Raw genomic sequence first — 72,089 nt, forward strand, 5'->3', positions numbered from 1 at the left:
AAAACCCGGATAAAAGCCCGATTCTGCCCGGATAAAAGTCCGGGTTTTTGAAAAACCCGATTAAAAAACCGAATTTTTTTATATAAAATTTGAAAATATATAATATTTTTCATGATTTTTAAAATATTATATTAAAATATTAGAGCAAATAATTATTTATTTCGGTGTTTAAATTACTCTGTTTAATATATCAAGATATTACTTTCTCCGATATTTAAACTACTCATAATTTGAGTTATAAAATATTAAAATAATTTTTAATATAAATAAAAAAGGTCCGGATAAAACCCAGTTCAGCCCGTGGGCTTAAAACGGGCCATATATTTTTTAGGAAGCCCGAACAGGCCCAACCCGATTTTTAAAAAAATACAGCCCGATCTGTTTTAAAAAAAATGGGCTTTTTAAAATCCGGATTAAGCCTGACTCTATGGGCTTTTTGTGCATCTCTACTCTAGCATGCCATCGCCATATTTGTTTCTATCTTTCACTGAACAAAATGTGAAGTTATTTTTTGCTTCTTATGTGAAATTTTGCAATCACTTTGTGAAGATAGCTAAACTATTTTAAGAAATCGCACTTCATTAAAATGGGCAAAAATAATGGTGTCGAGAATTATGATGAGGGGAACAACGAAGACGAGGACGTCGATGACCTCAATGAAGGAGAAAATGAAGAGGACAATGAACGAGAATACAATGAAAGACTCAGCGATGATGACGACGTACACGAGAATTAGTATAAAAGCATCTCCACTGGTAGGAAATCCTTAGCAATAATATTCATGAAATAGATATATATAATATAAATAATTTGTTGAAAAAATAATACTCCAATCATGAATCATTAGTTATATTGTTGAACCAAAATTTCACTTAGCGAAAATTATACTTATTCTTTATTACAACCAAGGCATTGGATCACACCATTTCTTTTATCTAAAATTTTAGTTATTTTATGTTTTAAATTTTTTTAGCCAACTATTTATTAGTATTGGAGATACTCTAACATATCTTTTGACATTTTGAATTATTAAACATTAGTACTTTAGCTTCGTGGCTGGCAATTTTGAACGGTTTTTTTTTGTGACGATGAACTAAAAACTACTTTTGAGGTAATTTGATTCATACATTACTAGTAGTTGATAATTACATGTTAAAACATAGATTCGAGATTAAAAAAATATTAAATTAATATTAGTTGAGAATTGAACATCACGAAATCTTGTGCTAAACAAGGATTGAATTAAAAATTAAATTAGTACTTGTATACCATTGAAACTGATGGGAGTCTATAATAAATAAATAGTATTAAATTATATATTATTAAAGGCCTTAAAAAAATTATGTAATTAAAGGGAATTTAATACAAATAAAATTAAAAATAGTTAAATTAAGTAAATAAATTTTATATAAGGGAATTGAAAAATAAGTAATTACTCTTTTTACTATTTAAATTTCAGTTTTAAATTTTAAACATTATTATTACACATTTGCCCACATGAATTGTAATAGTGAAATTTATTAAATTTGTCTTCATTATGAATAATTGTATCATTTATAAGATAATTGGAGCTGAAATAATAATTTTTAAAATTATTTATCAATTTTCTTTATATAATTATATATTTTTAGAGAATTAAACCATATTAAGAGTAGATGTAACAAGATGTGTTCCACATAAGTGTTTTCGTATTACAAGGAGAGGAGTGTAAATATAATAAGACTGTCATTTTTTGCGGTGTTTTGAATATGAAGCTTGCGGTGTGATAAGCCAGGATTACGTATTTCATGTTTTGGTTATGATCATTGATTATGTTTGAATCATACTATGTTTAATGAATTACATTTGATTTTGCATATTTATTTTTTAAGATCATTTCTGATGGAAAAATGTAAATTAATTAGTTATAACGGTTGACTATTATCATTTTATAAAAGTTTGAGGTTCGATATATACTCCAGTGAAATTATCTATATTTTGATTATGATAAATATAAGGGCTTTCTTGGTTGGAAAAATATAACCAACTAAAAATGATTGTTTATATTTTGTACTAAGAACATACATGATTGGAATGCAATTTTTTTACCTATTATCCAAAAATGTCACTTGACACCTAAATGCCACCTACATTATTAAGTTAAGCATTTTCTAGAGTGAAGATGCTGTAAGTCATACAGGAGAATTAGGGGGTAAATGTGTCAATTAATCCCTGAGTTACTCGAACTCTGCTCGTTAAATATTTGAATTTGGCTTAATAATAATCGGATCGAGTTTGAACTTGAGCTATTCTAATTTTTTACCGAGTCGGGTTTGAGATTCAAATTACTCGGCTCGTTAGATTCGTTATCCTTATCAAGCCTCTCTTTTTTAAATTTTGTGTTAAAATATCTTTTTATATGAATATTAAATATTTAATTTATATTTTATATATTTAATTGAATCGAACTAGAGCCTAATTGTTTATCTTTCAATTTTTTATCAAAATTTCGTATAATTAATTTAAACTTTCGAGTCAAACGAGTCAATTAAACTTTTATAAGCCTGTTTCAATTTTAAAATTAAATATTCGTCAAACTCAAGCTCAAATCCAAACTTTTAAAAGCGTTCGACTCACCTCTAATCGATCACACCCAAGAAGGGAATCATGAACAACATAAGATAAAATATATGCCAAGTTCCTTCAAACAATCCTAGTAAATCCTACCGCTTTTGTTATATCGTTTCGAGGAAAAATATGCCAAGTAATTTTCTGTAATTTTTAAAGAAATCTAGGACCAGATCCCCACGGGAATTCAGAATCTATTTAGAATAATGTTATATCCACAAAATTATGTAAAAAAAATTTCACAAAATGAACATGTAATAGATATTAATTGAAATGGGTCCACACATTTATATCAACCATCCAATTAAAATATTGTCATGTACCACTTCGTTTTATTAATTTGTGTGAACCAAATTTTGTACATATAGCACTACTCATCTCTATATTATAACTTATACTTTTTTTAGATTATTCTACCACATCCCGCGTAGAGAGACAGTAAAAGCCTGTAGTTTGTCTACTATGAAATGAATTATGTAAGAAGTCCAGTCCGTGAAACTGGAACTCTCTCCCATGCAAATTTTATATACAACTGCTTGTCCAGTCCAGATGATTTATAACCAAAACATCGTGAAATTCTGAATATATATAGTAATACGTTGGAATTACAAAAATACTCTTAACAGAGAAACACAGCTAGGAACCAAAGAATGACTTATCATTCTTTAATTTCCCATGTGCAATTCTTCTGTCTCATCTCTGAATTCTAATTCATCTCATCACAGATCTCTGCATAACACAATATACCTATACAACTCAACAACCCTAATCAGGACAAATCTTAGACAGTCTTCTTAAATTTCCCCTTGCACTATTTTACTATTATTCCCAAAACCAAAGCACACAACAATATTCTCGTTTCTTCTTTTAATTTTCACGAAGAAAATTTAATAATTTAATTAATCACCGCAAATTATTAGAGCGTTTTGAATGTATTAGAGTGTGAAGTATATATCAGTCATGTTACTCAGACTCGACTAGAAAGTACCCGAAATAGATACTTGTTTATGTGTCGGACTCGGCAAAATTTAAAAAATATAGATTTTTAAGGCCTAAAATAAATGTCCAAGTGTTAATGTCTAAGTGTCTGTGTGTCCATTAGGCTTACTAGAGATAAAATAAAGAGTACAATCACGGGCCGGGAAAACAGTCTCCAGTTTCTTATACAAGTGGAAGGACTTCGAGGTAAGAGTACAAGAGTTAAGCAAAAAATGCATATAATTTGGAATAATTTGGAAGTAGCTGGAGATGTAATATAACTACTGCCTAGGGTCTTGAAGGGTCCTATTGTTTATTCTCTAGTCATTATTCTATATTCCTCATAATACATTCTGACCACTATTTGGTAAGCAAATGAAGAACTAAAATAAGATATCAAGGAAGAAACAAAATCCCCGTTGTTACCGCCTTATGACTGATGATGCGATTATATTCTCTATGATCTTCATACAAATATATAATAAGAAAAGAGTATTATGAAGAATACTAGTATAATAGAATGATTCCTCAGAGTTGGTGCAAAATTTGGAGGGATTATCAAAAGACAGGGAAAAGTCGAAAAACAACAGAAGTGTGTGGATGTATATGCATTTATAGGAGATCGATGTTCTTGACTGATACAGATCAGATGATTATGATAATGAATGAATAATTCAAGATCAATAAAAATTTGAACAAACGGAATCCATGTAGTGATGTATCTGACATATTATGTATTATTCAGAATTCAACTGTAAGATGTCAGTGAGGTAGTGTACAGAACGTAGGGCTAGCTAAGAACACCGTATTTAAATTTTCATGCATTTTAGCCAGTTTAAGAACTTACATAAGAGTATCTTTCGTAGCCAAATTGTGCTTAAAATTGCTATCTTCATTGTTGATTTAACCTAAGATGTGCATGTTAGTGTGTGTAAATATAGCATTGGAACAAAACCAAATCAAATGATGCTTTCTATTGTTGTAACATATAATAAAGGAGTTGAGTGCATCTGTATATCTTAAAAAATCAAGTACCTGTAAGATCAAGAAAAGCAGAAAAATGAAAGGCTTGATATATGTCAAGAATGTTAAGATTTTTCTTGTAACTCTATATGGATATATGTCTTCATTGTTATACCATATACGTGCCTACGTTTCATATTATGTAAACATTTTTAGTTCAACCTAAAATTTGTGTGTTGATCTTTCCTTAAAACCCTAACTAATAATAAAGCTAATTGTATGAGCTTAGATATCCAGGAAGATGAGTTGATGATCCCTGTTTGTACTTTTCAATTTTAATAATATAAACTTCATTGAACTCAAATGAGCACACCCCAATTGTCCAATTTATAACCGATATCATATTCTAAAAAGAAAATAATTTGTTTCAAGAATTGAAGACATTCTTAACTCAATGGTTGCCTTATTATGTACACATAAAAAGAACTCCATATATATATATATATATAACATAACTGAAGAATTAGGATTTTCCCTGAAAAAAATGACTAGAGATTAAATCATTCCTATAGCTTGAAACGTGTCGATCATTCCAATTTCATCATGTAACACCTAGCAAACAATTCACGGAAAAGCAAATGATAATACTCAAAGGAAAGCCTTAGCTAGTATTTAATCATATAGTAAACATGATTTTCACAGAAAAGGGAGAAATACATATCAGAAATTTGATGCAAGGATGAAGAAGTACTATCTTATAATATAACCACATAATTAAACAGTCGATTTCACTTCACCTTTGGTGGAAAGATCAAGCCCCCAGCCTTAGCTCAAGATCTAATTCATCTTTGGAGACATGACTAATTTCGAAAACCTTTGATTCAGTAGAACCAGTAACATTTCTATCAACAGAATCTCTCTTCGGAAAAAACAAAACAGTTGCATCATCAGTTAACCTTCGTCTCTTGAAGCTCGTATTTTCATCCTTTTCACCATTAGCAGAAGTTTCGTTCTCATTTTCGCATATGACAACCTTAAGGTTGCAGCCAGAAAAATCAGCTTCAACATAATCCCTCTTTGCCCTAATCTTGGACTCAAGAATATTACAATTTTTCTCCCGTTTATCTAAATCACCGATATGACAACATCTGTCAGCAAGAAAACTTGACCATAATAGAGGCGACAACGTTGAGGTCTTGTTTTGTTGCTCTTTAACTATAGGCGAAGAAAAAGATGGGGCTAAAACTGCCCTCTCCTCGAATTTCATGACTTGCGTAACTGGAGGGGGAACCATAGAAGATGATATTAGATTAATTTCTTGATCTTCAGAATCGTTGTTATGAACCAAGGCACTTACATGAGACGGATGTCGTTGAAATCCTAAGGATGTATCTGGACTTAAAAGATGATTGTTAATCGGATTCGGAGATTGCTTAAGTCTAGCTCTATCTCTTCTGTGGACATTCATGTGACCCCCAAGAGCTTGAGCTGACCTAAATTCTCTCCTACAGAAACTACAAGTGTAAGATCTTGGAGGCCATATGCATCCTCCAAGTGGACCAGCTGCATCCTCCGCGAAAGCTTGTTCCTCCCATGAGTCCCCAATCGATGAAGATTTTGTGGATACCAAGATTTCGGAACTCAAGCCAGTATTTTGTTTTGTCCACATCCAATACCTAGCTTCCTCCATAGATGATCACTTTCAGTGATTCAACACAGCTAAACTTGAATGCACTGATCAGTTAATTGATACTCTGTGAAAGTAGGTCTTAAGGGAAGTGTTTAACATTGATGAGAGAATTAATGTGGCAAATTGCTAATTAAGAAGCTAGAGATAAAATGGTGGGCACTTAACTTTGGCTAGCTGTTAATCCGGTATATCTACTTTTTTTGGTTTCTAGCTAGACCTAAGGGGCGTAATCACTCTTTTCTTTGCTTAAATTGTGGGGGCTGCAAAGAGTATATTTTGTTAAAGGTCTACAAATCAGTATTGTGGGTCCTTCTAAGTCTTTTGTTCATAGTCAAATCGGTTTTCAAAATTTTTCTAGAGTGGGGTGATGCGTGATATTTGTTACATTTTAATTTAATTTTTAGAAATCTAACTATAATATAATAAATTTATCTATAATATAATAACCTGAATAGCGTAGACTTTGGTTCAACGGTTATCCTTATTAAAAATAAAAATAAATAATGTTATACACATATTATATTATAATATATAAATAACTGGAATATGGTATACTTTGGTTCAACGGTTATTCTTATTAAAAATAAAAATGAATAATGTTATACATATGTTGAACTACTAAGTTGTTATGTTAAATTATTAGACAGTCTCCTTATTCCGCTAAACTACGACCAAAATTTATCCTACTAAATTAGGATAACAACTCTTGCTAATTCTTTTACTATTTATATTATAAATCTATAACTATTATATATTTATATAAATTTATTAAAATTAATATATGATTGGATAAATTAAATTTAAAATTTATTTAAATTTTAACGAAACCTGTGCGATGCACGGGATTTAAGCTAGTATATATGTAATGTGTATGGTGGGTTTCATAACCCATCTTATTTTCACAAAAGTTACCACTAGGGGTGTAAACGAGTCAAACTGTTGGTGAGCTACACGAGCTCGGCTCGTAAAATATTCGAATTCGGCTAAAAAATAATCGAGTCGAGCTCGAGCTTCAAATTATTCGGCTCGAAAGGTTTGCGAGCTTTATCGAGCCTTTATTATTTTTAATTTTTTATTATAAATATTTTTATGTAAATATTTAATATTTATTATATATTATTTATTTTTATCGAGTCGAACTCGAACCGAACTCGAGTCAAACCGATCATATTTTGAATTTTTTGTTAATATTTAGTAAATTAATTCGAGCTTTCGAGCCGAACTCGAGCCTACCGAACCTTTTACGAGCCGAACTTCGAACTTGAAATTAAAGGTTCGATCGAGCTCGAATTCGAGCTCGAGCCCGAACTATTTAATCGAGCTTGAGCCGAGCCTGGCCGTATTCGGCTAGCCTCGGCTCGATTACACCCCTAGTTACCACTTACCTACTTAGAGTTTAAGCATTTTACAATACTTGATCAGTTGTTTTGTATATTAATCAATGTAGCTTAAAAACTAATATTGCAATATTGATCCATATCAAACTAGCTTAATAATATAATAGCCTACAACCCGTGCGATGCACCGATTGTTTTTAACACTCGATAATTTTTAATAATATATTTTATGATATAATTTTTAATAGTTGAAAAATAAATTAAAGGACATAATAAGTTATAATAATATATGTTTTGTAATAATTTTAGACTTGACTGAAATAAATAATATTATATATAAAATGTTATTCATCGGATTCTAACTGATAAGGAATAAAATAAACCCTGATTGCGTGATTAATATTGTATTAATTATATCAGAATTGGGCTGATAGCTAGGCCCATTAAAAAGGGCCCAAAACCCTGAATATTAATTAATTTCGTAATTAATTAATAAGGGATAAATCAGGTAATGAATTAAGTCCAGTTAGGAATATAATTCCTTGAAGATTGGCCTCCAAGGAACCTCATGGGATAAGAAATTAGTTTACTACCTCTTAGGACTCCAAAGTCCATTCTAATTTAGAGACTTGCCCCCCAAGTCTCCTAACTCTAGTCCAATTCAAGGGCTTTCAATATCTATATAAGGGGTCTCACCCCACAAAGTAGAACTACGTTTTTTGACTTGATCCTTGGCAATCAACAAGGTACGTAGGCATCTTGTTAAGGCAGATCGAGTCACGAGACACAAGAGCAGTCAAATTGAGCCTCGAAACTCACGAACCATAGTATTAAATACAACAATTAATATACCTTAGTTTTTACCCCATAACATTTGGCGCCGCCTGTGGAAAATGCTTACAACAACCATGGCGAGAATACGGAGAGGAAACAGCGCCCCTGAAGGAACACCAGCGGGGATGACACAAATGATTTTGTCAAGGGTGGAGATACCTCTGCATTCAACCTATGCTGCCACTCAAGGAGGAGCCCAGGTAGGGGCAACTGAACCTCAGCCACAAGGAACGGTTCCCCCGGCTCCTCAAGGGACGAATTCTCAACTTCTAACAGCTACATACACCTGTGAATTCTCGACCCGTTGGGTATGAGTATTCAACTGTGGTGACCACTAACCCCCCCTCCCCTTATGGGATGCCCCTTTACCCCGAGGTTGGAGGAAGTGGACATGCTAATAGGAGTGAAGCACAAGGGCAGACTCCCCAATTTATACGAGGTTTGGCTCCTATCCCTGAGGATCAAGAATTTTTTGGTCCTTATACTAAGAGAGACTCCGAATCTTCGGATGATGATGTGGCCCCAAGAAGGAGGCGTGCTGGTAAAGAGCCAATGCCTGATAGTAACCAGTGTCCAAGGAGCACACGAGGGGTGAATCCCCAAGAAGTACAGGAGAGAATCAGGGCTCACGAGGCTGAGATTCAAAGGCTGAAGCGTGACTTGGAGGCGTATCAAACCTCCAGACCCCCGTTACCTCCAAGGGGGAGAAATCCTCCTCAAATCATAGACCTGGGTGGTCCACTATAGAGAAGGACTGTTATCCCAAGGGCTGATCCAAGCAATCTTCTTCCCCTTGGAGATCCTGATGACCTTACTCCATCATTCATTGAAGAAATAATGAGCGCCCATATCTCAAGGAAGTTCAAGATGCCCACTATCAAAGCTTATGATGGCAACGGAGATCCCGTTAATCATGTCAGGATATTCTCTAATGCACTGGTGTTGCAACCCGTGAACGACACTTTTAAGTGTCGGGCCTTTCCTCAGACCCTGTCGGGAATGGCTTAAAGATGGTATAGCCGTTTGCCCCCGAATTCTATTGGGTCCTTCAGAGAACTAAGTCAGGCTTTTATTACACAATTCATCAGTGGGAGAGTGCATGAGAAGAGTTCAGCATCCCTCATGAGCATTGTGCAGGGAGCGAAGGAACCCTTAAGCGACTATCTGAATCGTTTCACAAAGGAAGCTTTAAAAGTCCCAGACCTTGATGACAAGGTAGCTATGATAGCACTGCAACATGGAACTAGGGATGAGACTAGGGATGATAACATGAAGAAGACAGTAGTGAATAACGAGCCCGCTGGTGGCAAGAAGCGAAAGACTGATCTGAAGTATATTGCTAAGGACAAGTATCCTAGAACTGAGCAAAACACTGATTCGACCCCAAAGAAGGGAGGACCTGGGCAAAAGTTCACTGAATATGCTAAGTTGAATGCTCCTAGAAGCCAGATCTTGATGGAAATTGAGAAAGATAGAGACATTCGTTGGCCTAAACCCCTGAAGGCTGATCCTACCAAGCTAGATAAGAGTAAATATTACAGATTTCACAAGAATGCTGGTCATGACACTGATGAGTGTAGACAATTGAAAGATGAAATAGAGTTCCTCATTCGAAAAGGAAGGTTGAGCAAGTACACTGGAGATGGAGGAGATATGGATAACAATGGGAGAAAGAACTTTGATGATCGTAGGAGGGACCATAATGATCAGGGGCGAAATCCCCAGCCTAGGGGACCGGTGATAAATGTAATCTTTGGAGGACCGCGACCTCGAGGGCCTGTGATAAATATAATCTTTGGAGGACCAACTGCTGCTGGATTATCCAAGAACTCAAGGAAAACATATACTAGAGAAGTTACGTATATTGTCGGGGAAGCCCCGAAGAGGGTTAGGACAAGAGTGACAATGACATTTGATGACTCTGACTTGGAGGGTGTGAAGTTTCCTCATGACGACCCGTTGGTCATAACACCAATAATAGGGAACCGCCCGGTGAAGAGAGTCCTTGAAGATAACGGTGCCTCGGTGGACATCTTACTCCATGAAACCTTTTTAAGGATGGGTTACAATGATTCTCAATTAACCCCGACCAATATGCCAATATATGGATTCGTAGGAGTGGAGTGCCCCGTGGAAGGGATTATTAAGTTGCCAACGACCATAGGTAAGGAACCAAGGAAAACAACATAAATGTTGGACTTTGTGGTGTGAAAGCTAGTTCAACTTACAATGCAATCATGGGAAGAACGGGAATACATGCCTTTAAGGCAGTCCCTTCTTCCTACCATTCAGTGATGAAGTTTTCCACCAGGAATGGGATTGGAGAAGAGAAAGGAGATCAAAAGATGGCAAGAAGTTGTTATGTGGCCTCTCTTAGGGCAGATGGAGTTGGGGGGCAGTTTCTGCCTATTGAAGATCTGGATATCCGTGAGAATGATGAGAAAAGAGGGAAGCCAGCAGAAGACTTGGTTTCGATTCCTTTGGCTCCCGAGGATCCTGAAAAAGTGACTTTCATTGGAGTAACACTAGAGGAACCCCTTAGAGGGATGTTGGTAAAATTTTTGCAAGAAAACAGTGATGTGTTTGCATGGTCGGCAGCTAATATGCCAGGCATAGACCTGGCACTGATCACTCACAAGCTGAATGTGGATCCAAATCGAAAGACTGTTAAGCAGAAGAAAAGAAGTTTTGCTCCCGAGAGGCAAAAAGCTATTAAACAAGTAGAGAAGCTCTTAGAGGCTGGTTTCATTGAGGAGATATAATTTCCGGAATGGTTAGCAAACCCTGTGATGGTAAAGAAGGCTAATGGAAAATGGAGGATGTGTGTGGATTTCACCGATTTGAATGACGCATGCCCCAAGGACGGTTTCCCATTGCCAATGATAGATACATTAATAGATGTTATTGCTGGACATGAGATGCTGAGCTTCATGGATGGATTCAGTGGATACAATCAGATCAAGATGCACAAGGATGACATCCCAAATGTATCATTCATCACTGACTTTGGTGTTTATTGTTATCTTGTTATGGCGTTTGGTCTCAAGAATGCAGGAGGCACCTATCAAAGGTTGGTAAATAAAATTTTCAAGGATCTTATTGGCAAGACCATGGAAATTTATGTCGATGACATGTTAGTCAAGAGTCTAGTGAAGACTAACCATATAACCCATTTGAGGGAAGCTTTTAAGGTCCTGAGATATCACAAAATGATGCTAAATCCTGTGAAATGTGCTTTCGGAGTGGGATCTGGAAAGTTTTTGGGACTGATGGTCTCCAAGAGAGGAATAGAGGCCGATCCCGATAAAATAAAGGCAATTTTGGACATGGAGCCACCAAAGACTATCAAAGATGTTCAAAAGCTCACTGGAAGGGTTGCTGTATTGGGGCGGTTCATTTCCAAATTTAGGGACAAGTGCTTGTCGTTCTTTAAGTCCTTGAAGAAGGTTAGGGATTTTGTATGGACTGAGGAAATCCAGAAGGCATTCAAAGAACTAAAGAAATATATGGCCCAGGCCCCGTTGTTGGCCAAGCCAGCTTTGAATGAAACTTTATGCTTGTACTTGGCCGTTTCAGAAAATGCCTTGAGCGTTGTGTTAGTTAAGAAGGAATTTAAAGTCCAGAAACCCGTGTACTATGTTAGAAAAATTCTGCATGGGGCTGAATTAAATTATTCAACTATCGAGAAGTTTGCTTTAGCCTTGGTAATGGCCTCAAGGAAGTTGCGTCCTTACTTCCAAGCTCATAAGATTGAAGTGCTAACAAATCAACCCTTGAGAAATATTATCCATAGTTCAAAAGCTAGTGGAAGGCTAATTAAGTGGGCAATAGAGTTGGGAGAATTTAACATCAAGTACAAGCCACGAACAACAATAAAAGCCCAGACATTGGCTGACTTTGTGGTGGAATGTACCATACCCAACCAAGAAGTCGGGGGGCAGGAAGATACTATACCTCAAGACATAGAAGGTGATAAAGGAGACGAGAACAAGGCCGTTAAGGAGAAGGAATATTGGGTTATCTATCTTGATGGAGCATCAAAAACAAATTCAAACGGAGCAGGGTTAGTTTTACAAAGCCCCGATGGGTTCTTGATTGAATATGCTATGAAGTTAGACTTCCCAACTATAAATAATGAAGCAGAATATGAAGCTCTGATAGCTGGCCTCGGCCTAGCAGGGACACTGAGAGTCAAGAACTTAGAAGTCTGTGGAGACTCGAAGTTAGTCATATCCCAGGTCAAGGGAGAGTTTGAGGCAATGGATGATACAATGGCTAAGTATGTCCGCCTAGTAAGGGCTGTGATGACTCAATTCGATGAATGCCATGTTGAGCACATCTCAAGAGAGGAAAATGCTAAGGCAGATGCATTGTCTAAGTTTGCTTCATCAGAGATAGAGGAAAGTTCTCGAACTGTATACTTCCGCGTTTTGAAAACACGGAGCATTGACGTTAAGCTTGTAGCTCCAATAGGGCTTGGGACGTCATGGATAGATCCCATTAAGGCCCATATTCAAACTGGTTCGCTGCCAAATGATGTGACTGAAGCACGAAAGTTGGTTGTTCGAGCGTTGAGATACTCCTTGATTGATGGGATTTTATACAAAATATCTTATGTGGTTCCTTACTTAAGATGTCTCAGGCCCGATGAGGCACGTTTGGCTCTAGAGGAAGTACATAAGGGAATATGTGGCCAACACTTGGGGGGCAGAGCGTTGGCTCATAAGATAACCCGTTTAGGCTTTTATTGGTCGGAGATGATGGATGATGCCAAAGAATATGTGAAGAAGTTTGATCGTTGTCAAGAACATGTGCCGGTTGTTTGGCAACCCCCCGAGATGTTAACTTCCATCAACTCTCCCATTTCCTTTGCCATGTGGGGAATGGATATACTTGGGCCCTTCCCCATGGCCACGACACAAAGGAAGTTCTTGATTGTAGCCATTGATTATTTTACTAAGTGGATTGAAGCCAAGCCTTTGGCCAAGATCACAACTAAGCAGGTTGCACAATTCTTGTGGGAAAACACCATGTGCCGACATGGAATTCCCGTATCCTAGTTACCGATAATGGAACACAGTTCAACAATGAGGAATTCAAGAAGTATTGTGAGGAGAATGAGATTGAGTTGCGGTTTACCTCCGTAGCTCACCCGCAAGCCAATGGGCAAGCGGAAGTGGCAAATCGTATAATCTTGGATGGACTGAAGAAGAAGATCGAGAAATTAAGGAATAACTGGGTGGATGAAATACTCCCAATACTATGGGTTTATAGAACTACTTGTAGAGTCACAACTGGAGCAACTCCATTTACGTTAGCATATGGGGCTGAAGCGGTTGTTCCCGTGGAAATATCACATTCGTCCCCCAGGATCCAAGCTTTTAATGCTGAGGAAAATGAGGAGGGGCAGAGACTAGCCCTGGATCTAATCGATGAAGTACGAGATGAGGCCCATATGAAGATAGTGGAATATCAGAAAAAGGCTTCATTCTACTACAACCTAAGGGTTAAAGAAAGGTTCTTCAAGCAAGGTGACTTAGTTCTTAGGAAGGTGGAAGCTTCCGATGTTGGGAAGAAGGGAAAACTTGCCCCAAACTGGGAAGGGCCATACAAGGTCAAAAGTGTCCAAGGAAGAGGAACCTATCAGCTAGAGACTATGGATAGTTTTGAAGTCCCGAGAACTTGGCATGCACAAAACCTGAAGATTTACTATGTGTAAATTGATTGAGCACGATTCTCACTTGTCAAGATGACAAGTAGGTTGAAAAGCACCTCGAAGCTCTACTTGCTTAGGATTTCATGTTTTAGTTTTATAAGACTACTCTTTAAAGTTTGAGGTTTAATTATTAAGACTTGTGTAAGGGATGAATCCCAAAAGTTTATGAAATTTAGAAAGTTTTCGAAATATGTTTAAAATCCCTATGGCATGACAAGTAAACTAAGTGCATGAGATAAAAGCATAAAGTTTGGTAAATAAGAGAGGTTCAAATAAGCAATACAAAGTCTGATAAATAAAGATAGTCTTAAAGACAAAGTAAAATAAATAAGCCACGCAGGGCTAGAAAAGCTCTAAGGGGCAGAGGTGCTCTCGGCATCCATGTCATCGTCTGCGCCACTCTCGATGGATGTCTCAGTGGTCCCGGAGGAAGAAGATCTATGATCATCTGCAGAAGGCCGAGAAGATGACTCGGGAGGAGGAATGAGTGGGTCCTGAGGGGTACGATCCGAGACGACCACTCGGGTAAGAAACCTCTATAGAAGCCTCATCGTCAGGGTAGACATAGTCGGCTGGGTTAATATTGGGACAAGCCTCATTCACGTTCCAAGGGCCGTGTCCCAGCCAATCCTAAAAAACCCAGGGAACACTGAGTCCTCCCTCACCCTCATAGACTAAGTGAACTCCTCCGAGTCCAAATAATTATCGATCGCCCTGTCCTTCTCAGCCATCAGCATAATCAGCTTAGCATTAGATTCTCCACGCTCCTCCTCCTTATGGTTCAACTTCCTCTCCAAAGAAACGTACTTCCTCTGCTGCTTCCTAAGGGCATTATCAACCTTGTCCGAGGCCCTCTTCCACGATTCAGCTTGCCTCACAGCAGCTTGGAAATAAGCATTAGACTGAAACAAAACAATAAATAAAGATATAAGTTAAGTGAATGCTACAAGTAAAAAGAGAGTAAAATTTTAAGGAATAGTCATACCGAGGCCAAGGACTGAGCACCCATGAGCTTCACCCTCTTCAAGTCTGGGGCAGCCACAATATCAGTGAAGTCCTTGGGGGTCACACGATGGTAGGACCAATCCCACGCATGCTTTGTGGATCCAACCACAGTATCCCCACGATGGAATCCCCAAAAAAGCTGGAAGGCACCGGTGGCAACAGAAGTGGGAGCTGTAAGAGAAACAGGAACATTTGGGATTTTAGTTCCCCCAGAAGAAGCCTCCACCATAGGCTCCTTGGGCTTCCTTAAGAAGCTAGGCTCCGTAGCCTTCCCCCTGGTGTCAAGTCCCGCAAGCCGAGCCTTCTTCATCCTCGCGGTTTCTTTAACGATAGGCACGTTATCCTCGTTGATTTCCTTAGCAGCTGCAAAAATAAGGGAAAAAGAAAAATAAGTGGTGTCAATAATGCATGAAAGAAAGTGAAAACAGGAAGGGAAGAAAAATACCCTGAGGAGAAACTGAGGAGAGCCCCACTTGGATAAGGAAAACTCCTCTAATAGAGTCTAGTTGGGAGTGGGACCGTTATCCCGAATAAGCTCATTATAGATAATAGTCTCCTCAGGGGTTAGGTGAATGGATTTGAGGCTACCATCGCTAACCTTCCCGAAGGAATATCTGAAGAGGGTGCGCCAGTCCCCATTCTCCCACCTTAACCCGAAAAAACTACTACTCCAGTGTTAGTTATTGTCGGGAATGGAAGCACTATTAAATATGTATTTACACTTGCGTCTTTGTTTAATGTAGACCCAACCATAGATACTTTGAGAACTATTATAACACTGAAAGATTTTTCTAAAGACTGCTACTGACAAAGGAAAAGCTCCCCTAAGACACGAGACCATGAAGCATAAAATGTTTCTCCAAGCATTTGGAGGAAGCTGACATGGGTTAATTTGCAAGTCTGCTAGTAAGTGGGGAATGAAATCGTGGAAAGGAAATCTAAGCCCAGCATTAAGGGCATCTGTGTAAATAAAAAGAGTGTCGGGCTTCCAGTGGCAAGTACGATCACCACCACTAACAAGAACTAGCCTAAGAGGGGGACGAACATTATAAAGTGCGTTCATTTTATCAAAATCTATATTGTGCCACGTGTTACAATAGTCGAATGAATCAAGATGTGCATTTTAGGGGTATTCATCCCCTCTAGCATTAATCATATCTAGTAATGACATGTAAGAGGAGCGGATTTCGATATCGTTACCTCGTTTCGAAGCAGAGGCAATCTTAGTCGCTCTTTCAGAACTCTTGTCTGCCATTGATGGATATAGAAGAAAGCTTGGAAGCTTTGGGAGGAGCAGAAGGCTGGAAATGGGCTAAAAAGATGCTTGAAAGTTTCTAGGGGGAGAGGAGTATTTGAGAGTGCTTGAGAGGAGAGGAGATTTTGAGAAATGAAGAAGAGTGAAATGTGAAGTGTGAGTGAAATCACACTCCACCCACTCTTATATAGCCGACAGGATAGGAATTGGGCCTCGTAAAAAGCCCATTTGAGCCCAAAAACTGAACATTCTGGAAGATTCCAGAAAAATCTGAAAATAGGATTTGATAAATTCTGGAAGAATCCAGAAAAATCTTCAGAAATTTCAGAATATTCTGGAATTTGGGTTTTTAAATAAAGGCCCAGCCCAAATCTTATTGGGCCTGGGAGTATAAAAAGCCCAGTGTAAGGGCCCAGGACAGAAAATACATAAGTGGAAACCCAAATCTTTTGGGCCTAAAAAAGAATATCAAGCCCAGATAAGGGCCGAAATATTTGAATGACCCAAAAATTGAAGGCCATGCAAAATGAAGGCCCATTTAGCTAAGAGATAACCCAAATAAAAAAGCCCAGAAAAATCATGGGCCCAAGTAGATAAAATCGTTTATATATAAATGTTATTATAAAAATTCCTGACCTAATTTGATCAGGATTTGTACTATGTTTTTGGTCGAACCTCTCTGGTCGAAAATCTCCACGACCAAGAAATAGTGACCTATTATTCGGTCAAAAATTGGTGCAGTAAGAAGGATCCTGACCTAATAGGTCAGGATCCTGATCGAAAAATCCTGACCCAAAAAGAAGTTGTCGACCAGAAAATAACCCAGGCTCCTGATCGAAAACTCCTACTCGAATATAATTTCGACCAGGATGAAATAGGGGGTTTTATTCGGTCAAAATCAGGGTAAAAAATATAGGAAAAATCTTGACCGAAATTCGGCCAGGAATCCTAGTCGAAACCTCCTTCCCGAAATGTGCTTCGACCAGCGCATATTGTAGCTTAATTCGACCAGGATCCTGATCGAATGGGATTCCTGGTCGAATTATATATATATAAAACAAGAGAGAAGAAAAAGCAAGAAAAGAAAAAAGAAAAAAAGAGAGAAGAAAAAGGGAGAATAGAAAAAAGAAGAAAGGGGGAAAATTCCTGAAAAAATTCAAAATTTTTTTTGCAGAAATTAAGGAAATTCCTTAAAAATTTCCTGAAAATTATAAATATTTTTTGGGAAAATTTGGAATAAATCCTGAAAATTAAGGAATAATATCCTGAAATTATGAGAAATTACTGGAAATTAAGGAAAAATCCCAGAATTAAGGGAAAATTCCAGAAAATTAAGGAAAAATCCTAGAATTAAGGGAAAATTCCTGAAAATTAAGAAAAATCCCAGAATTAAGGGAAAATTCCTGAAAATTAAGAAAAAATCCCAGAATTAAGGGAAAATTCCTGGAAATTAAGAAAAATTCCTAGAAATTAAGGAAAATTCCTAGAAATTAAGGGAAAATTCCTGAAAATTAAGATAACTCCCGAATAATAGGAATAAAGGTAAAATAAAGTGATAGGGAGATTCCAAAAAATCCCTGAAGTCATGTACACAGGCAAATCCTTGTAAATGTGTAGGTCGCTCCACACTTTACGTAAAAACGATACCCTGTAAGGGAACGAATGAACTTAACTTCTGCGAAATCTTTTTACGGTTTCCCAGAAGTTGGGGGCAAATGATAGGGAATAAAATAAACCCTGATTGCATGATTAATATTGCATTAATTATATCAGAATTGGGATGACAGCTAGGCCCATTAAAAATGGCCCAACACCCTGAATATTAATTAATTTCGTAATTAATTAATAAGGGATAAATCAACTGATGAATTAAGTCCAGTTAGGAATATAATTCCTTGAAGATTGGCCTCCAAAGAACCTCATGGGATCAGTAATCAGTTTTCTACCTCTTAGGACTACAAATTCCATTCTAATTCAGAGCCTTACCCACCAAGTCTCCTAACTCTAATCCAATTCAAGGACTTTCAATATCTATATAAGGGGTCTCACCCCACAAAATAAAATTACGTCTTTTGACTAGATCCTTGGCAATCAGCAAGGTACGCAGGCATCTTGTTAAGGCAGATCGAGTCACGAGACACAAGAGCAGTCAAATCGAGTCTCGAAGCTCACAAACACTAGTATTAAATACAACAATTAATATACCTTTGTTTTTACCCCATAACACTAACCTTAAATCTATAGAAATTGTTAAAAATAAAGACTATAAAAGTTTAAATATAATATGTTGTTGATGAGATTCGAACCATGAATTTATGAGAGCAGTATAAATATTAATATAATATTATTTTATTATTATATTTGACGGTTCCCATCTATCTGTTTTTAAATCTGACGATTATTATTTATTGTACCAAACAATTGTACCAAGTAACCGACCAACTAGGGTGTTCTCATTATAATAGTTAAAGTAAAGATACATTCGAGTAATAATTACCGATGTCTGTTTTGAACCGATCATAATTAATTAGCTAGAGCAGAAAACTGTACACAAAAATAAATAAATGAAATGTATTATTTTCGTTTCTATTTTATATAATCATAAATCTAATAATGTTCCTGCCAAGCAGAGCTTAATCAACTTCTGAAAAAATTAATAAGAATAAATCAATACTTATGGATTTCATGTAGCGTTATTTATTAATTTTGACGGTATAATCAACGATCATGCACTTAAGATTGAAAAGATCAAATGAAATAAGTGTTATCGAATTTTGGATGCAAATGAGACGAGAACAATGCAAAATTTGGGGCTGGATCGGATATATGAGTCAAGATCAAACCATGCAAAACTAACTTAAATACAAAGAATATATAAACTGTTTTTGGGTGTAAAAAATATTTTTACTTATTATATGAACTCAATTTTTACTAAGATATTAAAACGAAACCTAGCCAATCATGTTCCAAAATGTGCATGTAAATTATTTATGTACCAGTACAACTACTGAAGTACGTGACAATGTGAAGGCAGTTCCATAATCATTTAAATTAAATCTGTAAATGAAAAATGTGTGCGCATTTATATTTTAAATAATATAAAAAGAAATAGCTCAAATGATAATTAAGTATCACATTTGCTAGTAAATAATTGAATTTTGGCCACACCTATATAATGCACAATAATGAATATGAATGAACATTATTACCATTGCTGGAATCAATTAGCTCCAAGAGCTTAGAGACAAGAAACAAGACAAACACTAAACTGATTAACAATTTTCTAATATTAAGGGTTAAAATTTGCGGTTGATTTTAATACTAGAAAAAATTGACACATTCAAGAGATTCTACTTACTACCGTGGATTTATTCTCATCATGTTGAGTTTGAGTGTAATAAAGGCAATACCCTGCTTCTTCTTCTTGTCTCCTTGTTCATCAGTAAACACACAACTAGAGAAAAAATAATTAATTTATAAAAGACTGAAAAAGAAGCTTGGCTGGGTCAGGGCCAGCCAATAAAAGAATTATTATTATTATTATTAATTACCTGAATATATAAAATGGTGACAAGTAGTAGTTGCGACAAAGACAGTGGTTGAATGAGAAATGATATGAGAATTAAATAACCAGGCATACTAGTAACGATAATGTGATATTTTATAATTGTCACAAAGATTGACGGGGCTGTTATCAATTATTAAAAATTTAGAGTAATTGGCAGTTTGTAACCCACTTTTATTTTCATTTTTGCGATTTGGGTCTACATTATTTTCTCTGTCAACATGCACCCAATAAAAATTAATTTCGCTTCTATTTGCACCCCAATGATGACACTTTCCATCCAAGATAACCGTTAACGTTAATGGAAGCGAGGGCATTTCAGTAAATTACTAATTAAAACAGAATAAAATAAGAGTAATTGGCATTTTGTAACCCATTTCTTTGAGAGTTTTTTCAATTCGGGTCTATATTATGTTTCCTTACAAGTAGCACCCTTAAATTTGAATTTCGCTTTGTTTTACATCCCTCGATCATTTTTAACTTTTACATTAGGGGTCTGTAATATCAAATTTTATGAAAAATGCCCAGAAATCAAACCCCCAATTCAAAATAAGAATCATATTATCGAGTTTAATTTTTATTTTAGCGGATATGAATCGACATATTAAAGATTCGATCCAGGATTTGATCAGATAAAAAAATCTAATTATAAATGGAGCAAATATTTAATAGGTCGATCTATATTCTCTAAAATAAAAATTTAAACTCGATTCTAGGATTCTTATTTCGAATTGGGGGTTTGATTTTCGAGTATTTTTCATGAAATTTGATATTACAAATAGTTTTTGCTTGTTATTTGCAAATGGGGATGAGCATTCGATCGGTTCGGTCGAAAACCGGACCGAATAGACCGAAAAACTGAATTATCATTTTTTCTTGGACCGAACCGGACCGAAATTTTATTATGAACCGGACCGGACCAAACCGAACCCAAATAATTCAATTCGGTTCGGTTTTGGACCAAATAGACTGATTTTTTTTTTAAAAAAAAGAAAATTGTATTAAAAATTTCAAACCAAAAAATATGAAATCTAAAATATAATTAAAGTAAGGTAATATGTAGAGTTCTAAGAGTGTACGAGTATAATTATAAATTAAAAACTACGATTATAATTTTTAAGATATATGTAAATATATAATATAAAATTATAGTATTTATGATTTGGTCTATTCGGTCTGTTCGGTCTGTTCGGTCTGTTCGGTCTGTTCGGTCTATTCGGTCTGTTCGGTCTATTCGGTCTGGACCAAAATATTTTTTAAAAGAATTGAACCAAACCAAATTTTATTTCGGTCTATGTGGTCCGGACTGAATAGAATGAAGTTCTGAAAAACAGGACCGAACTGCATTAGTACGGTTCGGTTTTTCGGTTTCGGTTCGATTTGCTCAACCCTATTTATAATCGATTCATGTATTTATTTGTTGGTTTGGACTGGGAAATCTAAGGATCCAAAAATTTGTTCTTGGAAACCGGAAATTTTCGATTTTATCCCTGATATAAAAGTTAAAAACGGTCCAGGGGGTGCAAAACAAAGCGAAATTCAAAGTTAAAGGTGTAACTTGTAAGGAAACATAATATAGACCCGAATTGAAAAAACACCCAAAGAAATGGGTTACAAAGTGCCAAATACTCTTATTTTCTTCTGGTTTAATTAGTAATTTACTGAAATGCCCCCGATTCCATTAAAGTTAACGGTCAACTTGGATGGAATGTCGTCAATAGGGTGCAAATGGAAGCGAAATTAATTTTAATGGGGTGTAAGTTGACAGAGAAAATAATGTAGACCCAAATCACAAAAATAAAAATAAAAGTGGGTTACAAACTGCCAATTACTCTAGAAATTTACTAGTTAGTAGTTTAAATTCCTGTGCAAAGCCCGGGTTCCAGTTTATCCTGTTTATTTATTTAAATACGTCTTTGAAAAGGCCATATCAATTGACATGAATATTTTTGGCTGATCATTTGAAAGGAAGCTGTTAGATATATGGAGAAATGTCATTAATGTCAAATACATACAAACAGTTAATTTTTGTGCACTTGAAACAACACTATTATATTTTGTTTATGACATTTGAATTATTAATTTTATATTCAATCGATTATTTTTTTAATAATTTATTAGGTCTTAATTTACTGCGATATAAATATTAGATTAATAAATATTCTTGAAATATGATATGAATTCTATATCTCCAAGTATGTGAATTAGAAATGAGATTATATGAATAGTATTGATATTTCCAAATATTACTAGTCGAGTACTATTATTAAGGGACAATAATAATGCATTAAGATTAGTGTACTACAAGAAATATTGAATCAGACAATGATTTTACACCGTTGTCTAAAAGATGAATATTTCGTTGTCTATCCGGGGGCGGTGTGTTTGGTACTCATACAATGGTTACGCACCATTGTAACAAATACATCACACAACTGAATATAAAACCTTTGTCTCATTTTATTCACACAACGCATATGACCCTTTCTAATATTCTACAAACAACAGTTTTCTAGCCGTTGTAACAATTTAGAGGCACAATAGTTAAAAATAATGTTATGTGAATTGACTCCTATAACAGTTTATGTCTTTATTTCATCTAGTTACACAATGGTTTTTATTAAGAAAACAAATGTATGAGATACTTTAGACAACAGTTTTTTATTTTTGGGTATTGTGTTTTAGCTATGCTCACAACAGTTTTTGTAATAACTAAGATATTGTTAGAAGCTAATCTAACAATGGTATGTAGTGATCCCAGAGTGTTGTTAGGATTTGTACATACAATGGTGTTAATAATTTGATCTATTGTGCAAATCATTAAGGCACAATGTTTAAGTTCTATTATTCAGTTGTACAAGTTTGGTTCATACAAGTGTATGCCTTTTAAAACATCATTGTCGAATATCTTTAGCACAATGGTTTACTTTTGTGCCAAATATTGTCTGATATAGCTTAGAACAATGGTTTACTTATGTACCAACTGTTTTCTAGTATAACTTAGCACAATAGGTATTTTTATTTTACTAAACAATTGTCTATCAAACATAACAATGGTTCTATAACTATTCTATTTATAAATAAAGCCTTTACAAATACAAATTGCAAAATCAAATACCAAACCATTCAAAAACCAAATGTACCATGCGATAAATACCATAACATCCGATAAATTTCATAATTCACCAACTACACCAAAGATCCACTTCAACCATAAGTACATACATCCACCAAACTTCAACAACCATAAAAAGTTCAGAAAAACTCCACTTAAACACCATACCAACAACGTCAATAACTTAAACTAGTTCATCTTACCATCACAAATTACATATAAACTATTCGCGAGACTAACTTAACATGAATAAAACTTCATGAAGAATTTGGCGAAGTACATCTTGATCACGTTTAAGTCATCCTCATTGTAAGCCAGATTGCCTCTACGAATCCACTGAAAAACAAATAAAGTTTTGACAGTTTTGTAAGCCACTGTGTTGATAGTGAAAATAAAGTACCAGTCGACATAAAGTTGTAATTTAAAATTAAAAACAAGAAAAAATCATACCTTAGTTGAAAATTGAAGCTCTTTGTCATAACAAATTTCTTTCATATATCCCATGACAAAAAGGCCATAGTCCCGGACCCCTGTCTGCAAAGGAATTCCCTGAAAAAAAAATAGAAAAAAAAATTAATCACATATTTTACTTGCATATATGAGAAATTATAAAAAAATATTATTACCGCCATATTCTCCCAACAAATTTTCTTCCTGGCAACCTTATTCAGCCTCTCTTTGTACATCTTTATCGAACTGTTAGGAAGTAGTACAAGTCAACAAAAAACATTTTGCGTAAATTACCTAAAGCAATTAAAAATATTGACTTACTTGTCAACAACTTCTACCCATTCATCGCTTGCAATACGACGCTTAAGAGGATCCATGTGGTATACTACCTCCGTCCTTGGAACAACAACGGTCAATGACCAGTGATTCCTATCAAAGCATGAGAAGATGTGTCATTGAGAAATTTAATTATGCAGTTAGATGTTACCTCAAAAATAACCAAAGGTAACTTGAAGAAATAATTAAATAAATTACTTATATCTCATTTAATTATATATTTAACAATTTACAAGTTAGCAAATTAATTTACAAGTTACCAAATTTAAAGTTCCAGCCATACAAATATATTCTACAAATTTCTAAAATTCACTAAAAATATAAAAAAAAATGAAAATTAAATTACAAGTACTTAAACATCTTAATGAGATCATAAAATATGAAGTGTACTTATAAAGTGAGAAATGCTTACACGTCATTGAAAGGAATAAGAAAGCATTGTCCTTCCTTAGCATTCATAAAACGGTTGGCAAGAGCACGTGACCTCTCCCCTGCATTGCCACAACCAATGGCTCCAACCATACCCGGATCCACAAAAGCAATCATATTCGTCATTTTATTCTTTCTCAAAAACTCATACAAGAAGCTGTAAACAAATTAAACAATAGTTGGAATCTAATTTCATTTTATTTAGAGAACAATTAAAATAAGAATGCACTCATTTTTAATTCAAGATAATTAACAACAAATTGAAAAAGCTAATGTACGTGGAAACTTACTGAATGAATATGGTAATGATCGATCCGGATATTTCACCTCTACCACATAGGGAATGTATATCTTGCAGAAAGATCACCTGCTTCTTTGTGACAATAAATGCTTGTTCATTTAACTGAAAACTTACAGTTCATCCATCACTTAAAGCATCCTTTACCCACATCCACAACCGTTTTAAAGATGATGGATAATTTACACCCATCTCTACATGAAGCTCATCCTCCACATCATCAGTTTCTATCACTACATGCTTCTTTATTTTCTTGGAACCAACTTTCTTTGCACCACGCTTTTTGACATTCTGAAAATAAAAACATGCACGTCAACACAGTAAAAACATAACAAAATATATCAATTACACACACACTATCATCAATCTTTACCTTTGGAGTAGACAAAACTTGGGTACTGCTTGTGTTCCCCACCACGAGATCCCTTGGCCATGCAATAAAAGAACCTATTGCTTGTTTCAGAGCAATAAAAGAACCTATTGCTTGTTTCAGAGTTACAATTTTATCTCCTACGGGAAATGGGATCTTAGCATTCTCTTGAATTGCATAAGAAATTGACACTCTTGTATTTTCCTTCGAAAGGCACATTCTGTGAAGAGTCGGCTCACATCCTTCAGCAAGAGGGATTTCATCAACCCGGCCATATGCTACGATGTTGCTTACTGATCCTATTGCTAGTTGACAAACACCGGATAAACCATCCAACTTCAACCCTTTAGGATGATTCTCAATTTCAACAAACTCATTATCAGCGTCAACCATAAAGGCCTCCTCACCTTTGAAAAAAACATTATGCTCATTCTCCTCTTCAATATTTTCATATCCAACATTGTCCTTAGAAAAAAATTCTACATTGTCCTCATTACCATGATCTGAACCTTCATCCCCAGATTCCACATTCAGCTTTTTCCTCACAATATCATTCCTATCATTCTCGTTTATGAACTGAGGCACGCCCTTTAAATCTGACCAGCTTCCTTATTGGGAATCAATGATTGGGCTACCCTTTTGACCAATACCTTTTGCCATTTTCAATTCTGCTCTGATCTTTTCAATTTCAGCAGTCCAGAATGCATCTCTCTATTTTATAATTTTCGGAGTCTCCTCAGCCATAAAGTTTTTAACCCCCTCATGTATCCTCTCCTCAATAGTCCTTGATTTTTTCTATCTCGGCAGATCAAAATAGATAGACTGTTTCACGTGGCTCCCCTGCCCACGTACTCTGCCTCCATGCTCAGGATTACCTAGCGCCATGGTTAACACATCATTTCTACCTTCTTCTACCAATTCCCCTTCTTTAACCTTCTTCTTGAGCAACTCCTAAAAACACCACAGTATAGAAGAAGTTATAAATTAAATTGGAACTATGATGAATATTCTCAGTTGAAATATAAATGAATAACTTACTATTTTCTCAGCTTTTTCTTTAACATTCTCATTTTTAAAATTGCCATCTTTGTCTTTCCTTGCAAGGACCCAGGCATCCGATCGATCTATCGGTTCTCCTGGATGTTTTTTCAACTGCATGTACGACATGTTTTATTAATGATTCAAAGATACAAATTCATATTGACCACACAAAGTATATAAAAAGACTAAGTAGATTTAGGTTGTCATCACTAACCCATTCCATTTCTAGGTTGGCATAACCTTTTCGAGACATTAGATGATGATACTCAGTCATCCGGCTTCTTTTCACCTGTTCTTCATGAATTTTCTGTAGAAAAAAGCACCAACAAGGTTAAAACATCACGCTAAATACCTATCCAATTATTGAAATTGATAAATAAATAAAAATAATAAAAATTTTACCTTAAAATCATCTCCGAGACGATCAGCAACAAACATCTCCCAGTGCGACTTTTCTATGAACGTGTAGTCAGCCGGAGGAAAAGTGAGCTTTTCTGGTTGATTTCGGTGTGGAAGGATGTACTCTGTCGTGAGCCGGGATTTGAACTCTCTCCACTTTTGACAAGCGGATTCCCATACCGGTTTCCTTGCTATCGGAGGTACAATAAAGGCCATCTACGTACATAAGAAACAAAAAAAATTCAAATATACAAGTTAACGAATGAACAAAATCTATAGAAAGAAAAGAAAAAAACCAATATCAAAGAGAAAGATAGGCATGTGTGTGTAGACAATTTACTATACCTGCACACAGTCCCAAATTTTATTCTTTGTCTGCTCAGGAACTTGCTTCCAACTATCATGCAAAATGGGGACTTTGGTCCTTGCCAAAACTCCAATGTACGACTGCATCTCTCCAGCTTCATCACCATACGGCTCCCCTTTTGCATTGAAGGTCATAGTAAGCTTTTGATTCATTATCTCCCGTCTCAGAATTCTGTGCATCGTGACACAACCATGTTTCAATAGTTTTAGTCTTTCCGGTATTTCTGGATTTTTCTTAGAATCCACTTGCTTTTTCTTAGAATCCACTTGCTTTTTCTTCTTTGACAACTTCTTCTTTAAATTTTCAGATATCGGATTCTTCTTGACAGATATAGGAGAAGAACAAGAGGGGTTAACTTTGTTCAATGATTGTGTTTTCTTATAGCCTTCACAACTCTCATCGCTGTTCTTTTTGGAGAAGACTTTGCTTTTGATGAGAAGCTTGAGTCTTCTTCTTAGGAGGAGCCATAATCTGTGTACCACAAACCATTATAAGGAAGGATTTACCGAGCTAAGAAATTATATGGGTTTTATGTGAAACAAAATCCAACCACCAAAAAATCCCAAATAATATGGGTTTCATGAGAAACAAAATCTAACCACCAAAAAATCGCTAATAATGTGGGTTTTATGAGAAACAAAATCCAATAACTAACCAAGATATCATCAAAGTGAACCATTTAAATCAGTAACAAGTAACAACAGTTAAAAAAATACCAAAGAAACAAGTCATACGAGAGTTTTATAAAAATCCAACAAGAACTACATAACATACGAGGGTTTCACAAGAATCGGACCAAAATATAAAAGAATCACAACAGAAGAGCATAAGAATCAAAACAAACAAGTAAAAACATTACAAATCAAGAACAAGCAAGAACTGAACATAACCAATGAAGAACAAGCAAGAGCAAACAAGAACTGAACAGAACAAGCTTAATCAAGTAACATGCAACAACAAGCAAGAACTGAACAGATTAAAACATACAAGTACCTTTCTTAGATTTGCTTCGATTAGAAATTATGAAAAGAAAATGGAAGAGAAATAAAAGAGGGGAATGAAGTGTTATCGGGTAAGAAAAGAGAAATCACAAAGGGGGGAACAAAAGGGGGGAATGAAAATGAAAAGAGGGGGAAGTGAAATATTTTTGGGGAATAAACCAACGGCTTGGATTGTTAGTGTTTTACCAATCCAACGGTGTATTTTAATTGATTGATGAGTGAATTATTCATAATTTTTAGAAATTAATTGAAAAGAAGGGAATATTAAATATTTTTTAAACAACGGTTACTATTAAATCTATCCTTAATCTACGATTCGGAAAATTTTGAAATAACATTTTGATTTTTTTCTAAATAATTTCGATATTAATTAATTCATAATTTTGAATTTTCTCAGTTGTGTATCTCGTGTCGTGTACCTTATTGTATCGTCCTTATCATGTCGTGTACTCAAAATCCAAACGCAAATACTAAATTTTCATGTTGTGTTAAAAATTATCGGGTGTAGCTTATATAAACAGCTTTTTAGATACACTTAATTTATACATGACCTCGTTTACTTACTAATTCATTGCCTTTTTCTAATTTTTGGAAAATTACCTTCGGGCATGATACTCAAGAATCCTGGTATGTTGGCAAAATTTAGGGAATATTTCATAACATACCAGGAATCTTGAGTATCATGCCCGAAGGTAATTTTCCAAAAATTAGAAAAAGGCAATGAATTAGTAAGTAAACGAGGTCATGTATAAATTAAGTGTATCTAAAAAGCTGTTTATATAAGCTACACCCGACAATTTTTAACACACCACGATAATTTAGTATTTGTGTTTGGATTTTGAGTACACAACATGATAAGGACGACACAATAATCTATCAATTATGGATGTAATGAGACAATGGTTTATGTATAAAAGGCTTGTTTTTACATGTTCTTACAATGGGAAATTGCAAAAACCGTTGTCTTATGTAAGAAAAAATTATGCCACCAAACCCTAAACCCTAAACCCTATAACCCTAGATCAAACAAAAATTAAGGTTGAAGGCGAAATATTCGAATTTGTCGACATTAAAATGACTCGTTTCGCTTTTGTAACGGATATAGTGACTATTTAAAAACTTAACAAATCCCGAATTTTTTATATAGAGTTATCGACTATATAGTTCGAAAGTAACCACTGAATACACATAGTAATTTATAGTAACAAATTAAAAGAAGACACTTGTAATTTATTTCATAAATAATTAGTGATATTTAAATATATATTTAATAATGTAAGTTTTAACATGTCAATTGTTCTTGTTGTTACATGTCGTCGAAGCCTACAAAATCATTTATAGTCCTTGTGTTTGTCGAAAAAGTTGATATAATACGACAATGGTTTATTGAAAAAACACTTGTTTGTAGGTGTTACTACAATGATAAATTGTTGAAACCGTTGTCCAAGATTTTAAATAAACTATGCTACAAACCATTGTGTTTACATTTTCTTACAATGCAATATTGTTGAAACTATTGTCCTGAGTTTTAAATAAACCAAGAAACCAAATTCTTTTACTTTAAGAAAATATCAATTTTTTTCAAAAAAAATATAAGTGGGAACACTGGTGAAAGAGGGGGAAAGTGTAAATAATTTTGATAAAAAAATAATTTAAGCGAATACAAAGTTTAAGACAACGGTTTTTAAGAATTTTGTTGTGTGCTGAAATGCATACACCGTTTATTAATCAAAACCGTTGTACGAGGATGTTCATTTTTAGTTTTTTGACTAGCAATAAAGTACTTTGACTAGCATTATTATACGTGATCATTGTCTGTCTGAAGTATCTATATTTTATTACGCCTCTTTTTTGTCTCCTTCATACACCATTTCTTAACCATATATTTGTCTCAGTTCTTTGATGTCTGAAATAATCCAGGGGAACTTCACTTTGCTGAACTCAGGTAAGTTTCTGCTGAACTCATATCAATTTAGAGATTTGGTGTTTATATCGATTTGGAGAACTTGAAATTAGGGTTCATATCTATTTGGAGAATTTTAATTAGGGTCCATATCGAGTTTTATGGAATATATATGTTTGTGGAATTTGAGCAAAAGAATGGGTTTAAACTTGGTTGAGTAAAAATGGATAGATCTTGGTTGAAAGCAGATAGGAGAACACAAGAATTTAAACTTGGAGTGGATGAATTGTTAAATTTTGCATTTCTCAATGGGTTTAAAGAAAATAAAATTAGTTGTTCATGCTTAAGATGCGCTCATATTAAATCTTGGAATGCTCAAACTGTTAAGGATCATCTTTATCAATATGGTATTGATCAAACCTATACGTGTTGGATATGGCATGGAGAGTCAAATTCTGTACAGAGTCATGTAGTTTCTGAACAGGACACTTCAGAATCATCCGTTGATCCTACAAACATGAGAATGGGGCAGTATATTGTCGATGATGAGGATATTTCGTTAGATTCTTCTGATTTTATGAATCATGTTCAAGGTGAAAATGAACCACTTTATCCTGGATGCGAGAGTTTTACAAAAATGAGAGCTTTAGTCAAGTTGTATAATTTAAAAGCAAAACATGGTATTTCTGATAAATGCTTTTCCGATGTCCTTCTTTTGCTTGCATCAATGCTTCCGGAAGGCAATAGTATGCCTTCATCTTTTGGTGAAGCCAAGAAAACTTTATGTACTTTAGGCATGGATTATGAAAAAATACATGCGTGTCCGAATGATTGTCTCTTATACCGCGGTGAGAGGGACGAAGATGAGACGATTTGCCGAATATGTGGGGCATCTAGATGGAAGTTAAACAAGAAAGGAGAAGAAGTAGAAGGGATCCCTGCTAAGGTTCTATGGTACTTTCCATTGATACCAAGATTGAGAAATTTGTTCAATACAGCTCAGATTGCAAAGGACATGACTTGGCATAAAACCGAGCGACAAAATGATGGTAAAATTAGACATCAGCTTGACTCAAAGACATGGAAGGATGTCGATCAAAGGTGGCCTGAGTTTGCTGCAGAGGCTAGGAACCTTCGGTTAGCTTTATCCTCCGATGGATTTAATCCTTTCCATGGACCATGAAGTGATCACTCAACATGGCATGTGTTGCTTTCAATTTACAACCTCCCACCTTGGCTCTGTATGAAGAGAAAGTACATTATACTAAGCCTATTGATATCCAGACCAAATCAGCCTGGAAATGATATTGATGTATACCTTCAACCACTTATAGAAGATTTGCAGAAATTGTGGCATGGGATACAAGTTTATGATACATTTAAGAAAGAGTCTTTCATACTAAGAGGAATTTTGTTGTGGACAATTAGTGATTATCCAGCCTTAGGAAACTTATCGGGTAACATCATTAAAGGATATAATGCTTGTGTCGTTTGTGTTGATAAAACAAAAGCTACCAGGTTGGCTACTTACAAAAAGACGGTGGTTATGAGACATCGTAGATGGCTGCCCAGAAATCATCCATATCGAAGGCAAAAATCAGCCTTTGATAACACCATGGAGAAGTTGTCAGAACCTATTCCTTTAACTGGAGAGGAGGTGTTAGAAAGGGTACTACCACTAGCGGACCATGTTTATGGTAAGACACAAAACCAACCTCGGTGGAAAAAAGGGGAACCTCGACCAATTTGGAAAAAGATGTCTATATTTTTTCAGCTTGAGTACTGGAAGTTTTTGCCAGTTCGTCATACCCTCGATGTGATGCATATAGAAAAAAATATATGCGAGGCTTTAACCGGTACATTGCTAAATATTCCCGGGAAGACAAAAGATAGAGAATCTGTTCGTATTGATATGGCTGAAATGGGAATAAGAATGGAGCTGAGACCAAAAAATCCTGGAAAAAAAGAGAAGTTACCGATGGCATCTTGGAACTTATTGCATAAAGAAAAAAAGATTGTCTGCTCGTCCTTGATTGGCATGAAGTTACCTGATGGTTTTTGTTCGAACCTTAAGGGTATAGTATCAATGGACACTCTGCGACTTGTTGGAATGAAATCTCACGACTGTCATACAATGTTGCATCACTTGCTTCCCATCGCACTTCGGTCAGTACTTGAAAAATAGGGCAGGTGCACTATTATCAGGTTTTGCCTTTTTTTTAAGGAAAATTGTAGTAAAGTCATTGAGGTCGATAAATTAGACAAAATGCAGTCTCAATTGGTGGAGACCTTATGCCATCTAGAAAAGCACTTCCCCCTTCCTTGTTTGATGTAATGATCCATCTCTCAGTTCATCTTGTAAGAGAAGTTGAGCTTTGTGGTCCTATCTTCCTACGTTGGATGTATCCTTTCGAGAGATATATGAAGACGTTCAAGGGATATGTTCGAAACAGGGCTCATCCGGAAGGTTGCATCGCTGAGGCCTATATTGCAGAAGAGGCGGTTGAGTGTTTAGTTAATTTTAAAGAACCAACAGTTGGGTTACCGGGAAGGGATAAGAACAAGGAGAAATACAGACCCTTATCTGGTGCAACAATGATAAAGCCGAGCATCAAGGATTTGTACCAAGCACATCTGTGTCTTCTTCAAAACATTAATGAATTGACCCCATATTTCAAGTAAGTTTCTTTATTTAGATTTCTGATTTTTCAGTAATGAATACATCTTTTTTTTGTTCCATGATTTTATGATTTTTTTCAACAAAAGTTGACATTGATTTACTCACAGTGAACATATGGCCTTCTTGGTGGCAAGATATCCATTACATGAAAATGATGAAGAATGGCTAAAGAACAAGCAAAATGAAACATTCCCTAATTGATTTCAAAGAAGGTAATAGCTAGACAATAATTTTCTTCTAATTTAAAGAAATCAAGTAAATGTCTAATTGCTTTACTATTTTTATTTTTTGGACAGATTTCGTCAGAATTGCTTGATGTGAAAAGTATGGTATCTAAGGAGGTAATGTGGCTTGCAGAAGGGCCTAACAAGTATGTCCCTACATTCAGTGGGTACAAAATCAATGGTGTTACCTACAGCACAAAAGATCGTGATGATACGCGACAAGTTCAATGCAGCGGTGTTTGTGTTCATTCTGATATAATGCTTGTGCAGGGTAAGGATAAGAACATTGAGCATATTTCACATACATTTTATGGAGTAATCACAAGTATTTGGGAGTTGGACTATAACCATTTTCGAGTCCCTACCTTTCGGTGCAATTGGGTAGATATGAACAAAGGGGTTAAGATAGATGATTTAGGATATACAGATGTTGATTTACACAAGTTAGGTTTTCTGAACGACCCTTTTGTGTTAGGTAAACATGTCAAGCAAGTTTGTTACATTAACGACCCTCTTGAAAAATTCTGGTCAGTTGTATTAAAATTACCAGAAAAGTTCGATGATCAAAGTGACGATGAAAATGAGGGATCCGTAGAAATTGAACTTGAGAATGAGGTAGATGTCACCATGTTCCCAACTGTTGATGAAGTCGAGGAAGAAAATAGCAGTTACATACGGGAGGAAGAGGAGATGATTCAACTTCCATAATTATATCAATTGATCAGATGTTGCCTATAAGTGCCTATGTTATCCCCTTTGCTTATAATTTGTACTTAATCAAATTTGGTTGGACAATTTATTGTAAGATTTGCTTTGGAATTGTTCTTGAAGGATTTGGTTTGATTTTTATCCAAGAATAGTTATATGTAATTTGTACCTTTCAGTTAGGTTGAGAAGTTTTTTGTACATCTGGTTTGACAACTGTTGGAAGCATTTCTTTGACAATGTTCTTAAAGCATTTGGTTTGCTTTTTGTCTAAGGATTGTTTTATGTTTTTGGCAATTTTTTTAAAACCCTCTAAAAATTAGACAACGGTTTTTCATGAAAGTTGTTGTAACATATTTTCTAATGCAGGTGATTCAGACAAAGAGTAAGACACCATTGTCTGAAACTCTTTTACTCAACAGAGGTGATAAACTATTGTCTGTTATGCTTTGTTTCTAACATTGGTTTTTCTGCACCATTTTCTCAAATAAATAACACATTGGTATCGGAAAACCGTTGTCTAAGTTGCACAACAGTCCTTAAAAACCCATTGTGTAAAATCATAGAAAGCACACCGGTTTATTATGACCTAAACAACACTTGTACCAATAGATGTCACACAATGAGGATGAATACAACCATTGTCTCATTGGAGCACAGGGGCACCATTTAGACAACAATTTCGAATAAGTTGAATCACCATTGTGTGAAACAGAATGATACAAGGCTTTTTGGTCAACTACCAATTAATCGTTGTCTGATTTTTTGAGACAACAGTTTTATTGGCCACCATTGTGTAATAGGTGTTGTCTGATTCAGTTTCTGGTGTAGTGGTGTGTTTGTTGACTGATGATCACATCCCATTGATCATGGGTATAGTGATACTAAAGTCGAAAACACAAACAAATATACATGGTGTTGGATAGACCCAATGTGAGATTCTACATGTCTGTTTTTATATACTTTGATCACATCAAAAGTTGCCTTTGAATGGGTTATGATAAAAGTGGACTTCGGGTATATTAAGAATCGTGTGAGAAATATGAATGATCTACAAATGATTTATCCCTTCTAATTTTGGAGAGATATTATTGGTCTTTTGTGTAAGCTAGACTATAAAATGCATGGAACCGCGCTCAAATGTTGATGAAATGATAGTCTACTCATTGATTAAGGAAACCTGGATTAAAACATGAAGAGGATGACACATAACATGCCTCGAGTTTAATCTATAATATTTGGTTAAATGATTTATATTACATTGTATATTATTCACGAAAAGTTTAATCAATCATCAATTTAATTATTATTACTTGGGTAGCAATTATGTATTACTAGATGTCGCTCATTGTTTATAATTTAAATATGAGATATTTAAATTATTTCCCACGTAATAATAACATATAGGATCGCACAATGAAAGTTTAGAGGAATATTTAATTCAAATTCAAATATAAATTAAATAGGAAATTCGAATGATTTATTATTAATTAAGTTGGACTTAATTAATAGAATAAATGAATTTCGAATTTGTATATTATTAAATTCGAAATTCAGTTGTTATTTGATAATTGAGTTAGATTTAATTATTAAATATATAGAATTTTAGATTTAATAAACTCTAACTTGGATTAGGGTTGAGACTGTTTTTTGTCTCTTTATATAAACATCCTTAAGGGTAAAATTAGGGTGAGGTTTTTTATTTAGATAAAAACTTAAAACCCTAACAGCTAAAGGTGTGAGAGGGGGGGAATATGTCTATTCTTGGTGCTAGTACACGCCTCCTCCGTACCGGCTTTCGTGTGGATACATCTACGGCGTAGATCGTTAAGGTGGGATACGTGGTGTTCAATTAAAGTTAGGATCTCATTTTGACAACCATAATCATAAAGCTCTTTAAGGAACATCTCATCTACGAATTAAATATTATTTTTCGCATGGATCATGCGGTGGGATTCAGTTTTATTCTGTTTTTACGGTTTTATTTATTGTTTCCGCTGTGTTTTTATACCCCAAAACCTAACAATGGTATCTGAGCTACTTGCGAAAGGTTTTAATTGGTTTGTATGTTTACTGATTTTGATGATAATATCATGTATACAATCTTTCATGACTATATGTATTCGATTTGTATATTATGCATGTGTTGATAATCTGCCATGATAAATATTATGATATTATGCATGTGTTGATGATCTGCCATGATAAATATGATGATGTTATATATGTTAACGATGCATGTGTTGATGATCTGAGATGACGGTTGTTATGATTAATTATGTATTGATACAATAGGGGACTGTAACACACTGTATGTATATGATACGATGATAAAGAGATGAAGAATCAAGCAAAAAAGTTTCCTTTTAATTCTGAATTTTTTTTGGGCCCCCGCTTGGAACGTCGGGCGAGGGCACGCGGCCCCTGGACCCCCCCGAACTCATAGCGGAGTTCAATCCACAAAATAGTGTTTCAGATATGTTCCACTTGATATGATTAATTAGATTAATCATGATAATTAAATAATATATTATATTATTATATGTTATTTGAGTATGACGGATGGTTATGGCCTCTGGACCCTTAGATTAATGATTTTTTAAATTGTGGTTTTGGTTTATAAATACGACTTGCATTTTGTTTTGATTCCTGTAATATTAAATTTCGAATATAACTCGAGTTCCTCTTATAAGTTCATTAGATTAGGTTTTTATATTTCATTTATGTAGTGTACTTAAAGAATTGAAGAATAGAAGAAAGAGTCCATTGGAGGTGATCTAAGGAAGCTATACAAGGAAGCAAATAAAGCAAGAAGACATATGATGTAATAAATAGTTGTATTTATATACTTAACCACCTTATATTGACCATGATCTTGATGGGGCCATAACCTACCACGTTTCTTTTATTGCACTTTACATATATCATGTGATGAATGAATGTGTAGAGTAATTAGAATGATGCATGCTTAATTAGATGATCAATGTAGTATGTCTTAGATACATCACCCATGCCATGCCTGCTAAATAAGATAAAATCTATAATAATTCAAGATTTTAAAATTTAACAAACGATCATGAGATTCTTGTGTTTCAGAAATACGGAATAAAGTATGAATTTTCTTTATTCCTGATATGGGGCGATTTTGTCAAAAGCGGGTTCATTGAACTTGTAAGGTTGTGGGTTTTAAGCGAGACCGTTGTGACTCCCTCACTACCTGGAAATCAAACCATTGACAAATATTGATTTAAAGTATTTCATTCAAGGAAAATTTGGGAATCTCTTTATGATGGGATCGTGATCGTTTTAATATTAACAAAACCCTAAAGTTTATATTAAGTTGTTTAGATACCTTCAAATATGTCCAATGCGTTAACCCCTAGATCAATAAGGAGTGGGTTCCCCGGAGCGAAGTACTCCCATCTATCGTGGAAGATGCGTTGAAGTATATTGATACTTTCGAACTATTGGGTTTTTAATTAACTAAGTTAGCACAATAATATTGTGAACTTAGAGCAAGGTGTTTGGCGAGATTTATTAGATAAATATGAACAATGTTATTCAACCAAACTATCTAAGAGGTTGATATAATTGACAAATGTTGTCTCCCTTATTGAATCATGTTTATGAGTAAAGCCAAAGCTGAACTAAGATGTTATAAAATTTAGATCTTGGCTCACTAGAAAGGATATTGAAGATATTTTTTCCAGAATTAATAGTTAAGGCTATTAATTTGATAAAAAATAGTGGTAGATATATATTATGAATATATATGAATAATCACTTGAACATAATTTAATGATAATCTGTATACTAATTCATTTTATGTATTTTAATATTATAGATATCAAATGGCAAACAACTCAAACAACTTCTCTGTACGATCAGTCCTTGAGAAAGACAAGCTGACAGGAACAAACTTCCTTGATTGGCAAAGAAACTTGAGAATAGTCCTCAGGCATGAGCGAAAGCTCCAGATCATTGGTGTTCCTCGCCCTGAACCTCTTTCTGCAGGTGCAATGTGTGTTCAACAGGCTGCTTACCAGAAGCACATAGATGATGATGAACTCCTTGAGTTTTGATGATCACATAATGGCAAGATTATATGCTTGTACTTACTTTATAACAACATGCTATTACACATTGTACTATTAAATTTATGCAGGTTTAATAGCTTACTGATATATTTTATCAATAGCTTATAACAGCATGCCAAGATGTTATGACAATAAGCCAAGTTGTACGAGTTCATACAATAATAGCAAGACAAGATGAACTGTCACGTTCTGTTGCAGCTTCCGATTTTCAAGGAGAGTTTTCAGGAAGCACATTTAATCATCTGCAAGGGCTCTAATACTTATATATCTTATATATAATATATCTGAGCTCAGTTTAAATCATATTTAACCGTGCAAAAGTTTTCCTATTTTATAGGAATTTGTTCTTATCCAAACTCGTATATTTTATATAATGAATCATATATTTTTGTATTATTTAAATATGTAATTATTGAATAATTAAGTAAATAAAATATGTTATCGATCTGTCAGTAGTGTGTGATATTTAATATTAACTGTGCGTAACTTTGTGGTGTTCGATGATTATTTGTATGATTAATTGTTACGTGGTATTGGGTTACTTTTACCTTTAAAAGTGATTTTACGGAGAATTTATTTATATAAATATTGAGATTATTTATAAAATTATTTTTATTGCTTCATAATTTTATTAATTATTTTTAGGTTTTATAAAATTTAGAAAACAATATTTGATCAATTATTTAACCCAGAATGATTTTCCGATTGTATTTAAGAGTAAATTCAGTGTTAAATTCCAAAATATTCCAAAAATTATGAAACACATATTTTCTTGAGTTTTTAATATTTCGAGAATTTTAAATTTATTTCAGAAATTCTTCGGATTAAATTCACCCGCACGTTTATTAGTTAAATTGTTAAATGCGGGTATGAGTTGCGTTTCAAAAATGATTTAAAAATTATAAAAATTTTATTTAATTAGTTTTGAATTATTCCGGGAATTGTAAAAATATTTAGATAATTTTCCGGATTATATTTATCTGCATGATTACCCGTTAAATTGCAAAACACGGGTATCAATTTCAGTTTATAGATGTTTTAAAAATTCCGAGAAATATGTTTTATTAGTTTCGGGATATTTAGAAAATTTTAAGAGTATTTTGGGATTATTTCGATTAATAGTTATTCGCAAGTTGTATCGTTAAAAGATGAAAGGCGAGGCAAAAATTAAGCTTGCAGTGCAAAATTGGGGTACATGGCAGTTTTAGGGACACAAGCCTTCACTACGCCATAAGTGCACATAGGCAACGGTTTTTATCTAGCGTTGTACGTAAAGCGTTGCATTATCTACAAAATTTTCAGTTTATTGCAACACAGTGGTGAAAGCGTTGCATTATATTGAAGCTACCGTTGCTAATAACTGTTAGTGTTGCGCAACATGCAACATTAGAGGTCATAGTGTTGCATTAGATATTTTTTTTATTTAATAAATGCTGACGTGGAAAATAAATCTGAGGTGGCATGCTTAGTATGTAGCATAATAAGCGACGAAGAGTTAAGCACCTCAGATTTTTAGAAGTAAGCAAATAAACAGCATAGGATGAAGTACTTAGCAAAAGTATACAAAGTAATTAACACAGAAGGAGCATAAATGTGCAACACTGAGTATATAATAGAAGCGGAGTCGGTCATGAGCAATGGGATCACCAAATTCAGTACCAGTAATCGTTATTTAGAAACACTGAATATAAGTTATAGGGTCTATTATTTGATTATGGCTACCAGACTGTGGTGGTATGTTATGGATGTTACTGCTAGCGACATGGGAACGTAGAGTATATCCATACAGTCCCTTAACCACTTTTCATGGTTCTATTCAATTATATAACAAGGCCACCTAGGTTACATGAAGCTTCCTATATATACTATGATATTATTGTTAATTCTTATTCTAAACTGTATATTTGTGTTGTATTTGCAATACTTTCCTATTACCATCGACGTCGGCATAAATAACCAAAAGTTTCTGGATGATGAGTTCATTATTGGGCTCAAACAAAAGAGGGAAACTGGGCAGGTACTTTTTATCTTCTTTTTTGTAATGCTTTTGAACTTCTGTCAAAATATCGCACTAGTCATCTTGTGTTTAATGATGATGTTTAGGTAGCAACTTTCTTTTCAATATTTTTTAAGTGCAGTTGCACCATCTCTATTCTACACGATGTTTGTTAAACTGTAATTTTCTCCAACATAAGGTACAACATCTGTTGTTTTAGCTGGGCTCATTGCATCTCTAAAACTAGTTGGAGAGGTAAACATCATATCTATGTCTGAGTTTCAGTTTTTCTAATGAAACATTTATAAAACTTTTTCCAATGCAAAGAAACAAATCAGTGCAATGATAGGACAATGCCTTTACACCTTTCATCTCAATAAGTTTTTTAAATCTTGTAAGGGAAATCTTGCAAGGGAAATCAAAGACCTTCAGTAGGAAGGCAGCTATAGATGTTAGCAGTGTTATGGGCAAGGAGTGGATATTGCGGTACAGATGGTGGCAGACCCGTCATTTCAGCTTAAGTATACTTGCGTCAGAACTTGAAGCAGGTATCATTTTCTGTATATATGTGATTTGGGAACCTATCGTATTTTAAAGGTTTTATTTACTTGATTATAATAAGCTTAGTTGTGTGAAATAACATGCTGACTGAGCTTAATGTTAATTTTAAAACAGCTTCTTGACTTTATCAATTATTTTTATCCCTATAATGTAATTAAACGAATAATGGATATACATGTTCTAACGTCAACAGGTGATACAAAGCTTGTAGTGTGTCTAGCATGATCCATTGCATTTAGATAATCTGGTACTTAAAAGACGAATTGCAGTTTGCCATAGAAGTATAGACAGGCAATTTTAAATGTCTAATGCAAATATTGTTGTGTTATTTTTGTGTATCTATGGTGTCTTTCTGGGAAGATCACAAATCTGGCTAGCAAAATCTGTAAACTTTATTATATTTAAAAGCTTTTTTTGGAAAGGAAAAAGGTATATAATAATTTTACACAATTGTTGAATATAAGAGATTAAATTGAAACTGTGTTGGGAAAAAGAGAGGTTAAAGTTCCTTAGGTTTTGAATGTGAAGTTGGTAGACTATATTCAATTCATATAAGCTAATATTGTTTTGTTATAAAATTGTCTAAATTAATATCATTAATATTAATCATAAGAATCTGGATTCTGGACATATGGGGAAAACTAATTTTCTGCTGATTAGTCTTGCATGTTTTTAATTTTTTGTTGTCAGATGGTAAATCTTGTTATTCTTATTATGTTCATTTTTATTTTCTAGGCTAAAGTTCCATTTAGCTTCCTAGCATCAACATCGCCTCGGGGTCTATTTTTAAAAGGTTTTCATTCGAAGATGTACCACGGTTTCCAGTGATCAAGAGGAAAACGGTACTACAGTAATTCAAGGCACTCAAGGCGCAACTTCTTAGTGACTTAGTTATTTGGTATCTTTGTTCATTTGAAGAAAGATTTGATGTACTTTTGGTGTTTTAAATTTAGAATTGGGCGTAAGTATTTTAGTATTTTTTGTATGTTTAAAACTTATAGGATTCCTGATATGGCTGTTTTTGTTGGATGCCACTTATGGCAGGTATCATGTAAAAACAGACCAATTATGGCCAAATTTTTTTGTTTTCTAGTGTTGCATATTCCATAGTATGATGTTGCATATTGCTTTTCACTATTTTATATTTGATTATAATACTGTTGCAATTTTAAAAATGGTGTTGCATAATATGGTATACACTATTGCAATTAAATGAAAATAATGTTGCATATGCATCAAAATGGTGTTGCATAAACAATATGGGCCCCACATATGACGTGGCAAAAAGGGTCCCACTACTGACGTGGCATTGTGGGCCCCCACATACTGACGTGGCATTATGGTCCCCAAAGTTGACGTGGCAGGATGGGACCCAGCTGATGTGGCGTGCTGACGTGGTATGCTGATGTGGCTCTGGGGACCCCTTGTTGCTGACGTGGCATCTGATGGGTCAGTTGCCACGTAGGACCAAGTGTACTATCCTGTCAGGTCTAATGCAACACTTTTTGTTGTTGCCAATACGTGATTTACTGTTGCAAAATCTACCTGATGTAATACTTTCAAGTGTTGCACACAATGTTGCATTAGGTGTCCACGACCACTTCCACATTGGCAAACCCCCTTGGTGTTGCCTATTACCTTATGCAACACCATTTGGGCCTTATGCAACTGTATAGTAGGGGTTGCCTATGTGCACTTATGGCGTAGTGCTTGTTCTCGGTTGTTAAAATAAAATGAAAGCAAACGAATAGAAAAAAAATGGAAATAGGGGGATCTCTCTCTCACTTCTCTCCCTGCTCTCGGATGCTTTCTGGGAGACTACCGCTGCCATTCTGTTTTTCTCCGGTGAGCTTCCGCCGAGTGCTCCTGGTGGTTTTGGTACTTACACATATATATGTGTAAGTATATGCGTGTGTGGTTCAGTAGACTGTGGGATTACTATGTTGCCGCCTAATTCCTTATTTTCGGCCTATTTTTTCCGGTTGTTGCTATAATATCCCTGTTGTTGGTATTAATCGTTATGTAGTATCATGATAGACTCGAATAATTACCCGAGAATTTCTCGAAATCGAATAAATTCCTGTGCTTAATTCGAGTTATTTGATTAGTGATTTATCCGAAATATTTTCTTTATTTTATCAGTGAACCCCATGACAAGAATCCGAGTCAGGTACCTCCGGGATTCGCCACCGTCAGCGATGAATTTCGATGAGCTGACGGTGGACGGTGATGATTTAATTATGAGTCCTAAATCTTTATAAATAATAATTAGTTCATAAAATTATTTTTTTCAGAACGAAAATTAGTTATTTTAAATTGAAGTTGGGCACATAATTTGGATTGTGAATTTTGATTGTTGGATTGATTGCATGGTTGATGGGTTGTTGTGACGTCGATTATGTTTAGACGGGTAGGCCGGTAAAAAGAATAGACGCTGCCCGATTTTTGAGATATTAAATTAAAAAATGCGGGTATACATCCTGTGATTATCGAGATTACCAGTCAAATGTATATAGCTATAGAATTGTAAATAAATATTGTACAAAACTACTTGCATATCGTGATAAAATATCTTATAAAATAATTAACAACCCTATTTTACGAAATGTACTTGCGTGTTGTGATAAAAAAAATTTCAAATATAGTGGACAACCCTGTTTTCTGAGGCGACGAGTATATGTACTCTCCGAAAAAAAAGAAAAAAGAAAAAATAAAAAAATAGATTATTGAATCGAGTTATGTATACATGAACCTTACCTGTTATATGTATTATAGTAATATGAATACTTATGAGTCGGGTTGTGATAGAGTTCGGGAAAATTAATAGCGAGGATATGTCAAGCATAACTAGTCGTCTAACATAGGGTATTTCGACTCTGTAGGTTCTAGTCATAAAACTCGAGAGTTGACATCAGATTAAAAATAGCCTAGTGATCAATCGACAAGCTCAGCAAGGTTCCAATCAAAGGGCCTGAGTGTTGGAGTCGGATCCAGGATAGTCTAATAGTTAGACGATAAAGCCGAGCGTTCAAATTGGTTCAAGGTCAATCAGAGATAGTTGTAAAGCTCTGCAAGGCAAGTATCCCTGACCATTCTTTTATGGTTCAGTGTATATGAATAACTGTTGTTTTACTCTCATACAGAAACAGAAATGTTTTAAGTTATGTATCCCCTATAGTTATACTTGTTTAAAATATGTTTTGGGGAAAAGTTACTTCGAAAAGGAACCTATCTCGAACAAAAGAATGATTTGTGAACCAATTTATACGTGTGCTATTAAATGAATGATTTTAATTTGAGATAGGTACAAATGATTTGAAAACTGGATAAAACGATCAGATATTGGATATATAGGGGCCGGAGTGGCCTATTGAGGTGGCGTAAGAGGCTAACTCGGTTACACGCATTACATAACTGATTAGTCTAGAAGGTCAGAGACCTAGCTAGTCTCTGAGTTCCGGAATAGGTTTATGGGATGGCAGATGGAGCCGTCTAGTGTTGATAGCCTGATCAGCTGTCTTCATATATCCATTACGTATCTGATTTGGTTTTGTGGTTCCCGTAACAGAACAAGTGATTTATACAGTGGATTTGGAAATGAAAATAGCATACTAAAATTGGACTCTGGTATTTATACACAGCACACGGCTGATGATATCTTTTTATAGAGCATGCTAGTTGTTGATATCCAGTTCATACATGTTTTACTTGTCTTGTAACAAGTTATAATTTCTGTTCCGATAATTATTTTATCATAAATTATTTTACTTGTTATCCATATAGTGGTACTGCTGAGCAATTGATTGCTCACCCTTGCATAATTTTTTGTATATATGTATTACAGATGCTTAGGAGACTCTTTCGTCGTAGCCAGTGTAGAGTTCCCGTTCCTTCCGTACCAGGCTCCTCTGAGGTAGTTGTGTCATACCAGATGGGGTATGTTGAGTTACTGTATTAAGTTAGTTGTCAGGATTGTTTAAGATAAGTTGGTTTATAATAGTTGTGTAGACTAAATTATAATTAAACCTGGAAAAGATCTTGGTAAATGGGTCATGTTTATGTTAGGATAATATTGAATTATATTATATTATGTTTGTTAATATTGTTGTTAGTGACGTCAACTCCTGACCCCGGGGTTGAGACCGTCATAGTTGGTATCAGAGCTACAGGTTTGAGTCCCTAATTTAGGTTAGGAATGGAGTCAAAAGAGTGTAGAAAGGTTGATATAAAGTTGTGAGTCAACAACTCAATTAGAGGAGCGAGTTTAATAGTCCAGTCGAGGGTTTTGAAGGCGTAACCTTGACATCTATTGAGGTTTTGCTGGAACCACCCTAGCTTTTATTATGTTTCCCTCGTATATATGTATTATTAGCAATATCCGATTGGGATTTCTAGTTTTCCCTCTCTAGAAAACGAGTCTGATCGTGAGAGTTCATATTTTGCGCGAATCCGTGATGTCTTAATTGGAGAGACACCAATGTCAGCCCCACCTGTCATTTATCTCATGCCTAGTGGTGTTACTGGATCGAGTGTGCGACCTCGGTGAGTTCAGATAGTATGTTATGATAGCAGTCGGTGATTGCTATGACATCCAAGTTTTGTCGTGTATATCAGTACCGTTGTTTGTATCTGGAACTCTTATTCGCATTTCTTGAGACGTATTTTGTTTCCAGAGTAATTGTTCTCCATCTAATAAGTTGCTTGAGTTCCTATAAAAAAAGTCAAAACTCAAAGTAAACAACTTAAGGTTTGGCTGATTTCATAATAAACTAGATTTCCCCTCCCTATCCATTAATTTTCCTATTTAAACATTGTTTCTTTTATCAGTAATTCGATCGGTGGATTGAGGCAGACAATGCATATGATTTGACTATTTGTCTGTGTGATAAAGGGTCTGGTGGGACGCCACCAAATTATGTGTTGTAACTATACGGTACTAAGACTAGCCATCTTATGTACTTGTATGGTTCCTCCTAGTCATATCTATATCTTCTCCGCCTTTCCTTCCTTTATAATTGATTCTTTGATTTCGAAATTATATTCGATATCCTCTGGCACTAAATTCCCTCAGTAACCTCTACAGTTAGACAGTCCTAGTTATTGAAAGTAAATAAAATGTACGGGTGAGAAGGAATAAAGGCTCTCTACTAGGTGCTATTTCAGAATAAAGATAGCAGAGAGGATTTAGGATCTAATGGTGAAGGTTGCAGTTTTTAAAAAGTTAACTCAGTGGGGGACAAGTCATTCGTAGGTGATAGGAAATCACCTTTGGAGGAATGGTTGGTTGAAATTCGGGCTAGTAGACCCAGTAGGGTCTAGAATTCCTTAAGGTTGACTTGGTTTTCCAGATTGCTCTTTGTAGTTTATGGCTGATATAGTCAACCAAGTTTTGTTGTATATCATATTAGTTTAGTTGTTGTATTTGTGTAGTGGTGGAAAGTTAATTAGTTGTTGTTGTATTGAGGAGCCATGTGTGACACCCTCAATCTCGGGGTTGGGAATTGAGGACCCACACACCATTAATCTATGAATTAAATAAGCATAAACCCCGATTAGCTACTAACAGGATCAAACATGATAAAGTGTGAGACAAGATTACAACTACCAACCATAGAATATAATTTACAACCCAAAATAAAACCATATATAATCGATCCCGGCCTGGAACCGATAAATAGCCCATTGTATCTTAACAACTCTTCGGCTAAACGCTTGCTCACTCAAAACCTGTACTACCTGCTCTGGCAACCGGAAGCCCTCAACACGATAAGGACCACCAGGTACGCTCTTACGAGCAGTGTGCCTAAGCCTGGCCATCTTCTTGCTTAACTGCCATGGTTAGATTAAAACAAAATATATGAGTATAAAACTCAGAAAGTAACTAAAAAGCAGTTCTACGATATAAAATCCACAATATAATTTACTGATCTCAGGGCATTCTACTTTATCAATTCTAGGTGGCAGGTTTCTATCTTTTAGGCTATGAAAGGGGGTTATGAAGAAAACTTTGGGCTTTCAAGGAACAAGGCTCAAGATAGGGTGAAAGCCGACATTCATCACAAATCATTAACAGGATCACAACTGATCTTTCAAATGGAAAGCGACAATCTTTTCATTATAAGGAATCAATTATATGATCAACAAAATCAAAATCAGGGTTCACAAGTTGTAAGCTTCACAATATCACAATCAACTCTTTTTCAAAGAAATATAAACCTTTTTCATTTTCAAAAAATCAATTACTGAGTATGAAATTTCCATTCCTTTTTAAATAATTATGGAACCCTTGATTGGACTACTCTATCTTTCATTTCATAATAATAATATGGGTGATCAGCCCGTACCGACCTCCATCCGGTCTTTAAGGTACCAATGGCATAATTTCAGCCTTAAACTGGACTAGCCCCGCTAGCCTCTTACTATGACTGGACTAGTCCCACTAGCCTCTTAGGTCCCAATCTAATCCATCAGGAATTCGTTTGGAAAACCTTTAGTTGGAAAAAGATAGGTTTACTAAATTCATTTTATCATTACCAAGAATATGAAATCATTCCGACTCTTTCAAGTCGAAACTCATTCTTAAGTTCAATTTCAAGAATTCAAAGTTAAGGAAATGAATCAAGGATAAGCAAAGTTCAATTCTAGGGATCTTGATCAATGGTAACAAGGTACTCAAGTTAGGGAAATCAAAACCGTTTCAAGTATCAATAGAGTATAAGGTAAACAAGGAATGAAACATCATTACAAGGGGTTCGTAAAGGTACTTATAGGGTTTATAACAGTTCATGGTATAACAAGTAAATAGGAAAAAGGAGTTACCAAGGGTTGGATCAATAAGCTTATCAATAACAAGTTCACAAGATCAATGATAGGATATCTCAAGAATCGATAACAGGGGTACATTACTTTAACAGTTCAATACTCTACATGGCATGAACAATATCCTCTTTTAACCATTTACACAAGTAAGTAGAGTTACTTGCCTGAATTCGCTTTCCTGAAGGTTGAACTACTGCCACCTAGTATACCTTTCCCTTTCCTCGCCTGAATGCCCTCATGCTCCGAATTTACAATCCAAAACCAAAACCTTAATTAGTTTCTCAACTCACGTTCCCGGAACGTTCACTCAATACGATAACTTGATTGTACTCTTGACTCGAACTATACGAGTATAGCTTATACACACATGCACATAGCACATAACACATTCTTTTCTCATAGCCTTTATATCTTTATATACTCAATAATCAACTTATACTTGCTTTAATCTCGATTATTCCTCAAATCAAACTATTATAACTCATACGAGTACACAATTCATTCACAACTAAATCTTTACGACCATAAGTATCACTTATAGTTCTTTAAAATCAAACAACTTAATTCCTCTTTTCTTTTATTCCCTAATTCGAACCACATACTACAATCAAACAAACAAATCCATAGATATTCACATATACACACCCAACCATTCTTTCAATTATCAAAACAAAGTTTTGACTCTTGATTCCTATGGCCTATTCGGCCTTATTGTACTTACTAAGCACAAAATCAACCAAATACTCACTTTAGCTCACATAAACACATAGCTCAATCAAAATCTTCAAAAGAATCATTTTTCTTTCTTTTAACATCAAAATTCGAACCACAACCCTATTTATACAATCGAATTTCTCAAAAATCACACCATGCAACTTTAGTTTTTAGCATGCAAAGATCTTGTTAAGAATTATACTTAATTTCTTAATCATCTCTAGCAAAACCAACACTTAGACTAATACCCTTTTTCTTTACCAAAAAAAATTCGAACCAATCTATATATATATTCTTACATGCAATTCAAATTCACCTCTTAATTGAATCAAATACTCTTTTAAATCATAAATTTCGAATTACTCAACCATTCATCACTTAGTAACACAAAACCCTAATCGAATTTTACAAATAACATACATGCATCACTAATCCTTTTTATAGATCAACATGCAATCTCATTTCTTACTAATTAAACTTAGCTTACACCAAGATCAAGTCACAAAATCCAATTCCCTTTTTATTAGTACAAAAACCGAACTAAAACCTTAACATGCAACATTAAATTTTCATTTCTCAAGCACCTAAACAATTACACAAGTCCAAACACCTTTAGAACAATCATCAAAATCCTTTTATCAACCAATACACTTAAATTTTCAAAATAAATACAAAACCCTTTTGAACTTTTCAAGAAATCAAGACATGCAAAGGTTAAATATAGGTTTTAAAGTGCATAGTGCTCAAAACCACATCATTTCAACCAAGTACATCATATTCTTAAAATCCCATCGGCTCTCCTTGGATCACGGCCGGTGGTGGTCGAACTTAAGAGTGCCCATAACGGGTCTCCTCTTGAGTTTTAAACCACAAAAATCACTTTAGACTCTCTTATGATCATATATCAAGAAATCACATTTTCTTGAATACAACCAAGGAAATGGAACTATGAAACTTACATGCAAGTGGTGTTTGAATAGAATATCGAAAATGAAGGCTATGGATGATAAAATCTTTGAGTTTGGATTAGTTTTTGTTGTTGCATGTAAGAGAGAAAAGAGAGATGGGGAGAGAGCTGAGAGAGAGATGAGAGTTATCGAGAAAGAGAGAGAGAGAGAGAGAGAGAGAGAGAGAGAGAGAGATGGGTGGGTCACGGGAAAGAAAAGAAAGAGAGGGGGAGAAAATGAGCTAGTATATATAATAGAGGGAAGAGGTAGTTTAGTAAATTACTAATCCCCTTTTTAGTTTGATTCCCTTTCTCTTTTTACTCCAATAAAATTGAATGTAAATATTAAATATATTTCTCTCAGAAAGTTGAAAAATATTGCGATTGACAATTTTAAGACGTAGATCTCAAAATTAGCTTTCCAACCATTACTCATAATAAACTTTTGAGCGTACAGTTGACTTTATATGATTTTTACAAGTTTATGCTAAATATAGCATTTTAATTACATAAAATCATTTAAAATGCAACGATCATGAAATAAATCCTTCTATCATTTTTAGAAAGTCCCTAGGACTATTTTAAAGATAATAAAACAAATTCCACGTCATGACCTTACTCGAATAATTTTATAAAAATGTGCAAAGGTTCAATAAACCTTATTTAAATCAAATAATTTCCTTAAATCTATTTAAAAATTAACAGATCACGTATTCATGCATACAAACAAGCAAGCACATATATTCACACATCACAACTCATGTCTGATCATAATTTTTTTATCATTATTCCTCTTTACGCGTACCGGGTCACGTTCTGCCTAACGGCCCGACGCTCAGCGTTTCAATTACATTTTTCAATTACCTTTACCAACCGACACGTCATTAGAACGCAATACTTAAACATTTCATTTCACATATTAACACATATTCCATATTTTAAACACTTTAATCCCTTTTTAGGATGGGTTCCGTTCTACCTGACGGCCCGACAACACAGCTTAACTCCTAAGCTGACTCTTTAAATTGGAACACATCTATCTACGCTCCCAGATACTAATATACAATAAAGATAATTAATCATCACTTAATCACATACTTTATAATCACATCAAAGAAATCATACTTTATTCACTTAATTACGTCACGAATTTCCCAGTCGTTACAATCTACCCTCCTTAAAAGGATTCTGTCCCCAGAATCTAGTCTAAGCAAATAGACGGGGATACTTTTCTTGCATTTCACTTTCTAATTCCCAAGTTGATTCTTCCACTATTGGATTTCTCCACAACACTCTAACTAGAGGTACAACTTTATTTCTAAGTGTCCTCTCCATTCGGTCTAAGATTCGAACTAGTTGTTCCACAAATCTGGTTGAATTTCCACTGGTTCCAATTCGATCACATGGTTCGCATCAGCATTATACTTCTTTAGAAGAGATACATGAAATACATTATGAAGATGTTGTATTTGCGGAGGTAGCGCTAATTCATATGCCACCTTTCCAACTCGTTGTAGTACTTCGAATGGTCCAATATACCTAGAACTCAACTTCCCTTTCTTTCTGAATCTGGTTAAACCTTTCCAAGGAGATATCTTTAACAAGACTTTATCTCCAGGTTCGAGTTGCATATCTTTTCATTCTCGATTTGCATACTTTGTTTGTCGATCTTGAGCAGCAATTAATCTTTTTTGAATCATTTCCACCTTTTCTTTCATTTGTTGAACTAGCTCTGGGCCAATTTATTTGCGCTCACCCACTTCATCCCAATATGTAGGGGATCTACACTTTCTTCCATACAACGCTTCATAAGGCAGCATGCCAATGCTTGCGTGATAACTATTGTTGTAGGAGAACTCAATCAATGGAAAATGATCGTCCCAATTTCCTTTGAAATCTATTACACAAGTTTGCAATATATCCTCGATCGTCTGTATTATCCTTTCACTTTGTCCGTCAGTCTGCAGATGATATGCCGTACTCATTTTCAGTTTAGTTCCCAAATGATCATGAAATTGTCGCCAAAATCTTGAGTTAAACCTTGGATCTCTATCAGACACGATAGATACAGGAACTCCGTTACGCATCAGAATCTCGTCCAAGTACAATTTAACCAATTTTTCTAACGAAGACCTTTCTTTTATTGGAAAAAAATGTGTTGATTTCGTCAATCGATCGATTACTACCCAAATCGCATCGTGATTAGACTTGGTTTTAGGTAATCCTACCATGAAATCCATTGCGATATGTTCCCATTTCCATTCTGGTATGTCCAGTGGTTGAAGTAATCCACTTGGTCTCTGATGTTCCGCTTTTACTCTTTGACACGTATAACATTTATTATCCATTCCAGAATTTCCTTTTTCATGTTCGGCCACCAATAACTCTCTTTTAAATCCTTGTACATTTTCGTACTTCCAGGGTGGATTGAGAATCTCGAGTTATGCGCTTTATGCAAAATCTCGTGCTTTAGCTCCACAACATTTGGTATCCAAATACGTGAGTTAACACGATATATTCCTCTTTCATCCTTTTGAGCTTTGATTTCTTCTCCTGATAATTTATCCCTTTCACGATTCATCACTTGCTCTTGACAACATCGGATCTTTTCCAAAATTTCAGGTTGATATGACATCGCATATATAGCTTCACCTCCAATTTATGGAGTCTGCACTTCTATTTCCATCCTTTCGAAATCCTTGATCAATTCCTCCGACAATGTTAACATATTCAATCTTTCCTTGTGACTTAGAGCATCTGCTACCACATTTGCCTTTCCAGGATGACACTTTATTGCACAATCGTAATCTTTGATTAATTCTAACCATCTTCTTTGTCTCATATTCAACTCCTTCTGAGTGAAAATATACTTTAAACTCTTATAATCTGTATAGATCTCGCACTTTTCCCCGTATAAATAATATCTCCAAATCTTAAGGGCAAACATAATTGCTGCCAATTCCAAATCATGCGTGGGATACTTTTGTTCATGCGGCTTGAGTTTCCTTGATGCATATGCTATTACCTTTCCGTGTTGCATTAACACACATCCAAGTCCTTTATACGAAGCATCGCTGAATATCATAAATTCTCCTTTTTCATCAGGTAACACCAACACTGGGGCGGTTACCAACCTCTTCTTTAATTCTTGAAAGCTTTCCTCGCACTTATCCATCCACATAAATTTCTCGTTCTTTCTTGTCAACTTAGTTAATGGAACAGCAATCTTAAAGAAATCTTGGACAAACCTTCTATAGTATCCGGCTAATCCCAGAAAACTTCTGACTTCCGTAGGAGTTTTGGGTCTTTCCCAATTTATTATAGCTTCTATCTTGACTGGGTCTACTTTGATTCCCTCTTTATTAACTACATGACCAAGAAATTGCACTTCCTTTAGCCAAAATTCACACTTCGAAAACTTGGCATACAACCTTTCTTTTCTCAGAATTTCCAAGGAAATCCTCAAATGCTCCTTGTGATCTTCTTCCATCTTGGAATAAATCAATATATCGTCAATAAACACTATAACAAACTTGTCCAGATATTTCTTAAACACTATGTTCATAAGATCCATAAATGTGGCTGGCGCGTTCGTCAAACCAAATGCCATTACCATAACTCGTAGTGTCCATATCTCGTTCGAAACGCTGTCTTGGGTATATCCTCCGCTTTAATCTTTAGTTGATTATACCCAGATCTTAAATCAATCTTGGAGAAACACGAAGCTCCTTTTAAATGATCAAACAAGGGGTGATGGCCAAAAATACCTTTTTTTAGAAAATGTAACAGGAATACCCGTTTTTGAAAGATATGGCCAAAAATACATTTCTAATACGCATTTCAAAAATGGGTAAGGCTATTACGCATTTGACAAATGAGTATTATTTAAAAAAAAAGAAAAAAAAAGAAAAAAAAAGAAAAAAAAGTAAAATCATGATACGCATTACTGACATGCGTATCATGCTTTGTGAAGGCATGATACGCATCTCACAAATGCGTATCCATAATTATTTTTTTTTAATTTTTTTTTTAATTTTTTTTATACAAGTTACCCATTTCTAAAATGCGTATTAGTAATACCCAATTTTAAAATGCGTATTAGGTAGGTATTTTTGGCCAAACATTCCAAAAAATGGTATTCTTGTCACAAAGTTTAAAAAAAGAGGTATTTTTGTCATTTTTTCTCAAACAAGTCATCAATTCGCGGTAGAGGGTACTTATTCTTAATTGTCAACTTATTTAATTCACGATAATCAATGCACAACCTCATACTTCCATCCTTTTTCTTTACAAACAATACCGATGCACCCCACGGGGATACACTCGGGCGAATTACTCTTTTATCCAACAATTCTTGCAACTGCGCTGCCAATTCCTTCATCTCGACTGGCGCCATACGATAGGGAGCTTTCGATACTGGTTCCGTACCAGGAGCCAAATCAATCATAAACTCGATTTCTCTATCTGGAGGTAGTCCAAGCAATTAATCCGGAAACACATCAGGAAAATCTCTTACTACTGGAATATCTTCAATCCTCACGGATTCTTTTTCCACGTCCTTAATATGAGCCAAATAAACTTCGCATCCTTGACGTAATAATCTCCTCGTCTCGATAGCCGTTAGAAATTTCTTCTCTTATCTTTTCCCTTTGAATATTACTTCCTCACCATCTTTGGTTCTTAACTTCACCTTCTTACTTTTACACTCTATTTGCGCCTCATGGTTTGACAACCAATCCATTCCTAATATAACCTCGAATTTTCCTAACTTAAAAGGAATTAAGTCAGCAGAAAAGTGCCGACCTTCTATAACCACATCACAATCGGAACAAACCTTATTAACAATAACTTTCTCTTGATTTGCTACCTCTATAATCAAATTAGGTTCCAGATTGTACGCAACACAATTTAGTTTATCAAGAACACTTTCAAAAATAAAAGATCTAGTAGCTCCAGAATCCATCAATACTTTTACTTCTACTGAGTTAATAACGAGCATACCTGCCACCCCATCCATATCTTGCACAACATCTTTCATTTTCATATTAAAAGTCCTAGCTCTGTGTTGAGCTGATGGTGTTGGGAGAGATGGCGGTCCAGCAATCCTAAGAACATTAGCCTTTTGAACAGGCTCCTTGTAGTTTCTGGCCATATGGCCCACCTTTCCACATTTGAAAAAAGCTAAGTCAGGCTTCTTTACTCCATTCGGACACTCTGATGAGTAATGCCCTTTCTGGTTACATTGAAACAGGTCACATCCAACTTATTACATCTTTCCATGTGTCTCTTCCCACAAACCTTGCATTCTTGAATTTGAGGTCTGTTATCCTTTCCCGGTTGTCCTGCTTTCTGGAAACGGTTCTCCTGGGCTCCGTTACCGGGTTTAAACTTCTAAAACTTTTGGTTCTGACCTCCACCATTCTTACCAAATTTCCCTCTAAACTTTGAACTTCCATGCTCTTGCTCCGAGCTTTCAAACTTCCTTTTCCTTCCTTCATTTTCTCTTTTCGCAGCTTCACGTTCTCCTTCTACTTTCATTGCCTTCTGCACCAAGGCGGCATAATTCTTACTCTCCAATAACGCCACTTGACTTCTAATCCATGGCTTAAGTCCCTGTTGGAACATTTTGGCCTTCTTTGCCTCCGTATTTACATACTCAGGTACGAATCTAGACAACTCCGAAAATTTCACTTCATACTCTGCTACCGACATATCTTCTTGTCTAAGGTCCAAAAACATCATCTCCAACTGGTCTTGCATATAACTTGGCAAATATTTATCCAGAAACATTTTAGTAAACTTCTCCCATGATAAGTCCTTTCCTTCCAGCAATGCCTTCGAAGATTCCCACCAGAAACTCGCTTCATCCTTAAGGTAATAACTCGCATATTGAGCTTTCTTGTCATCCTTAACTTCTGCTAACTCAAATGCTTTTTCCATTTTTCTTAACCACGACTGTGCTTTTATCGGATCTGGCAAACCTAAGAATTCTAGGGATGGACAGATTGAAAGTTTTTGAAGTTTCCAACTTTACGGGTTATAGGTTGTTGCAAAAGCTGAGCAAGTCTGCTCATCATGGTAGTTTCTGGATTCACTTCTGGGTCTTGGGTTTGAATTTCTTCTTCTTGGTGATCTGGTGAGTTGGCCATTTCTTACAAACCTGATTGAGCAATTATTTAGCAATACGATAGCATGGCATATATAATAACATTTATTATGAAATCTCTTTTACGGGTTTTAAGCTTTACCCAATTTTGCACATGCAATCCTATTACTATATAATTCTCATATCAGTGTTGTTTTCTCATGGCACAGGGTATGATATTATGGAATTTTAAACACGGTTGTATGAAAACATTGTATTCAGAATAGTTTATACAGATTTTTAGGGTGCACAATAGGAAACAAGATATATAATGGATTCATAAAACCAAGGGTACATAAATAAGAGTCTGGTTATCACAAATTCAGGAATAAGGTACAGTAATATAACAGGGTTAATTAGAGAAAAAACTGGAAAATATCCCCCTATCTACCCCTAATTCTAACAACTACTACTACAAAGTTCTGAGATACGATACAACAAATGAAAAAGGGATCCAGGCATCTGACCAAGTATCCCAAAGCCTACCGGCATGAAAAATAACCACTACGGGCTCAACCAAAAGTCCCGCCTGATCAATACTAACATCTAATCATCCAAAATCTCTCTCAACACAACCAACATCCAGCGAATGATCTTATGCAGCCTCCGGGCCTCAACATCAGCATCACTAGTGGATAGTCCCTCATCCAATCTCCTCCGGGCAACCTGCTCCACCAACTGAATCCTAGCTCTCCACTCCTCCATCACTACTGCAGTGCTCTGCCTAGTCTCTCGAGCTAGCCTATCCACCAAAGCTCCCAACTCAGGAATACAGGAGTAAACAAAGTCTCGATCCTGGGCTAACTTGCCACCAACACTGACAGGCACAATCTTAGGCATCTCAGACTCTGGCTCAGGGGCAGGGGTCTCTGAATCTGGCCTGAAGGGTGAAATCTGCATAGGGATCACACTACTCTCATGTAACACCCCCAAATCCGGGGTCGGAGATCCGGGTTGTCACGAGTTCCATTTCCCTTAATAACACCCAATCTTAATAATTAATCAACTACTCTGTACTGTGACCCCACAATAAACACAAACACCACAAGTTATAGTCTCAGAGATGAACATCCAAAAATAATCACAAGTCATTTTATTCCACAATTATCTGCCAATACACCTTAAAAGGTTTTCTGAATAAATTTACATTTTTTTTTCCATTATTACAATTCATAAATATACATAAATCTGGTACATCAAAAGTTGAAGCCTAGCCTATTGGTAGTTCCTACCTCAGCTACAGTGACATCAATGCCTATAGGAAACTGCGGAACGTTTTCTATCCGCTCGCGAATTGGGAGCTTGGTCCTGTTCATCATTTCTATCTGTTGTTGTGTGATGAAAGAAGAAAGCAAGGGTGAGCAACAAGCCCACCAAAATAATATGTATAATGATTTACAGTATATGAGCCTTCTCATAGTACTCATGAAAGTCTTGGTCAAAAGAAATGAACCAAGTTTGATATCTTAATGCGATGAAGTCGCAAAATATTCAGTATATATACATATATACTTTTCAAAATCTTGGAAGTCCTCTTCCATGCATAATATACACAGAGTTCCAGTTTATAATTGTATAAAACTATCGTTGCAAGGTGATCTCATATATCTAACCTTGTCTCAACGTTTTTCTAAAAATCTTTGACATGCATAAGATAATCATTTACTAGATATAAGGTTAAAAGATGAAGTTACAAGATACTCCAATATACTTATATCTTTTTCCAAATACTACTTGAACTACCACCGTTCAAGTTATAATTAGTTCAAAAGTTCATCACATAGATGAGACTACAAGATAATACTTGAATAGATTCAATCTTTAAAATATCATCAAAATAAAATGAAGTTATAAGATACTTCATTTGATGCAAACATCATTTTGAAAACTTGACCCTGCCAACACTCAACAATCGCCCAACCGTAGCCTTTCTATCGAAGTGCTCTGGGTAGTGTTGCATAAATATCCAATTGGATGATGAACTCATTATGGGAGTTTGCCGCGCCAGGAAGACCACTTACGATGATCAGTCGTAGTAGTGCAACCCCACCATTTTTTACATGTAGAGGAGAACCTGTCGGATTTACTTGTCAACCGAACACTGAACTCCTAAGGAATGGACCGCCTTAGCGGAACTTCCAGGCCATTATGGGCCAATATAATAAGGATGGGCCGGCACCACTCGACCACTTACGCCACTCCTAGTTCAGATGAAATCCATGACTCTGAAACGTAAAGCTCGTCCCCCCTTTCCCCAAGTAGAAACTTGTTGATACGGCTCCACCAAGAAGTCGTATCTAGTTGGAAAGGAAAACTCACCGATATTTCCCAGGTGATGTCTGTTAATGGATTAACTTGTTCCAAGAATTTTACTTCCCGAGTGTTGGGTAAGTAATCAAAATTCTTTTATCAAGACAGCAACCTTGTTGCGAATATAAAACACACCACAGAGCCGGATCCCTCAGGTTTTGAGCGAGTATTTAAATCCCCTTCGAAAGGAGGATCTTAAATATAAAAATGAGTTTTGGGATCCGCTCTAACTTTTAAAAATTATTTTGAAGACTCGCAAAACATTTTTGAGAATGTTCGGAGTGATGCTGATTTAACAAAATAAATCAGTCCCAATATATTAGAAAATATCTGAATATTATTATTTAAATAATATTCCCATAAAGAATAATCTTTATAAAAATAATTGAAGTAGAAATTTTAAAACTTATACTTGAAATGAATATTAAATAACCAAAGATATACTTATACGAAGGTACTATCTTTATTTGAATAATCAAAAGTGAGTTTGATTATCGACACATTATTCTTTAATAAAATAAAGAATATATCTCAGCAAATAATCGGAGTCATAGATCCTCAAATGAATATTCAAATAATATTCAATAAATAAAATAAGCTGAGTCATAAGCCCTCGAATGAATATTCAAAATAATATTCATTAAATAATATAAAGTTATCGAATAAACCTTATTCGATTAATAGTTTTGAAAACTATAACCATATATATATAAATATATATATATATAAAATCTACTCAGGATCCTCGACTCCCGGTTTTAGAAAATGTTTTCACCTTTGGGTCCCTATACTAAGGGTATATGCAAATTACCGCTATTCTCAAGCATAGGTATTATCACCTGAACCAACAAATATATATGGCAAGAATACGAAACAGGCATGCATATGTACCATATCACATGTTACAATATATCGCAAGAATTTGCTAATTTAACCATCATGCATCTATCACAAGATAATACATATACAAGTGTATACATCACAACAACAGTATAACAGATAGAAAACTTGCCTGAGCGACTGGGGGTTACAATGGCTCGGGACGAGTCTGGTAACCTATAAACAACAAGTAAGTTGGAATTAAACCAAAGTCACTTGTAAATCTATACTTTAACCAAATTAGACTCTAACGCTCGTTTTGCGCTTACTGATTCTCTTAAGTCACTCAAGTACCCTCGGCTCCACCATTTTTAATAAATTACCCATTATGAGTTTTAAAGCGATTCTTTCGCGAGTGCCTTACCAACTGCCTAATCCACTTAACATAATTGTTTCATGCTCCAATTAGTCCTTTAAGGTCTTTAACCTATGTTTCAAAGTAAGGCAAGGGGTAATGATTCGTTCACGAAATGTCGTTACTTAAAACGGCCGTTTCTCCTAAACCGTACATCGGAATCAAACGATCCACATATCAAAACGAAGCTCGTAACATGAACTATCTAAACATGGCAATGGTCAAAACCTAGAAGGGAGTTCTCGGGTCCTAATGTTATGAACAAAAGCAGTCTAAAGTAAATCGGACATTACGACGGCTATGTTTACGCGATTTCCCAATTTTATACCATTCCAATTCAACCACCAATCAATCCCAATTAATTCATACAATTAACATTCATCCAAAACACACTACAACAGTCCCAACACCTCAAGTTCTTCCAATTTATGTTATTCTCATCATGAACTTAAACTATACTTAATTCCTTTAACAAATCAACAAGATTCAACATTCATACCACTACCACTCTAACCCAAACTCTAAACAAACAAGCTTCATGCTTCACATATACTATATTACTCATAACCATTCCTAAATACTCAAAACTAAAGCTAGGTTTTGGAGTTTATACCTTCTTGAAGCTTCTTAATCAATGAAAGATCCTTGGAATGCCCATGGAAGCCTTGATCTATGCTTAAGCTACCTTGAACTTTCATAAAAATCAAGAAAACCAAAGTTATTTCTTGAAGGTTACTATTCACCATCTTCTTCCTTAATTTATTGGAAGAGATTGTGAAGGAATTAGAATTTTAAACTTATAGGATATCCATATCTATGTACAAGGAACCTTAGATAATTACCTTGTGATTTAACAATGCTTGGAACTTGATTTTTGATTTTTCTTCCTTTGAAAAAGAAGAAAAGCCGAGAGCAAGATGATGAGAATGAAATGATTTTGTGTTTTTTGATTTGTTTGGCTTAGCTTGGTTGTTTTTTGTTTTGTTTTTGGTTAATTACCTTAATAACCTTATATTTGTGTGGTTATAAACCAACCACACCTCCTCCTTCCCTATGTCATGCTTGCATCACCTTATTATGTCATCATCCCTTACTTGTCCTCTCCTTATTGGTTGGATAACCTCATCATCCCTAACCTCCTTGATTAACTTCCTAATTGTTTGCCTAATGACCGCTGATCTGTTATACGGTTCGCTTAACTTTCGTTTTCGTTTATCGTTTGAGGGATCATACCCGGGATCTTATTACTTGGGTTTCCTTAACCTTTCTCAATACATTATATTCCTTTTATGATCCTCTCTTATAATCCTTTAATTTAAATCCTTTTTATCCTGTTACCTTATACTCAATTCTTTCCGTATCTAGTGGATTTTCGGGAAAAATCAAAGTGTTCGGAATTGGATTCTGACGATCTTTACATACACTTATATACCACATAGAGTACTAATAATATCCCAGAAGATCAAAAACAGAACCCCTACATAGTGTGACATGAAAAGTTTTCTCATTCAGCATAATCTGTAAAATCACTATTCATAAGGGTTTCAAAAATTTCCAAAAATTGGGGTTATTACATCTCAGATGGATCCTCCTCTGGATTCGAACTAACATACACAGGCTCCTCTAGAGAGGGTGGAATGGGGTCCACTGGGGTGCAGTCAAACTAATCTCTGAATCGGAATCACTACCACTACTGGGATCCTGAGAGAAAACATAAAACAGCAACCAAGAAACATCGTTAGGGTTAAATAAAGCTTCTAGCTAACTCACACCCTAACTCTAGTCACCACTTTAGCTAGAATACACTTTCCTTAGACTATACCTAATAGTCTAACTCAACTCTATATGAGTCGAACTCTCTCGCGATATAGATATATATTCCCAAAATACCCCTTTTTAATCCTAACTTGTCTCAGGGACTAGATCTTGTAGCTCTGATACCAACTTATGATGCCCTCAATCTCGAGGTTAGGAAATGAGGACCCACACACTATTAATCTATGAATTTAATAAGCATAAACCCCGATTAGCTACTAAAAGGATCAAACAGGATAAAGTGTGAGACAAGATTACAAGTACCAACCATAGAATATAATTTACAACCAAAAATAAAACCAAATATACATAGTCGATCCCGGCTTGGAACCGACAGATAACCCATTGTATCTTAACAACTCTTCGGGTAAGCGCTTGCTTACTCAAAACTTGTACTACCTACTCTGGCAACCGGAAGCCCTCAACATGATAGGGACCACCAGGTACGCTCTTACGAGCAGTGCACCTAAGCCTGGCCATCTTCTTGCTTAACTACCATGGTTAGATTAAAAAAAAACATATGAGTATAAAACTCAACAAGTAACTAAAAAGCCGTTCTATGATATAAAATCCACAATATACTTTACTGATCTCAGGGCATTCTACTTTATCAATTCTAGGTGGCCGGTTTCTATCTTTTAGGCTATGAAAGGGGGTTATGAAGAAAACTTTGGGCTTTCAAGGAACAAGGCTCAAGATAGGGTGAAAGCCGACATTCATCACAAATCATTAACAGGATCACAACTGATCTTTCAAATGGAAAGCGACAATCTTTTCATTATAGGGAATCAATTATATGATCAACTGAATCAAAATCAGGGTTCACAAGCTGTAAGCTTCACAATATCACAATCAACTCTTTTTCAAAGCAATATAAACCTTTTTCATTTTCAAAGAATCAATTACTGAGTAGGAAATTTTAATTCCTTTTTAAATAATTATAGAACCCTTGATTCTTTATCTTTCATTTCATAATAATAATACGGGTGATCAGCCCGTACCGACCTCCATCCGGTCATTAAGGTACCAATGGCATAATTTCAGCCTTAAACTGGACTAGCCCCGCTAGCCTCTTACTATGACTGGACTAGTCCCACTAGCCTCTTACGTTCCAATCCAATCCATCAGGAATTCGTTTGGAAAACCTTGAGTTGGAAAAAGATAGGTTTACTAAATTCATTTTATCATGACCAAGAATATAAAATCATTCGGACTCTTTCAAGTCGAAACTCATTCTTAAATTCAATTTTAAGAATTTAAAGTTAAGGAAATGAATCAAGGATAGCAAAGTACAATTCTAGGGATCTTGATCAATGGTAACAAGGTACTCAAGTTAGGGAAATCAAAACAGTTTCAAGGATCAATAGAGTATAAGGTAAACAAGGAATGATGCATCATTACAAGGGGTTCGTAAAGGTACTTATAGGGTTTATAACAGTTCATGGTATAACAAGTAAATAGGAAAAAGGAGTTACCAAGGGTTGGATCAATAAGCTTATCAATAACAAGTTGACAAGATCAATGACAGGGTATCTCAAGAATCGATAACAGGGGTACATTACTTTAACAGTTCCATACTCTACATGGCATGAACAATATCCTCTTTTAACCATTTACACAAGTAAGTAGAGTTACTTGCCTGAATTCGCTTTCTTGAAGGTTGAACTACTGCCACCTAGTATACCTTTCCCTTTCCTAGCCTGAATGCCCTCACGCTCCGAATCTACAATCCAAAACCAAAACCTTAATTAGTTTCTCAACTCACGTTCCCGGAACGTTCACTCAATACGATAACTCGATTGTACTCTTGACTCGAACTATACGAGTATAGCGTATACACACATGCACATATCACATAACACATTCTTTTCTCATAGCCTTTATATCTTTATATACTCAATAATCAACTTATACTCGCTTTAATCTCGATTATTCCTCAAATCAAACTATTATAACTCATACGAGTACACGATTCATTCACAACTAAATCTTCACGACCATAACTATCACTTATAGTTCTTTAAAATCAAACAACTTAATTCCCCTTTTCTTTTATTCCCTAATTCGAACCACATACTACAATCAAACAAACAAATCCATAGATATTCACATATACACACCCAGTCATTCTTTCGATTATCAAAACCAAGTTTTGACTCTTGATTCCTACGGCCTATTCGGCCTTATTGTACTTACTAAGCACAAAATCAATCAAATACTCACTTTAGCTCACATAAATACATAGCTCAATCAAAACATTCAAAAGAATCATTTTCCTTTCTTTTAACATGAAAATTCGAACCACAACCCTATTTATACAATCGAATTTCTCAAAAATTATACCATGCAACTTTAGTTTTTAGCATGCAAAGATCTTGTTAAGAATTATACTTAATTTCTTAATCATCTCTAGCAAAACCAACACTTAGACTAATACCCTTTTTCTTTACCAACCAAAATTCGAACCAATCTATATATATATATATATTCTTACATGCAATTCAAATTCACCTCTTAATTGAATCAAATACTCTTTCAAATCATAAATTTCGAATTACTCAACCATTCATCACTTAGTAACAAAAAACCCTAATCGCATTTTGCAAATAACATACATGCATCATTAATCCTTTTTATAGATCAACATGCAATCTTATTTCTTACTAATTAAACTTAGCTTATGTAATATCCGGGACGTGACGTGTAATTATTTTTATCAATAAATGATTTTGATGTGATTATTATATGATTTTTGGTGAATTATTTGATGATTGGTGATATTATTTGAATGTTCATATGTGGTAAAGTCTAGGTATGTTAATTTTATTATGTCCAGAATAAAATAAAAAGAATTAAGGTATTTTCTGGTAATTTTTGGATTATTATATGATTTTATATTGATTTATGAATTTATTAACTATTTTCTGAATAATTACAAAATTATTTTATAAAGCCGGGAATCGTCCAACCTCAACCGTTTTTATGTTTTTATAACCCGAAACTCTTCCGAAAACTCCTTTCTAACTTAATCTGGTTATTCCGGACATTTTCCATGTTTTGACTTTTTCGATCCGGATTACGGTTTGACCTGTGCGCGGCCCGGCGCGATATTTTTGATACGCTAATCCTTTTCGATAACATTATCCTCGTATAAATCGTTTTATAAAAGCCCGGTTTTGATAATTGTCCGAAATAGGATAACGTTTATTCAAAACAGGATAGTGCTTATCCAAAACAAGATAGTACTTATCCAAAACAGGATAGTGTTTATCCGAAAAGGATAATGTTTATACAAAACGAACGTATTTATCGATCCAACACGATCCAGAACGTACTAATATTTCGTAAATATAAATAGTCCTTTCTTATTTCATTTTCACGCGCAAAATCATAATCAGATAGTACAAACCCTGAAAAACCAGAGAAAACTTTATTAAAACACCGTATTCCTGAAATCAATCGCACAAACAAAGGCGTTACCGAACTCCGATTCGGGCGTGTAATATATCAAAGCGAAGCTCTTGAAATCTTCTTTCTGAATCAATCATTTGTTTTTGCCCAGAAATCAAGGTATTTTTCTTATTTAATTATATAAATTTGAATTAATTATGGAATATATGAATTTTTGTTCTTGATGTTGTTGATATAATTTGATACTAGAATCGTGTAGATAATTTTATCCCGGTCATTTTGGTATATTATATGTCAAAAACCAAGTTCAATAACATGTTCAAATTGATGTTTGATTCTCGGATGTTAAAATTAGGGTTTATAGCTTTGAATGTTCTTAATCGAGATTTAGGAGTTTTTGATTCAGGGATTATTAGTTGAAATTGATTATACAAGGTTATAGATCGTGAAAAGACGAATTTATTGATGTATATATGATGAACGAACGATACCAGGAAGGCCTTGGTCGGAAAATCGACCGTGGCGGCGGCGGAAAAATTCAGGTAAATTTTCCCGCCGATTCAATGATTGTTTGCTTGTTCTGTGTCTGCAGAAGAGTTCCTGGGAATAACAGCTTTAATTCCTATTAAGTTGGGGTTGATCTGGGTTGTTTCACAGTTCACCGGAAAGCTTGGGACCGCCGGCAATGGCGATCGTCGGCGGGAGGGTGGGGAAGACAGCAAAATTGTTGTTTGACCCCCCCTTACTTGTTCAGTTTTGCAAAACGGTCCCTGGCTTTTCCAGAAAATCCAAAAATTGTATTCCTGTTTTAGTTATTTACAAAAATGATATTTTCTTTTTATAAATTATTTTCAGAAAATGTTTTTATTTATTTAAAAATCCAAAAATCAATATTTTCAATTCTGAAAATTATTTTTATTCTAAAATAAATCTTAATTATTTAATTAATTAATTTTAGTTGATAATTAATTATTTAATTAGTCAATTATTTAAATATTAATTGATTAATTAATCTAATTAGTTAATAATTAATTTTAATTGATTATTTAATTAGATTTAATTATTTAAAATTGATTTAAAAATTCCGAAAAATAGTTTCGAGCTTTAAAATATTATTTTAAATTATTTTCAAGGCTCGATAATTATTATAAATAATTTTAATGTTAGATTCGGGTGTTCGAACCTTACTATTTAATTATTAAATGATTCGGAGACTCGTTTTAGTTCCGAAAAATGTTCAAAAATTCATAATAAATATCTGGAAAATCATTTTGACCCCGAATCTTCTTTGAAAAATTTAATATCTTGCGTGTTATGTGCTATGTGCTATCTGATTGATGTGTTATATGCCTATGTGGTTGTTGTTTGACTGTCTTGGTCATAACTTTCAATCCGTAAATCAGATTTGGGTAAAACGAAGGGTAGATAAAAGCTTATGACGTCTATGTGACGGTTAGAATAGTATGAGATTGAGTATTGATGGATGCTTGTGATACCTAGCAGAGTAAGCGAGGCATAGAAAAAGAAAGTCAGTGATCTGTAAATATGAATTGAAGTGTAGAAAGAGAAGGCAAGTGATTGACGAATATAAGCAAGGCATAGAAAAGAAGGAAAGTGATTGATGAGTAGAATCACTACTAGAAAAACGTCAATAGACATCGGCTAAAAACCGATGTCTATGAATGCAAAAATCCGATGTCTTCGTGGGTGATGTTAAAGACCCCCCATTTAACATCGGTTTTAAACTGATGTTAAATACAGCATATAACATTAGTTCTTTATTTAAAACCGATTTCTATATCTTGACATTAAATTTATCATGCATATCTAATCTTCATATATCATCATAATATGGTATTTTTATCAATTTAAATATATGTGAGCTAAGCAAAATCTTTCAATTTAACCAATAAACTGATGTTACTAGTACCAGTAAAAACAGTTTTCATCAAAAACCGATGTTAACAATACCTTTGACATCGGTTCTTAATTGGTAACTGATGTCTATTTGTTACAAACTGATGTCTATAATACTTAATAACATCAGTTTTTTGTTTTAAGATTTTTTTTGCTGTATTGTTTAACATCGGTTTTTACTGATGTCAATGGTCCACTAGAACTGATGTATTAAGCTTTAACAAATATCATTTTCCATTGTAATGATGTTTGTACCTATTTTATTAATGCACATTTTAAAAATATAGATTCCAAAAACCAATGAACTACCAAAACCAATTGCTGCATAATACCAGTTATTTATAAATCTAACAACCAATATTCAAACATCAGGTACAAGAGATTCATCTAATCCAAATATCAAGTACTACACATATCCATCCATATATTCTACTACTGTCTATACAAAGATTTGGACTTGGTACCGACAATAGCATGTAAAATATCATTTGAGGAACGACCTTGTTCTTCTGCATCTTCCCACTCCTTAGTAAAGCTCCTGTAGCCTCTGGTCCCGTATGATGACAATAAGTTTTTGATAGACCTGAGAGGATTAATTTTGTTGTAGAATACTTCAAGCTATTAAAATAGCTGTAACAAATAACTATCCTAAAACAACAAAAATAAAGAAAAACACCAAAAAAGCATGACATTCACCTTCCACTTTACTGTCTCAAGACTAGTTGCTAGTTGACGCCTATAATTGTTTACCGACGCTAATAGCCTATGGTCAGGATTATGGGTTTCTTGAGCAAGACTTTGCTCGAGCAATAAAACTCAAAACACTGATTCCATCCTATAACAAAAATCAACCATTTTAAGTCATAGCATAAGCAACAACTTAAACATCTTCTCTTATAATGTATAAGATAACACTTATACTCAATATACAGAGCAAATAAATCAAAAACAAGTTTTTAAATTACCATTTCAAGGACTTCTATTCTGTTGTATGCCCTGTCAGAGATCATAATAAGATCTTCAACAACCGGGACTGCCACTTCTTCATACTTGCAGGCGAGAAGAAGTGATGTAATCCCAATCAGTTGGAGCTTTTTCCGAACCAGGTTGAATGGCCAAAAACCTGTCAATCAAATTCACTGTAAGATACAGGGTCTCCTACATCAGCACAAATTTATAGTGGACCTGCTCATTCCATAATAAAGTTAATAATGTTTGCAGTATAGTACTTCCAATTGTAAAAGACAATAATGTTTAATATAAACCTCAATAATCCAGTCAACTAATATCCCTCGCATTCTCTCGTTAATATCAAATTGCATGGACATGTAGTCCACTGAAACACATCTAGAACCCTACATCAAAATAAGGAATCAGCCCGAGTGGGAAGAAATGGACGGTAGAGATCATTTTCTAGTAGCAGGAAGGACCACTTGAGATTTTTGCAGAAAGGGTAATAAGGATTGGGACGTGGGAAACAAGCTTAGAAATAGTTATTATGAGAGATAAAGATGCGTTTTATAGTTATTCGGTGCTTTTAGAAACTGAGAAATGTGTCCAAAATCTGTGTTTTCTTACATATATTGATAAATATACAACATCACATAAAATATCTTACATCTGTAAAGTTTCCTATTATTCGGTGGTTTCAAGGACTGAGAGAGTGTGTACAAAATCTGTGTCCAACATTCTTCAGCATCCTGTAGATTATCAATATTATAAGAAACCACAGGCGCAAGCCAAATAGGCGAATACATTTAGTTATAAATCTAAGATATTTGGCTGCACGGAGAAGAACTAATAGACCTGTTGCATGAAGGCGCCACTGTTTAGCTGTCCAAATTGAGGATACTTTTTGGGCAAAACCTACAAGTGTAGATAAGTTATATAGAATCCAAGTTTGGTACCAGTACACAGAAGCTGTCGCAAAAATATCTAAACAAGTAACTCAAACTATAGAAGAGCTCAACTTGGCAAAAGTATTGTAAGTCTGTAACTTTTTTGTTGCGAAATATGTCTGTAACCTTTACTTGCAAATAGCACTTATTTTGTTTACAGCCTCCAGGGGATTCGTTTACAAGGCAATCAATATTTGATTCAATATTGGCAGGATGCATTCCAGTTTTTATCATTCCAGGTTCAGCTTACGTTCAATATTTATGGCATTTACCACCGGAATTCGCAAAGTATTCAACTAGATGCAGACTAAATATTACCAGTAAATCATTTTTGTACATCAACCCAACATAAATTCTTATTAATCTATAGGCATCAACTAAACATAAGTTTCCAGTAGTATCACAAAAGATGTGTGTGTGCGTCAAGACGAGACGAGAGCGGTGAGGGTTCCTCTACCAAATCGCAGACTGATGGTTGTAAAATGAAAACTTTATAGAGATATAGATATTATTTCAGCTTCGCAAAGGCAAACATGTGTCAAAAATCTGCAAAAAAAACTCACCATGTGATATCCTCCAATGGAGCAAGCCCGAGGTAGTACCTATTCGACACTTTGTCAGGAGTTGATGTAAAACTGCAAAAGATATACTCAAAACTGAGATTCTTTCTATTAAAAATGAAGATTAATTCGAGAAAGCCACTGATTTCAACTTGGAACCAAGATTGTCTAATTTTGGATTAGAAAAGATTTTTGAAAATGGTCTGGAGGATGAGATTACTCTTGGGAAAACACCGGTATCTAAACCCTCCAGGTGCCTGAACCCAAGAATTCTAACACGAACATGATTTCCTTCCTTAAAAAATTTTCTCTAATTTGCGAATTTCTTTGTCAGATGCATCAGACACCTGCAACTTTATTGTATCAGTGTCTCCTCTGCAATAATCAACTATATTTGCGAACAATCAAACTAAAACATCTAAGATAAACTTACACTGACATACACTGGAGTTGGGACTGGTGAGAAGGGAACTTCCAAAAGAAGGCCTGATCCTCTATCAATCCTGATTACCTTTAAATTATCAAAGATATCTCCTGCATTAAGAAACTACTCGACAAGTGTTAGCAACATGTTAAAAGAGAAAAAACATATTATGAATGTAGCAATCAATAGTGGTAAAATATGACATACGAAAGATGTAATTGCATAGTCATTCAGCAAGCCTAATTGATATTTAAACATTTGTATTTAATGAATCAGTGAAATTGTTTTCTCATTTAGAATATATAATCCATGGTAATAAGGTTAGGTACCCGAAGGATTTAGACATAACTTGTAGCCTACAACTACCATGTACAAAAAATTTATCTTTGTTTATTTGTCAAAAAAAATAATCCTTGTTTCAAATTCATGTTTAAAAAGAGGTTATCATGGTCAAAAAATAATCCTTGAAAACTTACATCAAATAGTAATTATATTTGATATTCTTTAAAGTCCATCTTTGTCTAATTACTTACACGCTACATGTGTTCTAAGGCTGTAATTATAAAAAGAATTAATACTTCTGTTGTAGCTCTATAGCTTATTCAAAATTTTATATGATACGTAATTAGCACTATAGCAGAAGCTTAGCACGACATGCAAATAAGCTTCTTGACACTAGCAAGATAAAAATTCTCCCGCAAATTAAACCAAGCATGAGTGTGATGTATTACTTTTAATTACTTTGCATTGATTAGCTTTCCCGAGTCTAATATATAACAATCTTCAGCATTGCTAAATAGCGTATGAATATTCAATTTTCAAGAAAACATAAAAATCACGAGCGTACGACACTACATATGAATAGATATCAAACCCCAGTTTTATAACAGTGTAGGCAATTAGAAACATTAACACTAAACTCTAACAGAAATATGGAAATATTCTTATACATAAGAATAAAAAAAAATTACCTCAATCTTCTCGAGGAGACGATGAATAGTGGAATCAGCCAAGTTATGAAACTCATCCTCCTGCAACAAAGAACTGTGTGCCCATTAATTTAGCAAATTCATTCAACTAAAAGAAATATAATAAAACCCATATAATTTTTGAATAATAATAATCCATTAAAATATATAAAACATAGACATGCCTGTAATCTACTGCAAGTGGACCTGTGGAAACATCTGAATCGATACCAAATCACTTGCAGCTCTTCCGCCACTTATCATCTACAAAATCACCATTCTTCTCCAAGTTTAACATGCTCAATGTAATATGCACAATAAGAAAAATCACTCAACTAATTAAAAATTTAAAATATTAGGGTTTCAAATTGAAACCCCCAATTCTGAAATTAGGGTTTAAAGCTTACCCAATTCAAGCTTTAACCTCCAACTTAGCTTCAAACTCAGACTTGAACTCCAACCATAAACTCCGACTTGAACTTGAACTCCAACCTTAAACTTAACTCCGACTTGAACTCCAACCTTAAACTTCGATTTATGCTATTGCAATAAAACCCCCAATTCTAAGAGAGCAATCAGGGAGATCTACGAGAAAATAAGAGCACTGAGAGGGAAATGAGAGAAATAGTGGGTGCTTAGAAAATATGTTCTTGGTGGATGTTCTTGGTGGGTGTTCTCGACGTAAGTGAGGGTGAGAGATGATTTTTGATTTTTTATATTTGATATTTTTTGTTTTATGTTTTAGATGTTTTTTGTTTTATTTTTAATTAAAAAGAGGGGGGAGATATGTGTGAAAAGAGGGGGGGAATTTTGTTAAGGTAAAAAACAGGGGGGAAACATGGAGGGAATAAATTATTTGGCTAAGGGGGGAAAACGGGGAAGCCGCGCTAATTGATTTTTTTAAACAGACATATAACATCAGTTGGGCTAAAACACTGATGTTTATAAAACCAAAAGACATTGGTTGTTTAAAACCGATGTATAAAACACCTTTTACATCGGCTCCAAAAGCAACCGATGTCTAAGAGGCGATGTCTATTCTACTTTTTCTAGTAGTGAATTGTTAGATGAGTACAAGTAAAGTTGGAAATCATCTATGATAAGGCAAGTCCTTCTGAACATTTCTTCGAGATATATTGCGAATATTTATGAAATTTCTCATAACATGTTGTTATTATTCAAAATAGATCTTGTTTTATATTGCCAGCACTTTAAACTATTTAACCTTGAACCTTGATTCTTGTTGATCTTGAGCCATAAGCCTTGTTCTTCAGAAACCATTAATTGTTGAATTCTCAGATACAAGCCAGACATATACGATACTACTCCACAAATACATACACCCCATAAACAAGTATTTTAACAGAATTTCTTGAGCATGCAAAAACTTATACACCCTAGAATACCCTATCACATCAAAGGTTAATACCCTGTATTATCATTGAACCATTGTTCTTCCGATACTTGATTTTTCATCAAGCATAAAGCCTTTCTTCATATTTACACCTTGATATACCCTGATGATTCCTGTGAAATGTTTTATGTTCTGAGATAAATGCTTTATCAATGTTGATTATGATTCTATTTTATTGAATTGCAATGGTTATCCTATTGAATTATTTTAGAATTGGATGGTTTTATAAATGAGGACCAGATTTGTGGTCAGACCAGATTCATGGTCATATTAGGCCAATGCGTGCCTTGGATCCAGTATATAGAGCAAAGCGGGGAGCCTTGCTCGGGGTTAGTGCGTGACTGATCAGCAGCCTAACCTTGGTTTTTAAAAATGAAAAGAATAGCCAATTCTGTTCATTGCTTATCTAGAAACTTGATTCTTATGAATCATTTTAACTGATCATTATTGAATCTCAATTATTGTTATGTTATTTTACAGTTAAAAAAGGAAATGCTTGATAACGAGGATTCCCAGTCTAGTGTGCGGGCTAGGATTCCAAGATAAGATGGAACGAGTTAGCAGTAGCTTTATAAAGAAGATGAATTATGTAAGATTGTAAGGATGATATCATTATCAGTTGTAAGCGGAACTAGTTGGGATTTGGTACGATGTAATAAAAGTTAAGGTTGTGGCTTGTTTTCATATTTTAACCTGTTGTGATCCATGATTATGGTAAGAAGGGTCTTTGCATATATTACTTTCATAGGCAGGTATTTATATATTGAGTATGTGTGTGTGTTGTGAACCCCAAATTTCTGACCCGGGTTTGGAGAGCGTCACAGGTTTGGTATCAGAGCTACAGGTTATAAGCCCCTGAAACAAGCCTAGATTGTCGGGAATGGGTAGAGGGTTAAGATTAGTATTATAAAATAGAAAAATAGAACATCGAGAGGTTGAGTGTGATTAATTAGTAGGTTTTAGTGTGATCCGTGATGAGATTCGAGATCCTTATCTAGCGACGCGATTTTCAGATAGCGGAAATGGCAGATTCTTTTATTTTAGTACTATCTGATTACTCAGAGCCGTCAGTTGGAGGACCGTCAGCTGATCCACGCCTTGCTCATTCACCGGTGTTAACCATGTCACATTCTGTTGCGGCCATTGCACCTTTTCAAGTTCTTATCTCATCCCCTGATGCGAGACTACCTATTTGAGAATCCCCCACATGCTGATTCTGGTTCTACCGGATATTCAACTGTGGGTGCATCTTTTCTATCTCCCCTACACCTTGTTCTATACCATCAGTTTTAAAACCCACCTTATGAAGTAATGAAACCTATGAGGATGGATTTGAGAGCTAAAACATATGGTGAATACACAAGATATTAAGAGGGGTAAGGAGAAACCTAGAGAGAAAATTTAGTTATTCTGAAGGATAGCTGCTACCAGGTTATATGGAGCTGCAAATGAGTATGCCACCCATGATTATTTTGTAAAGTGAGCTAGATGGATTTTTAAAGAAATTTGAGAAGATTTGAGATTGAGAGTTTTCTTGGAATTAGATGATGTTATGACTAAGCATGATACGTGTAGAAGTAATGTGATCGACC

The 72,089-nt window shown here is 34.9% G+C and overlaps 2 protein-coding genes across 2 annotated transcripts; one reads left to right on the forward strand and one right to left on the reverse strand.

Annotated features, from left to right (window-relative positions):
- Window positions 1-5,182: 5,182 nt before the first annotated feature.
- LOC141693540 (uncharacterized) lies at window positions 5,183-6,433 on the reverse strand. Its single transcript, XM_074498679.1, has one exon. It carries the CDS (start codon window positions 6,236-6,238, stop codon window positions 5,360-5,362), a length of 879 nt encoding a protein of 292 aa, XP_074354780.1. The 5' UTR covers window positions 6,239-6,433; the 3' UTR covers window positions 5,183-5,359.
- A 23,449-nt stretch (window positions 6,434-29,882) lies between these two features.
- Window positions 29,883-33,271, forward strand: LOC141691491 (uncharacterized). Its single transcript, XM_074496227.1, has 4 exons — window positions 29,883-30,796; window positions 30,944-31,825; window positions 31,921-32,161; window positions 32,636-33,271. Exons 1-4 carry the CDS (start codon window positions 29,883-29,885, stop codon window positions 33,269-33,271), a joined length of 2,673 nt encoding a protein of 890 aa, XP_074352328.1.
- The last annotated feature ends 38,818 nt before the right edge of the window (window positions 33,272-72,089 follow it).

Source organism: Apium graveolens, chromosome 10 (assembly GCF_009905375.1).
Source record: "Apium graveolens cultivar Ventura chromosome 10, ASM990537v1, whole genome shotgun sequence".
Lineage (NCBI taxonomy): Eukaryota > Viridiplantae > Streptophyta > Magnoliopsida > Apiales > Apiaceae > Apium > Apium graveolens.

Bases quoted from the DNA above. Each gene is read 5' to 3' on its own strand.
- LOC141693540 (XM_074498679.1), bottom strand. From the start codon at position 6,238: ATGGAGGAAGCTAGGTATTGGATGTGGACAAAACAAAATACTGGCTTG.
- LOC141691491 (XM_074496227.1), top strand. From the start codon at position 29,883: ATGGATAGATCTTGGTTGAAAGCAGATAGGAGAACACAAGAATTTAAA. The intron at 31,826-31,920 runs GTCAGTACTTGA...TCGATAAATTAG, and splicing joins TTGCTTCCCATCGCACTTCG to ACAAAATGCAGTCTCAATTG. The intron at 32,162-32,635 runs GTTGAGTGTTTA...TTTTTTGGACAG, and splicing joins CCTATATTGCAGAAGAGGCG to ATTTCGTCAGAATTGCTTGA.